This window comes from Arachis ipaensis, chromosome B10 (assembly GCF_059453495.1).
Source record: "Arachis ipaensis isolate K30076 ecotype BB chromosome B10, ASM5945349v1, whole genome shotgun sequence".
NCBI lineage: Eukaryota > Viridiplantae > Streptophyta > Magnoliopsida > Fabales > Fabaceae > Arachis > Arachis ipaensis.
Window position 1 is genome coordinate 74,392,584 of NC_142435.1, and position 72,089 is coordinate 74,464,672.

Here is a 72,089-nt window from a genome sequence, read left to right on the forward strand (position 1 = left end):
CACAGTGCGCGGACGCATGCCTGGTCAAATTGATGACAGGCGCGGATGCGCCAAGTACGCCTGCGCGTCAGTGCGGGCACAGAATAGGCACAATTATGGCACAACTCTCTGGTTTTTGTACCAGGGAGTTCATATTGCACAACAGACGTGCGCACGCACAGTGCGCTTGCGTGTCGATGGCCAAGTTGCAAGGGGCGCGTAGGCGGCATGCACGCTGGCGCGTGGGTGCCTGGCACGAAGTGGGCATAAGGTGGGCATAACTCTCGGGTTTTTAGACCAGGAGTGTGAAATGCACCACCGGCGCGCGTGCGCACAGTGTGCTCGCGTGCGGATGCCCCGTTTTCCTTTTTTTTTTAAACAACATAGAAAGGGCTATTCTAACATATTCTTGGCAGGTGTTTAAGCTAGTAGTCAAGAAAACACTCACAAATTCATTCACTATTCAAAATATAGCATTCTCTCTACTTCAACAATTCATCCATACCAAGATGAGGAAATCTATATAAACATCCTAGTTATCCAACAAGATCAACAAAACTAGCATTCCTATGCAATCAACAACATCAAGAAGTCACAAAATGTACAAAAATATAGAGCTAAAAACAAGAATGTATACACAAGGAAGATCTTACCACGGTGGGGTGCCTCCCACCAAGCACTTTTCTTTAACGTCCTTAAGTTAGACGGCCAGTCGCTCAGGCTTCTCCTCCTCTAGGTGCATCCGTTAGTAGGAACACCTCTAGCTCTTTTTGGAGCTTGTAGTCATGGTACTTCTTCACTCTGTCCATTCACCTTGAAAGTTTCTTCACTTTTAGGATCAAACAATTCCACCACCCCATAGGGCTTTATCTCCTTCACCTTGAAGGGTCCTTCCCATCTAGAACGGAACTTGCCAGGCATGAATCTAAGCCTCGAGTTGTAGAGGAGAACCTCATCACCTTCTTGAAAATCCTTCTTCCGGATGTGATGGTCATGAAATGCTTTAGTCTTTTCCTTGTAGATCCGGGCATTCTCATATGCTTCGTTCCTCAAACACTCGAGCTCCTCTAGCTGTAATTTCCTGGCCACACCTACCTTGGTTAAATCCATGTTGCACTACTTTACTGCCCAATAGGCTTTATGCTCAATCTCCACCGGAAGGTGGCATGCCTTACCATAGATGATCCGGAAGGGACTTATCCCCAACAGAGTCTTGTAGGCCGTCCTATACGCCCATAGTGCATCTCCTAACCGGAGGCTCTAATCCTTCCTTTGTGGATTGACCACTTTCTCCAAGATTCTCTTAATCTCTCGGTTGGGCACTTTCACTTGTTCGTTGGTCTGTGGGTGATAAGCAGTGGCAACCTGATGCAATACCCTATAGCGCTTGAGCAGTGCCTCTACTTTTCTGTTATAAAAGTGGGATCCTTGGTCGATCACGATTGCTCGTGGCGACCCATAACGACATACAAAGTTATTTCTAATAAAAGAAATGATGGTGTTGGCGTCATCAAGGCGGGTAGGTATTGCTTCTACCCACTTTGACACGTAGTCAACCGCTAACAAAATATATAGATACCCACTTGAGTTGGGAAACGGTCCCATAAAGTCAATGCCCCATACATCAAATATCTCACAGAACAACATAGGTTACTGAGGCATCTCATCCCTTTGGGACGTGTTTCCCGACTTCTGACACTGATGGCAAGACACAGAGAACCGGTTAGCATCATTGAATAAGGTTGGCCACCAGAATCCACAATCCAACACCTTTTTAGCCATCCTTTGTGGGCCAAAGTGGCCACCATATTCGGATGAATGGCAAGCTTCGAGAATGGGTTGGATTTTAGATTCCGGGACACATCTTCGAATTACTTTGTCCACTCCCCTTCTCCACAAGTGAGGGTCATCCCAAATGTAGTATTTGGAATCACTCCTCAACTTGTCTCTTTGGTGTTTAGAAAAGTTAGGAGGGAAGATTTTTGCAACCAAGTAGTTCGCCAAACTTGTCTGTTTTATTGAAAAAGTATTTTTCCGGTTTCTCAAAGAGAACAGCGATACAATTTTGAGTTAAAGGCTCATAGCTTATTATTATATATATGGAAGTCGTCGTAATATTCTCGCTAACAAAGTGGCGCAGCCGGAAGCGTGATATTCTGATAATGAGGGTGTTACAAGACTCGTGTCATCAAGTTCCACGAAAGTCTCTTTAATTTTTAAATTTAATTTTCTAATTAAGTAAATATTTTAGGGTTTGATAATTTTAATTTTGAATCAATTAGGATTAGATATAAAAGGAGAAAAGGTTCATCCCTTTGGGTTCTCTTCTCTTCGTTTTTCCTCATTCCACAATTTATACTTTTTAGAACTTAAGGTTTTTTCTGAGCCATGAACAACTAAACCTCCATTGAAGGTTAGGAGCCCTATTTATTTTAATGGATTAACACTATTGTCATTCTACTCTTAGTCAATTCATTGTTTTTAAATTCAAGAATAGATTTCGTTCTTCATCCTTAGAATTATAGTATATTAGAAGATAACTCTTTTTCTATTTGAATTCTTGTTGAATCTTGAAAAAGTTATATCACTATAATTAAAGCTTGAAATCAATTCCTCACAACTCTCTAATTATCTGGATTTAATGAGATACATGATATATAATCTCCTTAATTTTATGTACTTAGGGTTTGTGTGATTCATAAACTAGAATTGGATTTAATCTTCTAATTTGAATTAAGTGACCAAGGAATTAGCGGTTGATTGAGTTAGATGAGATTAAATTACTAAGGAATTAGAGTTTAATCACTTAAGGTTTGCCATGAATTGAATCTTTTCTTGATTAAAGTAGTTGATAAGAATCGTTAATCTAAAAATTTATACATCTCCAAAGCCTTAACTATTTTCTCATACTATTTTCACCAACCATTTACTGTTTGCTTTCTTGCATTCTTTGATTTACTGTTTTATGCTACTTGAACTTGAAACCACTCAATTTAGCTTGTCTAACTAGCCTAATCACTCAACTATTGTTGCTTAGTCCATTAATCCTCGTGGGATTGACACTTACTCACTTCAGTTATTACTTGATACGACTTGGTGCACTGGTCAATTAGTTTCTGGTATTTGAAAATCCGTATCACCAGCCTATTCAGCGGTTCTAAAATAGTTTTATGTCTAGTGGTTTTTCGGGTAGAGTCAAACCGTAAAAAAGGCCAGTTCGCTGTCGGACCGATCCAACTGTCCTGTTCGGTCTGATTTTCAAAATCATGTTTAAAACAATCATTCCAAATATTAAGAAAAAGTTGAGATGGCCGAGTTGGTCTAAGGCACCAGATTAAGGTTCTGGTCCAAAAAGGCGTGGGTTCAAATCCCACTCTCAACATATTTTGATTCAATTCTTGAATCACCAAACCATATGGAATTAGAATATGTTTATTTTGATATGATAATTAGAACTAGAGACCCAAACTTTATGAATTTTCATGAACAATCATGTTCTTTTCATAAAAGAACAAACTAACTACTAATACAATTAACTAGTATAATTTCTCAATAATTATAATATCACCCAGACTAATTTCTATATTAACAAATTGGACCTTAAATAAAATAAAAATTCTAAAATTTTCCCACTTGGTCTAAGATTTGTTACATATAATCTGTAATTACATACTATGCTTAAACAATTAAGACAAATTACACGAATCATAGCGGTAGGTCGTCATTAATTGAGTATTACTTTCCATGTAATTGGATAAATATTTTATGTGGTATTTCTATATGAATAAGCTCAATGCGTATTCTAGATCCTTTACTAATGTTATTTGTCTTTCTCAATCATATATGCACATATATACTAACCAGATGAGAAAAAAATAATGTAACACCCTACCATACAAAGTCTTATGCTATAGTCCTAAATCAAAGGTGGTTAGGCATTACGTAATGCCTAAACGCAAAATACATACATAATAATTGAAAGATAGAAATATAGCTAGGAGCCTGTGAAGAAAGATAACAGAACAGAAATTGTATCGCACTTGAAACATCAAAGGTATACAGAATCGAAAGAAATATATATAAGATTCAAAAGGAGATACATAGCAAGTACTAGTCTCGACCTACGAAGACAAGGCCGGCTAGAAAGTATAATAGATCCCAGAAGTACACAAAATATAGCATGTTTCTCCAAAATCAAATCAACCTCTAAGAAGGATATGCAAAAACATATGCAAAAGTGGAGAATATAGCTACACTAGGTACAAAATACAAATCCAAAATAGAGCCTTCGCTTCCAAGAGAAACGAACACACTCAACGAGGTGCATCACGTCCTGTATCTTAAAAATAGAAAATTCTCAAAACGGCTGAGAACCAAAAGGTTCACAGTAGGGTAATAATTCCGAATAAAGATTATATAAAAAGATATGAATCTGCTAGGTGATCCTAAACTCCCAAATGCACCAGGTTCAAGCCTAAGGCCCTTTCTAAACAAAATAGAGTAAACAGAGCTAAAATCCCAACTATATAGCGATTTTAAGTCTTCAACTATTCTGAATACAGGTCAACACCTTTCTCAATATTGTTTGAGTATGCTCATTGTATTTGGATTGCCTATGTGTTATTTTTGATCAACTACTATTTGCCCTACTTGATATAATTACCTTTGTTTGTGTATGAATCTCTCTACTTGTGTTTGTTAGTACTGCTAAACAATTATTGAACACTGAATTACTGAATTTGAACCATTATGATAATGAGAAAGATGTTGACCTGTATTAAGAATAATTGAATATTTAAAACTACTGTACAGCTGGAATTTAGCTCTGTTGACCCTATTTGGTTTAGAAATGACCCTAGGCTTAAACATAGTGCATTTAATAGTTTAAGATCACCTAGTGGATTCATATCTTTTTACATAATCTTTATTCAGAATCATTACCCTACTGAGAAACTTTTGGTTCCCACCCGTTTTGGAAATTTTCTATTTTTCAGATACAGGACCTGATGCACCTCGTTGAGCGTACTGGTTTCTCTTGGAAGCGAAGACTCTATTTTGGATTTGCATTTTGTATCTAGTGTAGTTATATTCTCCACTTTTGCATATGTCTTTGTATATCCCTCTTAGAGGTTGATTTTGGAGAAACAAGCTATATTTTGTGTACTTTTAGGATGTATTATACTTTTTAGCCGGTTTTGTCTTTGCAGGTCGAGACTATTACTTGCTATGGATCTCCTTTTGAATCTTATATATATTTCTTTCCATTCTCTATACCTTTAATGTTTCGAGTGCGATGTAATATCTGTTCTGTTATCTTTCTTCACATGCTACTAGCTATATTTCTATCTTTCAATTTTATATGTATGTATTTTGCATTTAGGCATCGTAATGCCTCACCACCTTTGATTTACGACTATAGCGTAAGACTTTGTGTGGTAGGGTATTACAAATAATATAAGAATTTCATATCCAAATATGTCATATGATACAACATAAGTCATTTAAGCAATGTTACAGAAACATAAACCCATTCTGGTAACATGATACTTAAACAATCCTGGTGGCATGCCTTTTATAAAATGATCAAGTATCATCTGTTTAGCACTAATATGCTCTATCTACACCTTGTTAGACCTAACTCGACCTTTAATGGCTAAGTAACTAATTGTTCATACCCTGGGTCGAGCCAGGCAATCCGGGTTGCATGAAGACAAAAACGACTAACCTCTTATAAGGTGGGCTCGTCACCAACCTCTTCCTCAAAAAGCTCGGCCAAATCGCTATAAGGGCCTAAGCAGGCCCAAAGCAGAAGATCACCGCCCATCTGAAGGCGGCTGGCCAAAGATAAAGTGGACTCACCCTCAAAGAGATAAGATAAGATAACTAACTTATCTCAGGGGAGGTCACTCCACACTACTATAAATACACTGGAGCACCCAAGTATAACTCACTCTCTGATTCTACACAAAAACCTACCTAAAGCCCGTGCTAACTTAAGCATCGGAGTCTCTTGCAGGTATCCCCATGCTCCGGTGACTAAGGATCAGCAGTATCTCAAGATTCAGCAAGTAAGACCCAACAGCTACGATCACACTCAAAGATTCACTACAACAAATTTGGGCTGAGGCAACCCTTTAAAAACGTTGCCTATAATAAGGAAAAGTGTTACCTTTGATAAAAGGCAACACTTTTCAACAAAAAGCAATGCTTTTTGGGGGGTTGGCTATACGGTCGTTACCTTTGGTCTAAGGCAACGTTTTTGTGTATTAAAGGGAACCCTTTTTACGGCAACCTTCAAAAAACGTTGCCTTTTATGAAAATAAAGTAACTCTGCAAAAAGGTTGCCTTAGAGCACCCAAACACAACGCTTGAGATGAGACGTTATGGCAACACTTTTTACGAGTTGTATTTTCTAATACATAATGCAACACTTGTCCAGAGTTTTTTAAGTTGCCTTTTCATATACCTAAAGCAACACTTGTGCAAGTTTTTTTTTCTAGTTGTTTTTTCATATACCTAAAGCAACCCTTGGCCAGATTTTTTTAAGTTGCCTTTTTCATATACCTAAAACAACACTTGTCTAGGTTTTTTTAAATTGCCTTTTTATAGACCTAATGCAACAGTTATGTAAGTTTATTTGCAGTTGTCTTTTTTTAATACCTAAAAAAAAATACCTTATTGAGTTTCTCTTAGGTTTTCTTTTTTAATATCTAAAATAATATATTTTTTACCTTTAACTTTGTTATATTTATATGACATTTGAAGGATATATAACACCCATATTTGAATAAGCTAATAATATATATTGCATATATATAGAAAGGTTTTCCAAGTGCCAATTAACATACTTGCTAAGTTACCAAGTCAAATAAATAATAAACATAAGTAAGAAAAATACATGTTTCTCTGATGATGAACTTAAACAAAAAAGACTTGGTGATTCACCATTGTGCCAAGAATTGCCTTTATATCTTCAGAAAACTTCATCCAACAATAAGAAAGCTGCAGTCAAATTTAAATGAAAAAAAAATTATAGTCAAAACATTAGCTATACAATAACATGTATACTTAAGTGTTACAACAATTTAGCACACATATATCTAATAATGATTTGGAATATGAGTTGATGGAGGAGAATGTCGAGGAACTAAATTTGGATCTTGTGCACTATTTGCAGATGATTCCTTAGATCGCAAGAGAGAAAGCGCTTCATCAACATTCATACCAGGAGAAGTTTGTTGCAGCATAAGTTTCATAATATCTTCCAATCCTTGCAGTCGTTGCTTATGGTCGTCTAATTCAGTTTTTAAAGCTATTACCTTCTCTTCACTTTGTTTTTTGATTTCATTTATTTCTTTATTTTTCTTAAGAGAAGCTTTTGTAACAGTTCTTCCAAAATATCGAACTCTTCCTAGATTCTCTTTACCAAAACTTTTTGAAATGCATTAGTAGGAGTTTCTCCAGCTTCTTGGAGATCATCAAGTTTATCCTATATGCACAAACATATGATATCTCTATTTTTAGTGATAAAAATTCAATGAATGAATCCAACAACCTATTCATAACTAATAATGGCAGCAATCCATAACAGCCAGAAAACAGCCATAAAATAGCAGTGCATGATAGCCATAAAATAGGCATAAAATAGCCATAGAACAGCAATTAAATCAGTCATAAAGCAGCCATGAAACAGCCATAAAATAGCAACCATAACAGCCATAAAATAGTCATAAAATAGCAGTCAATGATAGCCATAAAATTGGCATAAAATAGCCATAGAACAATAATTAAATCAGTCATAAAGTAGCCATGAAATAGCCATAAAATAGCAACCATGATAGCCATAAAATAGGCATAAAATAGCAGTCCATGATAGCTATAAAACAGGCATAAAATAGCCATAGAATAGCAATTAAATCAGCCATTGTACAACCATAAAATAGCCATAAAACAGCAACCATGACAGCCATAAAATATCCATAAAGTAGATACTAAAACAACAACCATGATATCCATAAAATAGCCATAAAATAGTAATTAAAATAACAATCCATGACAGCCATAAAATAGCCATAAAATAGCTGCCATAAAAGCCATAAAATAGGCATAACATAGCCATAAAACAAAAACTAAATCAGCCACAGAACGGCCATGAAACAGCCATAAAACAGCCACAACGTAGATACTATAACAACAATCACGTTAGCCATAAAACAGCAAAGAAAATAGCATCCATGATAGCCATAAAATAGCATCTAAAACAAGAAAATTATAGAGTAACTTACAATAACAGCCTGTGTTTCTACATCAAGTGTTTTTCCTTTTAGTCCATTCCGAGTTGCAACAAACATTTCAGCTTGATTTGGTTCCTCTTTGTTCTCTTTTTTCTCACGCTACAGACCAAGATAGCAATTACAAAGTTATAACATACTAAAATTAGGGGGAAATAACGAGTATAGAATTTTAACTCAAACTTGACCTTACCAAATCAACACGCACTCTTGCAAAATTGATTGGTCCCATTTTATGCCTCCATTGTTGCTTCTTGCGATTTTCAGAATTTATAGCACACATGGCCTATGTTTAAAATAAACAATGATGAAAAAAATATAAAAAAAATGAAAGAATTATACTTGATCATATCAAATAATAATAATTGAAATCCTCTAGCTCACTTTAACAGTTGGAATACTCCAATATGCAATTAGTTTTCGAAATTGTATTTCTGGAATTTCCAAAGGACGATTCACCAACATATCCTCAATATTTCCAGAATATGGTTCAAAATGCTTCTTCTTGATTCTTGTTTTGTAACGCTTCCATGCTCCTTGAACACCAGTCATCACCCATAGCTTTGAAGATTTTGGAAGAATGAACTTTGACTACAAACATATCAATTTCATCATATCATATGAATAAAAATATTATTAACATATGGCATAAAATAAAGATAAATGGAGCTTACATTAATATACTTCCAAATGCGCTTCTTGATATGCTTAGGCACAATTTTCCAATTACTGTACATCAAGGTTCTGAAAACCAGACCGGACCGGCCGGTTCGACCGGTTTAACCGTGAACTGGCAATACAAGCGGTCCGGTCCTCCTTCAATAACCGCTTGTGAGAGAACCGCTGGGAAACTGGTGAACCGGCCAAAAACTAGCCGGTTGAGCCGGACCGGTGACCGGTCGATTCCTTTAAATGACGCGTTTTTAATTGTTTTAAAGTTTAACAGTGAAACCCGATTACCCAACGTCCCAACCCGACCTAGTCGTGAAACACCCCCCCCTTCTTCCCCCGACCCCATTCATTCATCTTAGTCTCAGTGAACCCTAGCACTCTGAAGTCTGAAGCATTCCCAGCCCAGTAGCCCTCCATCCGTCGTCGCCGCGGTTCTCAGGTCGTCAGCGCCACCACCGTCGCCTGGTCCTCAGCACCAGCAGCCCTCCATCGTCGCCTGGTTCCCAGCCCAGTAACCCTCTATCATCTTTGCTGGCCTCTCGAACCAGGTGAGTGACTCATCGGTCTTCATCGTCCCCGGTAGCTGTCGTCTCCCCAGTAGCCGTCGTCTCCCTAGTCGCCGTCCGTGCTTCCATCGAAGGTTAGTGTCTCTGTCTGTTTTGTTCGTGTCTCTGTCTTCTCTCCCCAGAACCTCTGTTTGTTGATTTTTAATGTGAAATTGTGAAATTGATAATTTTTGCTGATTTTGTGCTGCTGTTCTTTCTTTGATTTTTGAAATTTTGGTTAAAGTTTTCTTGCTGCTGCTAAAAATGAAAATGAAATCATTATTGGAAATTTTGTTTAGGGATTAGGGATTACTTGTTGCTGTTTGTAATGTTTGTTGAAATTTCAGGTTTAGTGTGATTAGAGATTACTTGTTGCTGTTGAAATTTCAGGTTTAGTGTGATTAGGGATTACTTGTTGCTGTTTGGTACTTGCTGCTGCTGTTTTAGTGTTTTTTAACTTTTGAATCACTTGTTTTTGAATTTTTGTTGATAGATTTATCAATTTTAGTATTTAGGGTGATTATTTGTTGCTGTATTTTAATTTTAGTTGCTGATTGTTCTTGATTTCTAGCTCTTTTTAGTATATTGTGCTGATTGTTCTTGATTTCTGGCTGTGTGAATGTTCTGATTTCTGGCTCTCTGAGTGTTGTTTTATTTTTGTTTTAAGGCCCTATTTTGTGCTCAGTTTTCATTTTGTAGGAAATTGTTTGAGGTATTAAGAATTAAGAAGGAAGATTATCCCAACAGCTACTCTATTGATTGATTCTAGTCCCCCACAAGCTTGAAGAGAGGAACCCTTCATCATTGGTTTGTTTATGGCATTGCATAATGCATATTATTGTAGTTTGTTTGTTTATTCATTGAACTTCCACAAAATCAGTTGTTTATGATTCCCTTTTGTCCAGAATAAACAATTCTTGAGTCCTTGCTTAGCTTTATGTCAGGTGGATTATGTGCTGTTAAGTTGTACAAGTATAAGATTTCTCCTTGAATATAGTATATGCAGTCTAATTCTGAATTGGTATGCTATAATTATACCACAAAGCTATACCAAAAGAACTGGATTGATAGGAAGATGTTATCAAAAGCTATAATTATATTTTAGATATATATTTAAAATTTATATATTATTTTATTCTAAAACGGTTTTTCTGGTTAGACCACGGTTGGACCGGTTGAACCAATAAACCAGTAAACTAGTGACTAAAACGGTTCGATGACCGGTATGGTTCTCCAAACCTTGGTGTACATCAAGGTAATAAATATATTGTTACTACTATTTAACCAACTTTATCTCTCGGTAAACTTATCCAATCCTTTTCTAAGTCTTGGGAAAACCCAATTAATAATATATTGTTACTACTATTTAACTAGGCAAGCAAATAATAATGTTCATGCATATTAAGTACATAAATCCATCAAGAAGGCACACAACAATATTATTATTAAAATTAAGAAACAATTATATTGCTTATCTAAAAGTAGACTAAATATCAAAAGACATTCAACATGAAAAAAAAACTGCACAAAGGTCATAACATACATATGACAACCTACAAGTATAAGCAAGATAAAAAACTTATGGAGTCATGGCTCAACAAATTGCAATCTTCAAGTTATAGAATGTCCACCAATGTTCATTAAACTCCTCTGAAGCAATCTTTCTCTATAGCAAAGTAAAGTATCAAATTTACATTATTCTTTATAAACAATTTAACTCAATCAAAGTGGCAAATAGAATAATCGATTGAAAAATAATAATTGATTCTATATGAACTTGTTAACTCAGCAAATTACGAAAATTAATAATTTTTTACTTTACATTAAAAATAAATTAATCACTTTAACTTTAAAAGTTATACACCTGAATTCTAATGCCTTTTAGGTGTGTATATTCTAAAGATATTAAATCTCTAACCATGTTTTTGTGAAGACATAAATTTCTAAGCAAAAGTAAGTACTTACAGGGCTTTGACCACCGAAAAAAGAGTGACATAAGTCGTTTTATTGACTAATAGAAGTACCCATGTGTTTCAACAAAAAAAACCTATGAGTATTTAATTTGTATTTTTTTTTTTTGAAAAACGAGTTTTAAAACCTGATTTTTTAACCAAAAATCCAAATTTAAAACCAGTTTTTGAAAATCCAGTTTTAAAACCAATTTTTCCAACCAAAAATCCAGTTTTAAAACTAGTTTTTAAAAATCCAATTACCAAACCAATTTTTTTAACAAAAAGTCCACTTTTAAAACCACTTTTAATACATGAGACACAGAGAAGTAGAGAAAGTGTTTTAAATCGGACACTATAAATGGTTCTAAAACACACTATAACTACAGTTAATTGCTGCCTCCATTACTTCACATACAAACACAAATACAAATGTGAAATACCAATCCATGTCATGATTAAAACCAAAACAAATGATGAACTGAATACATATGTTTTAGCATTTCTGTAGGGAGCAGTAGCTTAATTAACATGCATCTTAATTGCTTCTAATTAATATAGTCTCTATATAAACATCAAATGAAACAAACCCTGCATAGCTACAAATTAAAGAAGAATATTTTCTAAGAATAATTATCATCAGTAGTCCACAAAAAATCCAAATTTAAAACCAGTTTTCTAAAATCTAGTTTTAAAACCAATTTTCCAACCAAAAATCCAGTTTTAAAACTATGTTTTTAAAAATCCAATTACCAAACCATATTTTTTAACAAAAAATCCACTTTTAAAACCACTTTTAAGACATGAGACACAGAGAAGCAGAGAAAATGTTTCAAATCAAACACTATAAATGGTTCTAAAACACACTATAACTACAGTTAATTGCTGCCTCCATTACTTCACATACAAACACAAATACAAATGTGAAATACCAATCCATGTCATGATTAAAACCAAAACAAATGATAAACTGAATACATATGTTTTAGCATTTCTGCAGGGAGTAGTAGCTTAATTAGCATGCATCTTAATTGCTTCTAATTAATATAGTCTCTATATAAACATCAAAAGAAATAAACCTTGCATAGCTACAAATTAAAGAAGAATATTTTCTAAGAATAATTATAATCAGTAGTCCACAACAAAGAATTAAATTAGAACCCGAATTTCACTTTAATAATTAATAACTGATATTTTTTGTGACATGTAATTAAAAAGAAACAAGAATTAACAACATATAAAGATAGCAAAATCAATTGAATCCATTGGAACCATGCTTCTGCAGTTTTCTATCTATTAATTAAAATAACCATGCTTTTGCATCATATCTTTCATCAAATACAGCTTCTCCTAATTTGTGAGTACAAAGATCTAATCCATATTAGTTTTTTTTCAAATGGACACCACTACAGAGACACTAATTGGAATCGATTGAAAAATTGAATTAAACGCAAGAAAAAATAAAATAGGTAAAATAGAGAGCGCAAGAAGAAAACGAATTACTTGGTGAGCTACGACGGCAGAAGTGTTGATCGGAGAGAGTGATGATGTGAGTTGCCTGCTCTGGTGCCGATGCTAATTACGAAGAGGAGGAGGCAAGACAGGGGAAGAAGAGGAAGAACGAGAGGGGTTTCTCGAAGGTGACCGCGTACGTGGAGCCGAGACAGGAGGAGGAGAAGCCGTGGAGCAGCATCCGTGGAGACGATGACCGCAAAGGAGAGCACCGCGCCGACGACCTTGGAGGAGAGCACCGCAACGCGCCGACGCCTATGAAAGGGAGCACCGCGCCGTCGCCAATAGCACCGCGAATGAGACCGGAATTTGTACGCGAACGGGTCCTCCTGCTGCCGTTTGTGTCACCTTTTGTGTTGATTAGGGAAGTTAGGGCTTATGGTGGGTGCTGGGCATAGTGATGAACTTACTGAACTAAGCAATAGTAGAGAAATGATTTACGGAAAACTAAAGGTATTTATTTTTTTCTAAGTTATTATTTGATTGGAAAGTAATTATTGGGGGGAATGGATCTTTAAAATTTTTAGCTACGAATGATTTTAGGCAAAATTTTATAAAAGTTATTTATTTAATTTTTTTGATAACCTTTACAAAATGTTGTATTTTTATTTAAAAATGTTGTCTTAAATGTTTTATATTGTAATATTTTTTAAGTGTTGCTTTAGATATTAAAGACAACAACTTTTGTGGGTGACCAAAGAATTTGTTATCTTTGCCTTACTCAAAGGCAACTCTTAAAAAATGTTGTATTTTTCTATCTAAGGCAACTTTTATTAAATGTTGCTTCGAATAAGGGTTACCTTAGGCCAAAAATGTTGTAGTGTCATCCGAGATCGACCTTCAGTTTCAGGTAACCCTCAGAACATTGGCGCCATTGCCAAGAAACCTGGAAGTCATCCCACCGTCATGGCAGACAATCCTGACAATGATCATGATTCCGGTTTAGAAGAAAGAACGCCGCATAAGAACACGAATGCTGCATCCAAGGAAATACCTCAATCCAAGGGAGACAAGAAAACCCCAAACACAGAGATCTTAGATGCAATCCATGAACAACAGGATCGCGTTAAACAACTCGAACAGGAAGCTGAACGGCAGCGAGAGGCCAAGAGAGACCTCCAGAAAGAAACAAGATGGCGTCGAGAGCTGGAGGACAAGCTCTTAAATCTTGAAGCTGACCTCAAAACTAAGACCATCCGATCCAGCCGCGAAGATAGCCCCCACAAGGACCAAGACCCATTCACAAAGGAGATCATGAAAGCTAAAGTTCCAAAGGACTTCAAAGCCACCAACATGACCCTGTACGACAGTATGTCTGATCCAAGCCATCATCTCAGCAATTTCAGAAGTCAAATGTATCTTACGGATGCCTCAGATGCAATCCGTTGTAAAGCCTTCCCGACCACTTTAACCAAGACAGTAATAAAGTGGTTCGACAGCTTGCCGCCAAGATTAATAGTGAGCTTCGATGACCTCGCCAAGAAATTCTTAGCTAGATTCTCCATCGAGAAAGACAAAGCCAAGCATGCTTTAAGCCTGCTAGGGATTAAGTAAGGAGATCGGGAAAGCCTCTGCAACTACATGGAAAGATTCAACAAAGTATGTCTGGACATACAAAATCTTCCAACAGAAGCAGCCATCATAGGTCTCATCAATGGCCTACGAGAAGGACCCTTTAGTCACTCCATGTCCAAAAAGCATCCAACATCTCTCAACGAGGTTCAAGAACGGGCAGAAAAATACATTAATATGAAGGAGAACTCCCGACTAGGAGAAATCTCCAAGACTGGATTCTCCTACCTAACTCGGGACAAGGATAAAGAGTCCAGGAAGAAAGAAGACCAACCTACTGAGAAACCCAGGAAGTACCACAACTACACCCCTCTTCGGGTGTCTCTCGTGGACGTTTATTAGGAGATATGCAACACTGAGAAAATCCCACCACCTCGCCCGATTAAACACAAGAGAGAGGAGGAAGTCGGACAGAGTATTGTGAATACCACCGAATATACGGGCATTCTACCAACGAGTGCTACGACCTAAAGAATGTCATGGAAAAATTGGCACGAGAAGGGAGATTAGATCGGTTCTTAGTCAACAGAGCGGATGAACCAAAAAAGAGAAGAAGGGATGAAGAGGTCGGATGAGCTGAACGTCTCCCTCACACCCCTGAGAGACATGTTCACATGATAAATGGTGATTCGCAGGAGGAGGGATCTCTAATTCATCCTACAAAAGACACCCTAAAGAGGTGTGCCATGTCGAAAGAGGGGACAGGTCGGTCGACCTCCCCACTATCACCTTCACTCAAGAAGACGCTGCAGGCATCATCCTGGAGCATGATGACCCCGTGGTAGTTACCATAATACTTGCCAAAGCTAACCTCCACCGAACATTGGTAGACCAAGGAAGCTCTGTAGATATCCTATTCAAATCCGCCTTCGACAAGCTCGGTCTACAGGAAAAGGAACCCAGAGCATACCCTAATAGTCTATTCGGACTTGGGGATACCCCAATTCAACCACTTTGGTACATCTCGCTACACACTACCTTCGGAAAAGGAACACAATCTAGAATGCTAAGTATAGAGTACATTGTAGTCAATGTGAACTCCGCCTATAGTGCTCTCATAGGTCGGACAACGCTAAATCTGCTCGCCGCGGTGGTCTCCACTCCACACCTATGCATGAAGTTCCCAACTCCAGAAGGGATTATCACCATAAAGGGAGACCAAAAGCTCACGCAACACTGCTACAATGAAATTCTGAGCCTTAAAGATGATCCCTGATTCACTCGAAAACTGTCTCTCAACAATTTCCTACCGGCAAGTGCACCGGATTGTCGTCTAGTAAAAACTCACTGTAGAGTGAGGTCGAATCCCACAGGGATTGGTTGGTTGATCAATGTTAATTCGAGAATTACGCTAGTTGAGCGAAATCAAAATTCGATTGAGATTGCAAAATGTAAATTTGGCGGGAAACTTAAATTGTAAGAAATTAAATGACAAAAATTAAAGTGCGAGAAATTAAATGACAGAAGCTTAAATTGCATGAAATTAAATGGAAATGGGAATTAAGCATGAAATTACAGAGCAGAAAGTAAATAGAATGGGTAGATCAGAGATGGGGATTCATTAGGTTACAGGAGATATTGAATTCTCCAGATCAAATCATTTTTATCTCTTCCTCAATCAATGCATTCATTGACATTGCTTGGTAATCTTAGATGATTGGATCCCAATGTCTTGGCTCACCAATCTCTCTAAGCATGAACAATTGCCCAATGTCTTGATTTAATTGCTCATGGGAAGAGTTGAAGTTCGGTCACTGACTATACCACATAAATTCATAGATCAAAGTATTGGAAGGATTAAATGTCACAATATCCATCCAACCCCCATCCAATGTGAGAAAGCAATTCTAGCATGAATTCTTCATCCCGCTCTCAAGGATCCAAAGAATTCCAATTATGGATAGCTTCTCTGTCAAGACAACTATCCAATTGAATTAAGATCGAAAGCTTTCTAACAAAAATCAAGAGAAAAGAAAGAAGAAGAAGATGGAAACTACTATTGATCCATTGAATTACACTAGAGATCCCTAACCCAATAAAAGGGGTTTAGTTGTTCATAGCTCTCAAAATAGAAAATGAAATTGAAAGATACATTGCATAATTCAAAGATTTGCAGAAAAAAATTTGGCAGAATGTCAGTATCTCTCCCAGCTAAAAAGTAAAAAAAGTCTTCCTCTAACTTAAATTCTAAGCTATTTATACACTGTCTTTTCTTGATCTTCAATCTCTGAATTGGGCTTTTAGCCTTGATTGGATTGGGTTGAAGATGCTCCAATTGATTTTCCTTGCTGTTGAGAAGAGATCTGTTTGAATGGAAAATTTCTGCTGCTCACGTTGGAGTCAACGTTTGATGGCCAACGTTGACTCAAATGCGTCTCTGAAAAATTAGTTCTGCTTGCTGTCATTGGCGTTTGAATCAACGTTGGAGTGCCGACGTTCATCTACCCACGCGTACGCATGCTTTGCGCGTTTACTTCCATGGGGTCAAAATGCGCATCCACGCGTGCGTGTACGCTACGCGTGCGCGTGGAATCAAAATCCCAATTTTCAGTTTTTAAAAGCATATAGAAGAATGTTGGCCTCAGCATTGGATTGGCAACGTTCCCTCCAACGTTGACCTATCCACGCGTGCGCGTGATGCAAGCGTGCGCGTGGATTCTCAAAAATTCAACTTGCGGATATGCGCCATAGATGCGTGCGCGTCGTTGTTCGTTTTCAAATCCATCATTTTGAGATCAGAATCGCGCACGTTGGCCACCAACGTTTGAGGTAGCATTTGGGGTCCAACGTTACCCATCCACACGTACGCGTCAGCTACGCGTGTGCGTGGTTTGTCAGAATTTCCAATCCACGCGTGCGCGTACAGCACGCGTTCGCTTCGCTACAGATTTCCAAATTCTCCAGAAAGCTCATTTTATCACAACGTTGGGGGTAATGTTGGCTTGCCAATGTTCCCTCCAACGTGGGCACTAGCAGTTTATGCAGAATCTTGCTCTGCTTTCTTCCCAACGTTTGACGCAACGTTGGTGGTCCAACTTGGCCACCAACGTTGCTTCTTGTGCATCCTTTCCATGCTCCTTCGTCAACTTCCTCCCATGCTTTCCTTCACCTGTCATCCACCAATTCATGCATCAAAGCCTTGCTAAAGTCATGAGAATTCTCATCATTCTTAGCACACAAGTAATTATAGCACAATTCTCATGAAATTGCATCAAATTAACCATGATTGGATGAATTTAGGCATACATGAATTCCTAAACTAATTTCTTACTTATAACTCAAGAAAGTGCATAAAACCTATTAAAAACAAAGAAAAAGGCTAGTGAAACTAGCCTAAGATGCCCTGGCATTACAACACCAAACTTAAATCTTGCTTGTCCCTAAGCAAGTACTGAATTATTGAGAAGAAAGAATGAAACAGAGAGTGATGTTTATATCAGCAAGTCATTATTATTAGTTCATGGGGTTTTATGCAGAAAATATTGTAGCTCACTTCTTATTGATCCTTAGGAATAGAATGTCTCCTTTAAGCATCAACTAACATACTGCTATGACCTCTTATTATTCACTTACCCTTGGTAATTGCTTTTCTTTATTTTCTTCTTCTATGAACTGATTCTTTGATTCTAGCAGCTCAGTGTCATTTGTTATAGCAGCTTCTTAGCTTAGTTGTACTCAACACAGATTCACAATAGACACTTGGCTCACAATTCTTCTTAAGACATTGGTGCCCAGCACCTCTTTGGGTTAGTAAATGCCTTGTAACTAGGTTGCTCTTGATAATGGATTTTCAGTTGATAACCCCTAGTTAGTTAACCCAAGTTACCAAGTGTTAAAGCACTCCATATGTCCTAAGGTCCAAGCTATTGGTGTCTAGCCTTATTCTTTTCTTTCTTCTTATTTTGTTGCCACTTTTGGCTTTTCTTTTTCTTTCTTTTTACTTATTTTTCTTTCATCCAAGGACCTTTATTTTCTAATATTCATAGACAGCATCCTAGTTTACACTAAAAGGGAAACAATCCACCTTTTTATTCATTATTAGTGAGCTATTACACAATCAGACATACATACCACCACTTACTGTTATTTCACTTCTTGCCATAAGGAACTATTCCACTCTTGTTCAAAGTTTTCCTTTATTGAAAAAGAAAACACACAGGGAACAAAACAAGAATTTAATCAAGTGAAAGTGAAAACACACACGCCTAGGCTAGCACACTTATTGCAAAATTAAACACAATGGAATGCAAAATGACTTAACTAAAAGTTAACTATCAACTAAAATAGACATGTTCTTTCTTTATTGAATATGATAAACAAGGAGCAAGTACACCTTTCATTTTTCATCCTATTTGTCTTTCTTCTTCTTCTCTCCTGCTTGCTTACTAGTTTCTCCCTTGCCTTTTCCCTTTAACTTTGTCCAGAATCCAGCTTTCTTCATTGTCTTTTCCATTCTGTCTTCAAGGTGTATTGCTTTGTCTATTTCTATCTCACTTCGTTCCTTAAAGTATTGATCTTAATTTGGAAATGCTAGGTTCAGACCGGGTAGATGTTCTGCCATATAATTGAGCTTGATTTGACCATTCATGTTATAATCAGATTGAACTCCATATCTTGCATCCTGAAGAGTCGTGAATTCCTTGAAAGCTCTCATATCATCAACTTGATGTTGGGCCAACTGGTTGAAAGATTCTTGAAATTGTGAAGCTTGTTCTCTTTGCATAACTAGAGATCTTGACTCAAAATCTCTCTGCTGGCTCATCGTTCTCAACTGAAGCTCCTCTTGTCTCTCTTGAGCTCTCATGTATTGTGAATGGTATTCTTCTTGTTTTTCTTGAACTCTCATGTACTGTTCGGATAGCCTTTCAATTGCTTCTTGCAACCGGCTCATGTCCATGTTGATTTGTGATTGCAATTACTGCTCTTCTTCTTGTGCTTCTTCTCGTTCTTCTTCCTCTCGTGGTTCCTTTCTCCTTTGCCTCCTTTGGGGTCTTCGACTTTGTTGTGCCTCTGTGACATTCATCATCCTTTCGAGGGTCATAGGCATGCCTGGATGCAGCCATATTGGGTTTGCATCCTCCAGTGGCACTCTGGCTTTCATGCATAACCGCATAATGGTGATTGGGTAATGGAAAGCCAAGCTTCAGCAAAATTTTTCTCTGCAATCTTTTGTATATCATTTGCAATGATCTCGTGAACTTTTACCTCTTCTCCCACCATTATACAGTGTAGCATGATAGCCCTTTTCTTGTTAACTTCCGAAGTGTTCACTATGCCCAGAATTGGTCTCTTTATAAGCTCATGCCAACATTTTGCTTTAGGAATGAGATCTCCCCTTTTCAAGTACTTGTGCCCTTCTTGATTGTCCCTTTCCCAGTCAGCATTAAACACACAAATATCACTAGAGATTTTATCATAATTTGGGTTTCCATTCACTCTTTCTTGGTACCTTGGCTCATCAAAATGTGCTGGCCTTAGTCCTAAGACCTTCATAATGGTCTTCGGACTAAAGTGTACTTCCACACCCCGTACAAAACTCTTGTACGTTGGTTCTTTGGTCATATCCAGCCTTGCAGTGTTAGCATAAAACTCCCTTATGATATTTGCATTAATCTTGGTGATTGGTGAGGTGAGCGCTTCCCATTTCCTCTTCCTGATCTTGGCTCTTATTTCTGGGCATCCGTCATTAGGTAGCTAAAAAGGGATCTCTGGATATATTCCTTTTCCTGTCATCCATTCATGTTGCATTTGGTGAAACCATAATTTGAACTTCCATTGATCATAGTCCTTTTTACCTTCCTCAGTAATAGGTTCCTTTCCTCTCCTTCTTTTGAAACTTGAAGAAGATGCCATACTTTCCTTGATGGTTACCTGAGTAGGGATTGAAAGTTTATGAAGAGGGATGGCTAGTGTGATGCACTCTCAGTGGAAAAATGGTTTGAATGCAAGGTAGTATTATGGAAGCAAGTGAACAAAGATTATTTGTTGCACAAAGAACACGGTTGTTAGATCTTTGTTTTAGAAAGTACAAAAGTGAATTTTTAGAGTGCAAGAAGTGTGAAAACTTTAGTTCTGAGGCATGGTCAAGGTGAAGCTATTTATAGCAAACTTTAATGAAGATTGGATGGTCAGGATGTTCCTTGAAAGGTTTAGAATGAATGATTTGCATGTAAAGATGAAGGAGGACAAAATTCACCCCTTCATTAGGCATGTGGGGTCAGTCTTCTAAGGGCTTCTTCCAAGGATGTGCAGATTTTTATCCTTACGAAGCAAACTTCCAAGCCATGTGATATACTTTTGTCTTCATGCTAGCTTTACCATTCATTGTCTTGTCCCTTTCATCAAGCTATTCTTCTGCATACCTATCCATCATGTCAAAACAAAGAAAAGAATTAGAATATGTGGCGGTAAATACATGGCAAGCAATGCTTATGTTTAAAACAAAAAATTTGACTAGTATTCTTCATGAATGTTTAATCAGTCGTGACTTCTTTTGTGCTCTCATACAGACTTGGTGGACACCAAACTTAGTGTTGGCAATATGGCTCAATTCTTTACTTCCACCAAGTAATGTCATTGAGATCCTGACAGCATTCTTGTCACCCTTGGTTAAACCATCATGAGAAACACTTTGTTTTTCTTTTCTTTAACATAACTAAAAATTATAAACATGGTTGCACTTTCATGAAATTCAAGACTCAAAAGAGATTTGATTCTCATGGTCTTGTTCTTACAATATATGGAACACCAAACTTAATGTTTGGCTATATATCCCAAGAGAACACTTAAGCATATGTCAAAATGGCAATATGATCATCATGTTTGAAAAGCATATTAGTGTGCCTATAGGCACACTAAACTTATAATCGGATCATATGCTTCAAGATATCATGGATAATTGTCAAATTTGTCTATGAGAGATTCAATTTATGTTAGAGCAACAGTTATTATTCACACTAAAACATTAAAAATAAGGAAACTAAATCATGGACTTCCTCCCATGGAGCGCTTCTTTAGCGTCATTAGCTTGATGATCAATTTACTGTTAAGGCGAATTGTAATGCCTCAAATCTTCTCCCCTCACTGTGAATCTATCACCAGTTGATTCTTTAAGAATTTCTACATGTTCAAATGAGAGGATCCTATTGATTGTGTAGACTTGAGGTAATTGAGATGGTATCACGGGAAGGTGAGAAGGTATGAGTGAATGGTGGGCTGATATCACCTTGTCACGTAGTGAGAAATCCTTAGTGGGAATTTTCTTATTCTTCCATCTCCTTGGTACTTTCTTCCCCATTTTCCTCTATTCTTAAAGTAGTGCTTCAGAAGTTCTTGTGTTGAAGTGATCTTTATTGATTAATTCCCTTGGTTCCTATTGTTTCAGCTCCTCCTCTAGTATCCTTGGTTGCTTCATCTCTTGAGCTTCTTATTTATCCACCCATGAAAGCTCCAGAGGCTTAGCTAGTGGTTTATTGTTGTTCTTCTTCGAAGAGCTCTCAATGTACTCTTCCTTTAATTTCTTGCTCTCTTGCTCAGACTCATACATGGGCTTGAAGACATGAAAAGTGAGCTGCTCATCATGCACTCTCAGTATCAGCTCTCCTTGTTCTATGTCAATGAGTGCTCTACTAGTAGCTGATGAGCGGATATTTTATACACTTTTTGGGGGTATTTTCATATAGTTTTTAGTAGGATTTAGCTACTTTTTAGTATATTTTTATTAGTTTTTATGAAAAAATCACATTTCTGGACTTTACTATAAGTTTGTGTGTTTTTCTTTGATTTCAGGTATTTTCTAACTGAAATTGAGGGACCTGAGCAAAAATCTGATTCAGAAGCTGAAAAAGGACTGCAAATGCTGTTGGATTCTGACCTCCCTGAACTCGAAATGGATTTTCTGGAGCTACAGAAACCCAATTGGCGCGCTCTCAATTGCGTTGGAAAGTAGACATCTAGTGCTTTCCAGCAATATTTAATAGTCCATACTTTGCCCGAGTTTTGACGACGCAAACTAGCGTTTAAACGCCAACTTCCTGCCCTATTCTGAAGTTAAACGCCAGAAATAGGTTACAAACCAGAGTTAAACGCCACAAATAGGCTGTAACCTGGCATTTAACTCCAAGAGAAGACTCTACACGTGTAAAGCTCAATGCTCAGCCCAAGCACACATCAGGTGGGCCCCGGAAGTGGATTTCTGCACTATCTATCTTAGTTTACTCATTTTCTGTAAACCTAGGTCACTAGCTTAGTATAAAAGCTACTTTTAGAGACTTACTATGGACCTCATGACATTTTACACGTTTCATATTGTATCTTTGATGGCATGAGTCTCTAAACTCCATGGTTGGGGGGGAGGAGCTCTGCTGTGTTTCGATGAATTAACGCAATTACTACTGTTTTTCATTCAATCACGCGTGTTTCTATTCTAAGATATTCATTCGCACTTCAACATGATGAATGTGATGATCCGTGACACTCATCACCATTCTTAACCTATGAACGCGTGCCTGACAACCACCTCCGTTCTATCTGCACTAGCTTGAGTGTGTATCTCTTAGCCTCCTAGTTCATGATCAGAGTCTTCGTGGTATAGGCTAGAATTAGTGGCGGCCATTCCTGAGATCCGGAAAGTCTAAACCTTCTCTGTGGTATTCTGAGTAGGATTTGGGAAGGGATGACTGTGACGAGCTTCAAACTCGCGAGTGTTGGGCGTAGTGACAGACGCAAAAGAATCAATGGATTCTATTCCAACATGAGTGAGAACCGACAGATCATTAGCCATGCGGTGACAGCGCATTTGGACCATTTTCACTAAGAGGATGGATGGTAGCCATTGACAACGGTGATCCACCAACGTACAGCTTGCCATGGAAGGAGACCTGCATGCATGAAGAAGAATACAGTAGGAAAGTAGAGATTTAGAAGACAGAGCATCTCCAAAACCTCAATCTGTTTTCCATTACTGCATAACAAGTATTATTTATTTCATGTAAATTACTTTTCATAAACCTAACAATTTTTATTATTAATTTTCTGACTAAGAATTACAAAATAACCATAGCTTGCTTCAAGCCGACAATCTCCGTGGGATCAACCCTTACTCACGTAAGGTATTACTTGGACGACCCAGTGCACTTGCTGGTTAGTGGTACGAGTTGTGAAAAGTGTAATTTACAATTCGTGCACCAAGTTTTTAGCGCCGTTGCCGGGGATTGTTTGAGTTTGGACAACTGACGGTTTATTTTGTTGCTTAGATTAGGAAATTTTTTTTCTTTTTGGTTTAGAGTCTTCTATTATTATTTTTGGTTAAAATTTTAAAATCCTTATGTTATTTTTCTATGTTATTTTCAAAAGTTTTCAAAAACCAATAACTTCATAATTTAGTTTTCTGTTTGAGTTTAGTTTCATATTCTAAGTTTGGTGTCAATTACACGATTTTATTTTTCTTTCATTTTTTTTCGAATTATCAGTGCTCAAAATATAAAATTTTTTAAGTTTGGTGTCCTTTGTGTTTCTGTTTTCTTAAAAATTTTAAAAAAGAGTTGTTCATAGTGTTCGTTGTGATATTCAAAGCTTTCCTGTTTGTTTTCTTTGTTTTGATCTAAAAATTTAAGTTTGGTGTCATTTTTACTGTTTTTCTCTTTCTTCGTTAAATTCAAAAATATATTTTCTCTTTATTTTAATTAATTTTTGAATTTTCCCTTAAAAATTCAGATTTTTATTTTAAAACTTTTTATTTTATCTTATCTCAGTTTTGAAATTTCAAAATTCAAAATCTTTTTCAAAAATAATATCTAAAGTTTTTCAAATCTTCTTAATTAAGTACTTATTTTAGTTTTCAAATTTATTTTTCTCTTAGTTTTCGAATTTATATTTTAATTTCTAATTATTTTATTTTATCTTATTATTTTTATTTATTGTTAATTGTTTGGTTTGTTTCTACCTAAATAAAATAAAAACAAAAATATATTTTATTTGCAATTCATTTCAATTCTCTTTTCTTCATCATGAATATAAGTGGAAATGAACAGTCCAGAAGGACTCTGGGGGCCTATGCTAACCCCATTACTGCTGCATATGGGAGTAGCAAGTAGTTTTGAGCTAAATCCTCAGCTCATTGTCATGGTGTAGCAAAATTGCCAGTATTCTGGTCTTCCACAGGAAGAACCTACTGAGTTTCTGGCACAATTTTACAAATTGCTGACACAGTACGTGATAAAGAAGTGGATCAGGATGTCTACAGATTATTACTGTTTCCATTTACTGTAAAAGATCAAGCTAAGAGATGGTTAAATAACCAACCTACAGCAAGCATAAGAACATGGAAACAGTTATCAGACAAATTTCTAAATCAATATTTCCCTCCAAAAAGGATGACACAGCTAAGGCTGGACATCAAAGGCTTTAAACAAGAGGATGATGAATCCCTTTATAACGCCTAGGAGAGGTACAGAGGGATGCTAAGAAAATGCCCCTCTGAAATGTTTTCAGAGTGGGTGCAGTTAGACATCTTCTACTACGGGCTTACAGAAAAAGCTCAGATATCTCTAGACCACTCAGCTCGTGGATCTATACACATGAGAAAGATTATTGAAGAGGCTCAAGAGCTTATCGATATAGTTGCTAGAAATCAGCATCTGTACATAAGTAATGAGTCCTCCATGAAAGAAGAAGCTAAGGCAGTATCAACTGACTTTAGTCCTTAGGAATAAATTGCTGAACTCAATCAGCAACTATCTTCTATAACAAGGCAGTTAGCAGAATTTAAGGAGTTACTACAAGAAACCAAAATTGCAAACAATGATATGGAATCACAATTGAATCAGACAAAACAACAGTTATCAAAACAGATAACAGAGGAGTGTCAAGCAGTTCAATTAAGAAGTGGAAAAATATTAAATATCTCAACTCAAAGCAGCAGAAAGCCAAGAAAGGACCAGCTGACAGAGGATGAGTAACCTGCTACCCAAAATCCCTCTGAGGACAGTAAGAGCTCAGAGAGGAATAAGTCTGGTGTTCAAACACCAGAAAAGGGTGAAAAATTGGCGTTAAACGCCCAATCCATGTCCAGTTCTGGCGTTCAAACGCCAGAAAAGGGTAGGAATCTGGCATTAAACGCCTAATCCACGTCCAATCCTGGCGTTCAAATGCCAATGAGGGATCAGACACCTGCAAGTGCTGATAATAACTCCCTCAAGAAGGTTTCTCAACCTGCCTCTGTAGGAAATAAACCTGCAGATGAAGAATATAAAGCCAAAATGCCTTATCCTCAGAAACTCTGCCAAGCAAAACAGGATAAACAATTTGCCCGCTTTGTAGACTATCTCAGGACTCTTGAAATAAAGATTCTATTTGCAGAGGCACTTGAGCAAATACCCTCTTATGCTAAGTTCATGAAAGAGATCTTAAGTCATAAGAAGGATTGGAGAGAAACAGAAAAAGTTTTTTTCACTGAAGAATGTAGTGCAGTCATTCTAGCAAGCTTACCAGAAAAGCTTAAGGATCCCGGAAGCTTTATGATACCATGCACATTAGAGGGTACTTGTACCAAGACAGCCCTATGTGACCTTGGGGCAAGTATCAATCTAATCCATGAATCTACTATCAGAAAGCTTGGCTTGACTAAAGAGCTCAAACCAACCCGGATATGTCTTCAACTTGCTGATGGCTCCATTAAATACCCATCAGGCATAATTGAGGACATGATTGTCAAGGTTGGGCCATTTGCCTTTCCTACTGACTTTGTAGTGCTGGAGATGGAGGAGCACAAGAGTGCAACTCTCATTCTAGGAAGACCCTTCCTAGCAACTGGACAAACCCTCATTGATGTCCAAAAAGGGGAAGTGACCTTGAGAGTCAATGTGGATGAGTTCAGGCTGAATGCTGTTGAGGAAATGAAGAATCCAGACTCATCAAAAGACTGCATGCGTGTTGATATTATTGACTCCCTGGTAGATGAGATCAAGATGGCTGAGAGTCTCGAATCAGAGCTAGAATATATCTTTAAAGATGTTCAGCCTGATCTGGAGGAATCAAAGGAAATAAAAGAGCCTCTGAAAATTCCTCAGGAAGAGGAGAAACCTCCTAAACCCGAGCTCAAACCACTTTCCGGTGATCATAAGCCCTGCTTTAAATCCACAGGAAGAGAAAGCACTACTTCAAGTGCTAAGGACACACAAGGCAGCTCTTGGGTGGTCCATAAGTGATCTTAAGGGCATTAGCCCAGCAAGATGCATGCACAAGATCCTATTGGAGGACGATGCTAAGCCAGTGGTTCAACCACAGAGGCGGCTAAATCCAGCTATGAAGGAGGTGGTGCAGAAAGAGGTCACCAAGTTACTGGAGGCTGGGATTATTTATCCTATTTCTGATAGCCCCTGGTTGAGCCCTGTCCAAGTTGTCCCCAAGAAGGGAGGCATGACAGTGGTTCATAATGAAAAGAATAAACTGGTTCCTACAAGAACAGTTACAGGGTGGCGTATGTGTATTGACTACAGAAGGCTCAATACAGCCACCAAGAAGGATCACTTTCCTTTACCATTCATAGACCAGATGCTAGAGAGACTAGCAGGTCATGAATATTATTGCTTTTTGGATGGCTATTCAGGTTACAACCAAATTGCAGTAGATCCTCAGGACCAAGAGAAAACAGCATTCACAAGTCCTTCTGGAGTGTTTGCCTACAGAAGGATGCCTTTTGGTCTGTGCAATGCACCTGTAACCTTTCAGAGGTGCATGCTCTCTATCTTCTCTGATATGGTAGAAAAATTTCTAGAAGTCTTCATGGATGACTTTTTAGTATTTGGAGACTCATTTAGCTCCTGCCTTGACCATTTAGCACTTGTTCTGAAAAGATGCCAAGAGACCAACCAAGTTTTAAACTGAGAAAAATGTCACTTTATGGTGACTGAAGGAATTGTCCTTGGGCATAACATTTCAAACAAGGGAATAGAGGTAGATCAAGCTAAAGTGGAAGTAATTGAAAAATTACCACCACCTGCCAATGTTAAGGCAATCATAAGCTTTCTAGGGCATGCAGGATTCTAAAAGAGGTTTATAAAGGATTTTTCAAAAATTGCAAAACCTCTGAGTAATCTGCTAGCTGCTGACATGCCATTTGTGTTTGACACAGAGCGTCTGCAGGTGTTTGAAACTCTGAAAGCTAAGCTGGTCACAGCTCCAGTTATTTCTGCACCAGACTGGACATTACCATTCGAACTAATGTGTGATGCCAGTGACCATGCCATTGGTGCAGTATTGGGACAGAGGCATAACAAGCTTCTGCATGCCATTTATTACGCTAGCCGTGTTTTAAATGATGCACAGATAAATTACATAACCACAGAAAAAGAGTTGCTTGCAGTGGTTTATGACATTGACAAGTTTAGATCATACTTAGTAGGATCAAAAGTGACTGTGTATACTGACCATGCTGCTCTTAAATATCTACTTACAAATCAGGATTCAAAACCCAGGCTCATAAGATAGGTGTTGCTTCTGCAAGAGTTTGATATAGAAATAAGAGACAGAAAAGGGACAGAGAACCAAGTGGCTTATCATCTGTCCCGAATAGAACCAGTAGAAGAGGCGTCCTCCCCCTCTATTAAGATCTCTGAAACATTTCCGGATGAGCAATTGTTTGCCATTCAGGAAACACCATGGTTTGCAGATATTGCGAACTATAAAGCTGCAAGATTCGTACCCAAAGAGTACAGCAGGCAGCAGATAAAGAAATTGATTTCTGATGCAAAGTACTACTTATGGGATGAACCATATCTCTTTAAGAGATGTGCAGGGAGAATAATCCATAGATGTGTGCCCAAGGAAGAGGCACAGAAGATCTTATGGCATTGCCATGGATCAAATATATGGAGGCCATTTCGGAGGTGAGCGAACAGCCACCAAGGTTCTCCAATGTGGCTTCTACTGGCCTACTCTCCATAGAGACTCCCGAGAATTCGTACGTAATTATGACAGTTGCCAGAGAGCTGGTAATCTGCCTCATGGTTATGCCATGCCTCAACAAGGGATCCTGGAGATTGAGTTGTTTGATGTATGGGGTATTGACTTCATGGGGCCTTTCCCGCCATCAAACTCAAACACGTATATTCTGGTGGCCATAGACTATGTATCTAAATGGGTAGAGGCGATTGCAACACCCACTAATGATACTAAGACAGTGCTGAAGTTCCTCCAGAAACATATCTTCAGCAGGTTTGGTGTCCGTAAAGTACTAATCAGTGATGGGGGCACTCATTTCTGCAATAAACAGCTTTACTCTGCCATGGTCCGATATGGAATTCGCCACAAAGTAGCAACTCCATATCATCCACAGACAAATGGGTAGGCTGAAGTCTCTAATAGAGAACTAAAGAGAATTCTGGAACGGACTGTAATTGCCCATAGAAGGGATTGGGCAAAAAGCTTGGATAATGCTCTGTGGGTATACAGAACAGCATTCAAGACTCCTATAGGAACCTCTCCATACCATCTTGTGTATGGCAAGGCCTATCATCTGCTCGTGGAACTGGAGCATAAGGCCTACTGGGCAACCAGATTCCTGAACCTAGATGCTAAGTTAGCTGGAGAGAAGAGATTACTCCAGTTAAATGAGCTAGAGGAATTCAGACTCAATGCTTTCGAAAATGCAAAAATTTACAAGGAGAAAGCAAAAAGGTGGCATGATAAGAAACTATCATCCAGAGTCTTTGAACCAGGACAAAAGGTTCTGCTGTTTAACTCTAGGCTCAAATTATTCCCAGGAAACTGAAATCCCGGTGGAGAAGACCATATGTGATTACAAGTGTGTTACCTTATGGCTATGTAGAGCTTCAAGACATTGATTCTAATAAGAAGTTCATTGTTAATGGATAAAGAGTCAAGCATTATCTTGAAGGCAATTTTGAGCAAGAATGCTCAAAGCTGAGACTAGATTAAAAGCTCAGCACGGTCCAGCTAAAGACAATAAAGAAGCGCTTGCTGGGAGGCAACCCAGCCATTAGCAAGGTTTATTTGTTATTCAAATAATAATTATATGAGTTTGATATAAATTATTTTCAAGATTATTTAACAATTGTAGGAGTTAACAGAGTTACAGAAGAATTTAGAGCATAAAGCAGAGAAAAGGAGCTCACTGGCACAAAAACGCCAGTAAGGGGTATTGTGGGCGTTAAACACCCAAAAGAAGTACCAACTCGGCGTTTAACGCCAGTAAAGATACCTTTTTGGGTGGTAAATGCCAGAATGGGTACCATTCTGGGCGTTTAACGCCAGAATTGCAGCATCCTGGGCGTTTAGAAAAATGCCCAGTGACAGGATTTCTGGCGTTTAACGCTAGCCAGAAGCAACAGCTGGGCGTTAAATGCCCAAAACAAGCAATAAATGGGCGTTAAACACCAGAATGAGAGCCATTCTGGGCGTTTAACGCCAGGAATGTGGAGGGGAGGAAGTTTTGTTTCCAACTCAAATTTTTTTCAAATTTTCATGATTCCATCCAAATTTCTTGCATAAACATGTTACAAATTGTCATCTTTCAATTTCAATTTCAAAAAAATCAGACAAATTAAAAATAATTTTTTCTTTAATCCAAAAAAAATCTTTCTCAAATCCTCTTCAAATTCTTTTCAAATTTTTTTCAAAACTAATCTATCTTTTTAAATTTCTTCTCAAATATTTTTTTTCAACTCATATTATCTTTTCAAATTCAATTTTATCATCTTCAAATCTCTCTCATATCTTTTCAATTTTAAAATTGCATCTTTTGAATATCATATTTATCTTTTACAAATCATATCTTCTATCATATCTTTTTCAAAATTTTCGTGCCCACCCACCCCTCCCTTTTAAATTGCCATTCGGCCACCTCCTCTCCTCTACCATTCGAATTTGGCTCTCCTTCTATTCCTCTCCCTTCCTTTCTTTTGCTTGAGGATAAGCAAACCTCTAAGTTTGGTGTGTTTTTCCGTGATCACCAAGCCAAGACTCACTAAGATCATGGCCCCCAAGGGAAAACAAACCACTTCAAGAGGGAAAAAAGAGAATAATCCAAAACCACTTTGGAATCAAGAGAGGTTCTTAACAAAAGAACATGCAGACCATTACTACAAAATAATGGGTCTAAGATCAGTGATCTCGGAAGTTAAATTCGATCTGAAGGAAGACGAATATCCAGAGATCCAAGAGCAAATTCGAAAAAGGGGCTGGGAAATCCTAGCTAATCTTGAGACAAAGGAGGGAAGAAGCATGGTTCAGAAATTCTACTCAAATCTGTGGCAAACAGATAAGCAGAGAAGGACTGGAACCGCCTTCTACACCTTTCGAACCATGGTCAGAGGGAAGGCTATTTACTTCCACCTTGACAAAATAAGAGAGGTCTTCAAGCTGCAACAACTACAAGATAACCCGGACTCCTTTAATAGGAGAATGGTGAGATCAGATAAGCGCTTGGACCAAGTTCTAGAGGACATATGCATCCCTGAAACCAAGTGAACAACCAACACAAAGGGTGTCCCAAATCAACTCAAGAGAGGAGATCTCAAACCAGTCGCTAGGGGCTGGCTGGACTTCATTGGGCGTTCCATACTGCCCACCAGTAACCGCTCTGAGGTCACTCTCAAAAGAGCAATGATGATCCATTGTATTATGTAGGGAAATAAAGTGGAGATTTATCATCTGATTTCTTGTGAGCTCTATACAATTGCAAATAAAAACTCCAAAGAAGCCAAATTGGCTTACCCAAGCTTAATTTCTCTGCTATCTAAAGATGCTGGGGTAAAGATGAGAGTGGATGAGTACATCTCAGTCGAGCACCCAATCACCAAAAAGTCAATGGAAGGACAACAAGTGCAAGATAACTCCATCAAAAGGAGAGCACAGGAGTTTCTCCCAGAAATCCGTCAGATTGACTACTGGACCCGCCTAGAAGCATCTGTCACCAAGCTGCAAGAAGCTATGGACCAAATGAAAATAGCAAGTTCAAAATAGCATGCTCTACAAACTGCTGAAGGAACAAGAGAAGCAGGAGCGTGAGCTACAGGAGCTGAAGCGCCAGAAGCTATCTCTTGAAGGACTAGACACCCCACAGATTGAAGGAGCATCCATCTCCCAAAATAAAGGTTGTTGAGTCCTAATCTTAACTCTGTGATAACTTTTGCTATTAGAAATCTACCTTAGGAGTCACATGAATAATAGAAATTAGTATCTTTATTTTTATTTTTATTATCTCCAAGTAAGCTATAATTTATTTTTCTCATCATCATTAAACATGAATAAAATAGCAGATTTTTAGAATAAGGAGGTAGTTTTATTTTCGAGTTCTTAATAAGAAAAATTCAAATTATTTATATGTGGTGGCAATACTTTTTGTCTTCTGAATGAATGCTTGAACAGTGCATAATTTTTTATAGTGAAGTTTATGAATGTTAAATTTGTTGGCTCTTGAAAGAATAATGAAAAAGGAGAAATGTTATTGATAATCTAAAAAATCATAAAATTGATTCTTGAAGCAAGAAAAAGCAGTGAATACAAAGCTTGTGAAAAAAAATGGCGAAAAATAAAAGAAAAAGAAAGAAAAAGAAAAAGCAAGCAGAAAAAGCCAATAGCCCTTTAAACCAAAAGCCAATGGTAAAAAGGATCCAAGGCTTTGAGCATTAATCGATAGAAGGGCCTAAAGGAATAAAATCCTGGCCTAAGCGGCTAAACCAGGCTGTCCTTACCCATGTGCTTGTGGTGTGAAGGTGTCAAGTGAAAAACTTGAGACTGAGCAGTTAAAGTCGTGGTCCAAAGCAAAAAGAGTGTGCTTAAGAACTCTAGACACCTCTTACTGGGGGCTTTAGCAAAGCTAAGTCACAATCTGAAAATGTTCACCCAGTTATGTGTCTGTGGCATTTATGTATCCGGTGGTAATACTGGAAAACAAAGTGCTTAGGGCCACAGCCAAGACTCATAAAGTAGTTCTGTTCAAGAATCAACATACTAAACTAGGAGAATCAATAACACTATCTGGATTCTGAATTCTTATAGATGCCAATCATTCTAAACTTCAAAGGATAAATTGAGGTGCCAAAACTGTTCAGAAGCAAAATGCTACTAGTCCCACTCATTTAATGAGAATTTGAGCTTCATATAAAAATCTGAGATGTTATTGCCTCTTGATTTTCTTTCTATCCTGTTTTATTTATCTAGTTGCTTGAGGACAAGTAATAGTTTAAGTTTGGTGTTGTGATGAGCGGATATTTTATAAGCTTTTTGGGGGTATTTTCATATAGTTTTTAGTAGGATTTCACTACTTTTTAGTATATTTTTATTAGTTTTTATGCAAAAATCATATTTCTGGACTTTACTATGATTTTGTGTGTTTTTCTGTGATTTCAGGTATTTTTTGACTGAAATTGAGGGACTTGAGCAAAAATTTGATTCAGAAGCTGAAAAAGGACTGCAGATGCTGTTGGATTCTGACCTCCCTGTACTCAAAATGGATTTTCTGGAGCTACAGAAACCCAATTGGGGCGCTCTTAATTGCGTTGGAAAGTAGACATCCAGGGCTTTCTAGCAATATATAATAGTTCATACTTTGCCCAAGTTTTGACGACGCAAACTGGCGTTTAAACGCCAAATTTCTGCCCTATTCTGACATTAAACGCCAGAAACAGGTTACAAACCAGAGTTAAACGCCACAAACAGGCTGCAACCTGGCGTTTAACTCCAAGAGAAGACTCTACATGTGTAAAACTCAATGCTCAGCCCAAGCACACATCAAGTGGGTCCCGGAAGTGGATTTCTGCACTATCTATCTTAGTTTACTCATTTTCTGTAAACCTAGGTCACTAGTTTAGTATAAAAGCTACTTTTAGAGACTTACTATGGACCTCATGACATTTTATAAGTTTCATATTGTATTTTGACGGCATGAGTCTCTAAACTCCATGGTTAGGGATGAGGAGCTCTGCTGTGTTTCGATGAATTAATGCAATTACTACTGTTTTTCATTCAATCACGCGTGTTTCTATTCTAAGATATTCACGCACTTCAACATGATGAATGTGATGATCTGTGACACTCATCACCATTCTTAACCTATGAACCCATGCCTAACAACCACCTTTGTTCTATCTGTACTAGCTTGAGTGTGTATCTCTTAGCCTCCTGGTTCACGATCAGAGTCTTCGTGGTATAGGCTAGAATTAGTGACGGCCATTCCTGAGATCCGAAAAGTCTAAACCTTGTCTGTGGTATTCTGAGTAGGCTCTGGGAAGGGATTACTGTGTCGAGCTTCAAACTCGCGAGTGTTTGGCGTAGTGACAAACGCAAAAGAATCAATGGAATCTATTCCAACATGAGTGAGAACCGATAGATAATTAGCCGTCCGGTGACAGCGCATTTGGACCATTTTCACTGAGAGGATGGATGGTAGCCATTGACAATGGTGATCTACCAACATACAGCTTGCCATGGAAGAAGACCTGCGCGCGTGGAGAAGAAGACAGTAGGAAAGCAGAGATTCAGAAGACAGAGCATCTCCAAAACCTCAATCTATTTTCCATTACTGCATAACAAGTATTATTTATTTCATGTTAATTACTTTTCATAAACCTAACCATTTTTATTATTAATTTCCTGACTAAGAATTACAAAATAACCATAGCTTGCTTCAAGCCGACAATTTCCGTGGGATCGACCCTTACTCACGTAAGGTATTACTTGGACGACCAGTGCACTTGCTGGTTAGTGGTACGAGTTGTGAAAGGTGTGATTTACAATTCGTGCACCAGTAACCAAGAATGGTCTCCCTAAGATGATCGGGTGATGATGGCTCTCTTCCATTTCAAGAACTACAAAATCAGTGGGGAGGAACTAATTTTCCACTTTGACCAGTATATTCTCGACTACTCCTTCAGCTTGCTTCTGAGTCTTGTCAGCCAATTGGATGATTACATCTGTGGACTTAAGCTTGTTGATTTTCAATCTTTTCATGAAAGACAGAGGCATCAAATTTATGCTGGCTCCCAAATCACAGAATCCTCTATCAATCATGATATCTCCTATTGCACAGGGAATGTGAAAGCTTCCCGGATCCCCTTTCTTTATGGGTAATGTCTTCTGAATGAGAGCACTGCAGTCCTTGTTCATCACCACTGTTTGGCCACCTTTCAGGTTGCTCTTCCTAGCTAGTAACTCCTGTATCCACTTGATACAAGTAGGCATCTGTTTGAGGATTTCGAGGAAGGGAATGTTGACATGAAGATTCTTAAATACATCCAAGAATCGGGTGTATGTGCTCCTCTTCTCACTGCCCATGAGTATCTGTGGGAATGGTGCTTGTGGCAAATATGGTTGCAGGGTTTTTTTCTCTTCTGATTCTCTACTTTGGGTAGGATCAGTCCTTTGCTCAATCTCTTCTTTCCTTTCCTCTGAAACTCTTTGATTATGTTCTATAGGATTGCTAATTTCTTCCTTCCAAACCTCCTCAGTGTCACTAGGGAAGCTATCAGTGGATTTGAGAATTTGTTAAGATAGGTATCCCACTTGTGACTCGAGCTACTTGATAATTTTTCCTCGACTTTTCATACTCGTCCTCACTTCCTCCTTGAATGTTTTGTTATCTTCAGACTCCCTGTAGAGGTTTTCAAGCATGGCTTCGATCTTGGAGAATCTATCATCAGATGGTGGGTTGGAAGTGGGGTGTTGAGGCTGGTTGGCTTGGGCTTGGTATGGTGGCTGTGAATAAGTGTTTTGTATGTTCTGATATGGTCTTTGGTTGGAGTGTTGGTGAGTGGAGTTATTATAATGGTTTTGATTGTGAGGTCTGTGGTTTTGGTTTTGGTTTGGTTGGTTTCTCCACCCAAAGTTTGGGTGGTTCTTCCAACCAGGGTTGTAAGTTTTGGAGTAAGGGTCATGCTCTTGTCTTGCAGAATTTCCACTGTAGTTGACTTCTTCTTCCTCTATGTTTGGCTCTTCTGGTGCTAATGGTTGGGTGTGGATTGCTGCTACTTGGCTTGCCTCCATATTCTTTGTGAGATCGCCAACTGCTTGGCAATTATCTTGTTCTGAGCCAAAATTGCATCCATATTGTTCAGCTCCATAACTCCCTTATTGTTGCTTCTCTCAGAGGCATAAAAATACTCATTGTCAGTCACTGTCTCTATAACATCAATGGCTTCTTCAATGGTCTTCTTCTTGTTAAGGGAACCTCCAGATGAATAGTCTACAGCTTTCTTTGATTCACGATTCAGCCCTTCATAAAAGATATGAATCTGCACCCACTCATTAAACATATCAGGGGGACATTTTCTTGTCAAGTCTTTGAATCTCTCCCAGGCTTCATAAATAGCCTCACCATCCTACTGTCTGAATGTTTGAACCTCTGTTCTCAGCCTATTGACTCTTTATGGAGGATAGAACCTTGCCAAGAATTTGTTAACTACATCTTCCAAGTTGTGAGGCTTTCCTTTGGAAATGATTCTAGCCACTTGGATGCTTTATCCCTTAGAGAGAAGGGAATAAAAGCATCTTGTGGGCGTCAGGATGAACTCCATTTGATTTCACTGTGTCACAGATTCTTAGGAATGTAGTGAGATGCTGATTAGGATCTTCTTGGGCGCTTCCTCCAAAAGAACAATTGTTTTGAACTAGTTTCCTGGGTTTGGATTGATGTAGGAGCCTAAAACTCTCCTCTCTTTTCTAGCAGGGTTGGCTGCACCCCTTCTGGCATGATTGTTCACCTCTCCTTCATGATGGTTTTCCATATCATCTTCCATGGTTATATCTAAGTCTTCCTCCTCTTTTTCTGCACCAACAGCCCTTTTTCCTTTAGCTTCCCTCCTTAATCTCAAGAAGGTCCTCTCCGGTTCACTATCAAAAGAGGTTGAGACCTCTCTTCTACCTGTCATACAATGAACAAGTACAAGAAATAGCAAGTGCAGAGTCTACTAAAATAGAGTATAGTTAGCTTGGTTAGAGCAATTTATCAAACAGTTAATGAGTTAGTGGATTAGTTTTGCTGAAAAGTAAAGAAATAAAGAAAAATTAAAGAGAAACAACTAAAAATTGCAGAGAACGAAATTGAACAAATAAAATTAAAATTCAATTAATCAAAAGAAAAGAAAATTTCTCAATTTAGTAATTGTCAATACAAAACCAATCCCTGGTAACGGCGCCATAAACTTGATTCACTCGGAAACTGTCTCTCAACAATTTCCTACCGGCAAGTGCAGCAGATTGTCGTCAAGTAAAAACTCACTGTAGAGTGAGGTCGAATCCCACAGGGATTGGTTGGTTGATCAATGTTAATTAGAGAATTATGCTAGTTGAGCAAAATCAAAATTGGATTGAGATTGCAAAATGTAAATTTGGCGGGAAACTTAAATTGTAAGAAATTAAATGACAAAAATTAAAGTGCGAAAAATTAAATGACAGAAGCTTAAATTGCATGAAATTAAATGGAAATGGGAGTTAAGCATGAAATTAAAGAGCAGAAAGTAAATAGAATGGGTAGATCAGAGATGGGGATTCATTAGGTTACAGGAGATATTGAATTCTCCAGATCAAATCATTTTTATCTCTTCCTCAATCAATGCATTCATTGATATTGCTTGGCAATCTTAGATGATTGGATCCCAATGACTTGGCTCACTAATCTCTCTAAGCATGAACAACTGCCCAATGTCTTGATTTAATTGCTCATGGGAAGAGTTGAAGTTCGGTCCTTAACTATACCACACAAATTCATAGATCAAAGTATTGGTAGGATTAAATGTCACAATATCCATCCAACCCCCAATCTAATCCAATGTGAGAAAGCAATTCTAGCATGAATTCTTCATCCCTCTCTCAAGGATCCGAAGAATTCCAATTATGGATAGCTTCTTTGTCAAGACAACTATCCAATTGAATTAAGATCAAAAGCTTTCTAACAAAAATCAAGAGAAAAGGAAGAAGAAGAAGATGAAAACTACTATTGATCCATTGAATTACAATAGAGCTCCCTAACCCAATGAAAAGGGTTTAGTTTTTCATAGCTCTCAAAATGGAAAATAAAAATGAAAGATACGTCGCAGAATTCAAAGATTTGCAGCAAAGTAAATTTGGCAGAATGTCAGTATCCCTCCCAGCTAAAAATTAAAAAAAGTCTTCCTCTAACTTAAATTCTAAGCTATTTATACACTTTCTTTTCTTTATCTTCAACCTCTGAACTGGGCTTTTAGCCTTGATTGGATTGGGTTGAAGTTGCTCCAATTGATTTCCCTTGCTGTTCAGAAGAGATCTATTTGAATGGCAAATTTCTACTGATTACGTTGGAGTCAACGTTTGATGGCCAATGTTGACTCAAACGCGTTTCTGAAAAATCAGTTCTGCTTGCTGTCATTGGTGTTTGAATCAACGTTGGAGTGCCAACGTTCTTCTACCCACGTGTGTACGTACGCTACGCATGCGCGTGGATGCAAAGTCCCAATTTTCAGTTTTTAAAAGCATATAGAAGAACGTTGGCCTCAGTGTTGGATTGGCAACGTTCCCTCCAACGTTGGCCTATCCACGCATGCGCGTGATGCATGCGTGCGCATGGATTCTCAAAAGTTCAACTTGCGCGTATGCGCCATAGACGCGTGCGCGTCGTTGCTCATTTTCAAATCTATTATTTTGAGATCAGAATCGCGCACGTTGGCCACCAACATTTGAGGTAGCGTTTGAGGTCCAACGTTACCCATCCACGCATACGTGTCAGCTACGCATGCGCGTGGATTGTCAGAATTTCCAATCCACGTGTGCGCGTACAGCACACGTGCACGTTGCTACAAATTTCCAAATTCTCCAGAAAGCTCATTTTATCACAACGTTGAGGGTAACGTTGGCTTGCCAACGTTCCCTCCAACGTGGGCACCAACAGTTTATGCAGAATCTTGCTCTGCTTTCTTCCCAACGTTTGAGGCAATGTTGGTGGTCCAACGTGGCCACCAACGTTGCTTCTTATGCTTCCTTTCCATGCTCCTTCTTCAACTTCCTCCCATGATTTCCTTCTCCTGTCATCCACCAATTCATGCATCAAAGCCTTGCTAAAGTCATGAGAATACTCATCATTCTTAGCACACAAGTAATTATAGCACAATTCTCATGAAATTGCATCAAATTAACCATGGTTGGATGAATCTAGGCATACATAAATTCCTAACCCAGTTGCTTACTTATAACTCAAGAAAGTGGATAAAACCTATTAAAAACATAGAAAAAGGCTAGTGAAACTAGCCTAAGATGCCCTGGCATCAATCCCAAAGGAAAAGAAACTAATACCATAGAACTTGGAGGAATCCGAGCTCGCGAAGAACTCCGCCCTCAGCTGGAAAGTGAGACCAAAGAAGTTCAAATCGGAGACACTCAAGACAAAACAACACACATAGGGGCGAATCTAAATGAAGACCTAAAGAAGCTACTAACAAAGCTCCTAAAAGATGATTCCGACCTCTTTGCATGGAAGGCCGCTGACATGCTCAGTATTGATCACGGACTAATGTGTCATAAATTACCCGTATATCCTTGGTCTCGGCCAGTACAACAGAAGCGTAGGAAGCTTGGACCAGAGAGGTCGCAAGCCATTGAAGAGTAGGTACAGGCCTTGTTGGAGGCAGGGTTCATAAGGGAGGTAAAATACCCATTATGGCTAGCCATGCAGAGGGAAAATTCGATTCCACACAAACTCACCGGCAAGTGTACCGGGTCGCATCAAGTAGTAAAACTCACAAAAAGTGAGGTTGATCCCACAGGGATTGATGGATCAAGCAACTTTAGTGAGTGATCAAACTAGTCAAGCAGACAGTAGTGAATTGGGTGAAATTGAAGCAGCAAAAAGTAAATTGCAGTGAATTTAAAGTGCAGAAGTTAAATAAGCAGAAGCTTAAAGAGCAAGAAAAGTAAATTGCATCAAATGAAAAGGGGAATTGGGTGCAAGGAAACTAAAGGAAGCAGTAGATCAAGAATTTGAAAAGAACTTGAGAACAAGTAACAAGAAATTTAAATTGCAGGAAAATTTAAATCAGACTGAATCATGAACAAAAATGTAAAGTTTGCAGAAAAGGAAATTGTAGCAGAGGATTTGTAGAAATTAAGATTGCATAAACTGAATTTAATATAACTGAAATTGTAGAAAGTGCAGAAAAGAAAAGTGTATCAAAGAGAACCTTCTATTCTACTCTTACTCCTACTCCTACTCCTACTGCTGCCTACCACTAATGCAGCCTACGCCAGTATAATAATACTTAGCAATAACTTCTTATACTGCTCTCTGCACCTTCTAAATTTTAATTCTATGGACCTTTTTTTATTTTTTCTTATGAATGTATCTATAAATATGGAGTACAAAGTATTGAAGAAAATAGTTCTATTGCATGTTGCAATGAAGCTTCTTTCAGATGAGGAAAAATTCATGCAAGTGCTTTGTTGCGGAGGGGAATTTGGAGCTTAAATGAAAATTTTTGTACTGTTTTCTCGTTGGTGCTTGAGGAGAATCATAAATTCCTGGTACAAATTTTAATTACTTAATTACTATACTAATTGTATATTGTAATAATCCAGAAGTTTGTGTTAAGCTGACCAAGTTTATTTTTATTCCTATTAGCATAATGCTGATGAATTTTTATAGTAGAATGTGAACCTAGTTTAATTTGGAATTGTTAATACATGCATAAATTAGATTATTTCTTATAATATTTTTATATATATCATTTTTGTTGGTTCAATTTGTTCTTGATATTTTGCTGCAGGCTAGTATTGGAATGGATAACTTGAACGCTTAATGCACAAAGTGAAGCAGTTTTAGGTTGATTCTGATCTTTTACCAAGTATTTAGATTGATGATCATCTCTATTAGTGTAATTTGATATATTATGAGCAGTTCTAACTTGTATTGTTTCTGTATTTTTCTTCGGTTTTTAGTTTTGGAATTTGAACTCGAGATTTATTTTGTATTTGAGTATTAGTTTTTTAATGTATAAAACAATTATAGTAAATTATATATGTCACTAACTATGGTTTGATTTGTCTTGTAATAAAAATTGCATACTATATTTGTAGGTTTGGTAATAAAAAAGGATTGAAAATTTATAGTGTAGTAATGAAGATCAAGTAAGGAAAAGAAAATTTTTTTTTTTAATTTAACAAGGCTTTTTCCACGCTTTTAAAGCGTGGCTGTATCTCTCTCTATGGCCATGCTTTAAAAGCGTGGCTGTATCTCTCCCTATCGCCACGCTTCAAAAGTGTGGCCGTATCTCCCATATGGCCACGCATTTAAAGCGTGGTCATATCTCTCGCATACGGGCACGCTTTAACGGGTGGCCGGTTGCAAAAAGCGTGGCAAAAGAAAAAGCGTGGCGATAGAGCAACCGCCACCCTTTCATACACCACCTTTTCAAAAGTGTGGCGGTAGCTCAAAAAGCATGGCGAAAAGCTATTGCCACGCTTTTTTCAGCTTTTCGCCACGCTTTAAAAGCATGGCCATAGACGTGTTTTCTTGTAGTGCAATATGAGTAATTGTTGTAGCAGTATGAGTGATCTTGTGGTTTTGGGAGGTGTTTATTCTCTATCATTTCTTTTTGATATTCCCATCCACCATTAGCATAATGACAAGAATCATTTTGTGGTGTTGGGTAATATCTCATGAAATTGTCTTGCTCATCTGTTGGTTCTGAAGCATATCCCCATTGATTGGGTTGCTCAGAATTTGTTAGTTCTTGGTGATATTTCCAACCATCATTAGGATAATGAATTGAATCATATTGTGATGGTAGGAAATATCCCATGAAATTTGTTTGATCAAAAGATGAGTTGGACTCCAGTTGAATTTTGTAAAAGACATCATCAATGAAAATTGAAATTCATGTCACAGATGAAAATTTCTTAGTGAGGTAATAACTCAAACACCTTGGTATCAGCCTAAAATAGAAAACAAAAACAAAAAAAAAAAACTTAATCTAGACTTCTCACCCACTTAATCATTGTCGATCTAAATCAATCCCCGACAACGGCGCAAAAAACTTGATGAGGAAGAATTTGGTTCCACACAAACTCACTGGCAAGTGTACCGTGTAACAACCCTGATTTTTGAGTACATGAGATCTTTTCTGAAAGTACGGATTTCTCCGGAAGATCAGTAAAGGGAACACCTCTGTTATATCATCAAGCATCTCAATCCTCATTATCATTATGTCATCCTTAAGTTAGAACCATTTCCGAGGCAAGCTCGATAACGCGGTCATGAAGAACCTAGTTTTTGAACCGTATCGGTTGGCAGTTTTGATTCTGATTTTTGTAAATAGTCTCTGTTTGACGAACTGAACTCGATTCATGAGAGGAGAGAGATAATAGTATAATATTATCATTATATTATTATTAGAAAATTCTTGAATGATATTATAAGGTTACCTGGTCCGTTTTAGTTAAAAACAGAAAATCGGTTTAACCGGGTTTACGGTTTACTGGTGCAGCTTAGCACCAGCACTCTCTGATGAATTTAGAAATGCTAAGGCCTCATTATACATGTTCTATTCTCATAATAAATATGTTACTAGTGTCATTTATGCTAGTAGCTCAGAAAATAATTTTTAGAGATGTTTTTACGAGTGTTCCGATACACCTAGTTTTAGTAGTTGTACACCTGAGATATTTTAATATTATTTTAACCCACCTCCAAGCCAACCACTCACAACTCACCTTACACCCCCAAGACATTCCAAGGCTGGTCATTTACTCCCTTTGGCCGAAATTGAAAGGAGAGAAAAGAGAGAAAACTTCATAAACACTTAATCTTCAAAGCTTGATTTCTTCTGAACTAAAACTCAAATCAAAACTCCGATTTCACCAAAATGATCCTCTCTTCTTCCTCTACATAACCATGTGACTTATCAAGGCTGGAAATAAGGTGAGATGGCTGTCTCCCTCCCATTTCAATTCGGTTTTCAAGGAAAACCATGCAAAACATGTGTTTTCTTGATGTTCTTCCTTACGAATCATGCTTAACTTGACTCGAGGGCCAAGAAACGTGAATTTCCAGCAAGTCTAAGGTGATATATCTCTTCCTAATATACTGAGTGAGATTTGGTCAGTTGAGAGTTTTTGGATTTAAAGTTGTTCTTGATGTGATTTAGGAGGAAAAAGTGCTTAAGGACCACCTGAAAGTTTAACTGAATTAGGAGCAGTAAAACCAGGTATGATTTGGTAAAATTAATGTTGATTTATTGTGTTTGAATTGTGTGATTATGATATGGTTTGGTTATGCTTGAAATTGATTGTTTATATGAGTGATTCTTGTTGAAATTTTGGTGAAAATTTGATGAAATTTGATGATATTCAACTTTGAATTTGTGTTCTTCATGGCTGCTGGAAAAACGAACCCTAGACCTTAAATTGGGGTTCAATTTGTGTTAAAATCATGTAGAAAAGATGAGGTTTTAGTGGCTGCAAATTTATTATGAATTATGGTAAAAATCGGTTGCTGAAAAGACTGAAAAACGGGTAAAAACAGAGAAAGAATTTGAAGAATATATGAAGAACACGAAGAACACTTTGAGTGTGATGAAGAACAATGAAGAACAGGTTTTAGATCTTTAAAAGGGCAAGGAAGTAAAATTTTTGGTGTTTAAGGGGTTATTTGGTAATTTCTAAAGTTAGGGTGGTAAAAGTAGAAATATTAAAAGTTACGGGTGGTAAAAAGTGAATTTTAAAGGTTAAAGGTAAAGTTAAGATAATTTTCGAAAATATATTAATAAAATAATAAATAATAATAAAAAATTAAATAATAATATTTAATTAAAAATAATATTTTAATAAAAATAATAAAATAATGCGAAAAAGGCTGTTTTCTGTAAAAGCTTTAGAAAGACAACTTTAAGTGCAGAATCTCATAATTACCTTCATAAAACACTTAGGGAGTGGTAATAACATGTTAGTGAGGCAAAGATAAAAGAAAGATAAAAAGTTGAAGAAAAGATAAAAGTCGAAGAAAAAGTCTGTAAAGTTTTAATGACAGAAAAATAGACAGAGACTAGTGAACAAACTAGGGCAACATAGTTAGTCCTTGAGTTGCGACTAGGGTTAGGTATTATATGAAAAGTTAAACTGTTTCAGTATAGACTTAATGAACCTATACTTGGGACAGGCTAACTATTCATACCAAAATTTACATAAGCTTTAAATACATACGTTAAGCAAAGAAATCAGAGCAGAGTAAAGAAAACACAGAGAACAGAGTAACCAGAGAAAAGTAAAGAGATACAGAGAAAAGAGTAATCAAAGCAGAGTAAAAAGACAAAGTGAAAAGAGTAATATGATAAGGAGAAATGGTTTGAGCCAAGATATTGTGAAATTGAAAGATGTAAAGTTTGTATAGTATGATTGAATAGAGAAAGAAAGAAGTACTGCATAAGAATGTGAAAGTGATGATGAATAATGAGAATGATATTGAATGATGATAATGAGAAAAGAGTAATATAACAAAGAGAATAGAGGAGAAGAGTATAAAAATAAAGAGTTAAGCCTTGTGGCATGATATTCTATTATATGTTCATCTGATGCTTTTCTATTGGCCCTAGAGGTCCTGTAGGCCCAAGTTCACCTACAGTAAATTGTTATTCCTGTAGGCCAAAGTTCACCTGCAGTGAATATCAATTGTGTATCTCAGGGTGTTGCTCCTGTAGGCCGAAGTTCACCTACAGAGAGTTGTGATACCTGTAAGTCGAAGTTCACTTACAGGGGCGCTATTTCTGGAAGCCGAAGTTCACTTACAGAGGTGCTATTTCTGTAGGCCGAAGTTCACCTACAGAAAGTTGTTGTGATTAAACCATTTCTGTAAGCCGAAGTTCACTTACAGAGGTGTTATTTCTATAGGCCGAAGTTCACCTACTGAAAGTTGTTGTGTTGTGTTTAGACTATTTCTGTAAGCCGAAGTTCACTTACGGGAGTGCTATTTCTGTAGGCTGAAGTTCACCTACAGAAAATAAGCCATATCTAGGACTAGTTCCTAGGTAATGTCGGGCTGCAGGGTGTAAACCGACACGTGAGCTCATGGCCTGCATAGGACAGACATGCATCATACTTGGTTGCGCATTTCCTCTGTTATGATTGTTGTTTGAATGTATGCTTTCTTTGTTTTCATTCTATTCTCTGTGTCTGTGTTTTGTTTTTTTGTATTCTTTTGTTTGTGTTTTGCTTTCTATTTTCTCTATTTATCTGTTTCTTTCGTCTACTGCTTCTCGGTATTCTGCTATTTATTTGCTAAACAACACGGAATTAATGAACTTAACTAATAACCCCGACCCTACTAAGAACTCCCCAGTTCTTACCCCTTCTCTCTCCCTTCCCCCTTCAGATGGAAGCAAGAGTTCCTTTCCGTAGTTCGCTGACAACCGTTTGCAAAAAGGATTCCGCTCTAGGTAGTCTTCTGAGTCTAGAGTGAACTCTGTTTCTATTTATATGTATATACTGTGAGACCAGCCAACGTCTGCACCCCGTTCATATGCGCATTTTAGCCTAAATCCTGTGTACGAGACTCCTATTGTGTGGCTACTTGATGAGGTACCAAAGAGACGTTATATGGCAATGTCTGACCGTGCAAAGAAGTAGTAGATGATGTTCTACCTTTTGCTAATGTTCCACCTGACTTGATTTTTGAAGACTTAGAACGTACTTTCCCTCGCTTTAGTAGTTTAGAGGGACTAGGTGAGTATAGAGTCTAGGCTAGCCTGGGCGCCAGCTTAGGGACTTCTTGAATAGGTCAGGGCCTAGGATGTTGTATGTATATATATGTATATAGTTATTATTTAGCTATCTCTAGGGGTGTTCTAACTAACAATCTATATTCTAATAAAGGCTGAATCACCGAATGTTGTCAACTACTTGTGACGTATTTATGTGTGGTTGTTTAGAACTGTTTTATCTGTTATTATTTGTGAATTGATTATAAATGATTCTGTCTATTAATCTAAACATTTTCAAAAAAAAATACACCTTGCAAATTAACTACGCTTTTTGCAACGAATCAGGCTCATATGATAAATAATAGATAATAATTAGGAAGACAAATTGGTAGCGCTCAGTTTCCGGTATGATCTAGACATATTGAAAATTGGGTCGTTACATACCGGGTCGCATCAAGTAGTAAAACTCACAAAAAGTGAGGTCGATCCCACAGGGATTGATGGATCAAGCAACTTTAGTGAGTGATCAGTCTATTCAAGCAAACAGTAGTGAATTGGGTGAAATTAAAGCAGCAGAAAGTAAATTGTAGTGAATTTAAAGTGCAGAAGATAAATCAGTAGAAGCTTAAAGAGCAAGAAAAGTAAATTGCATCAAATGAAAAGGGGAATTGGGTGCAGGGAAACTAAAGGAAGCAGTAGATCAAGAATTTGAAAAGAACTTGAGAACAAGAAACAAGAAATTTAAATTGCAGGAAAATTTAAATGAGACTGAATCATGAACAGAAATATAAAGTTTGTAGAAAAGGAAATTGTAGCAGAGGATTTGTAGAAATTGAGATTGCATAAACTGAATTTAATATAACTGAAATTGTAGAAAGTGCAGAAAAGAAAAGTGTATCAAAGAGAACCTTCTATTCTACTCCTACTCCTACTCTTATTGCTGCCTACCACTAATGCAGCCTACTCCAGCGCCCCTACCACAAATGTAGCCTACTCCAGCACCCCCCGATGAAATGCAAGTGATGCCTTTATATAGGTTTAACAAAATGAAAATGAAATTGTAAACAAATTATAAGTAAATGAAATTCCTATTCTAACTATGTCTTGTGCCTTTGAGTGATGTCAATGGGCTCTGCTTGCTTCGGAGCTTCATTGGGCTTTGAATCAGATTAATTGAGCCAAAATTGTTCTTCCAGGAGAGCGTAGTGTTCATTAAGTGAGCGGAATGCTTTTACACCCATGCGTACGTTTCCTCAGCGCGTGCGCGTCCTTTTTGCGTTTTGGGCCTTCCACGCGTACGCGTCCCTTATGCTTACGCGTGTATTGGCAATCTGGCACATCGACGCGTGCGCGTCATCTATGCATGCGCGTCCCTTGCAGCGTTCACCAAACGAGCGTAGCGTTCTTCAATTAAGCGCTCCACCACATGTACGCATCATGTACGCGTACGCGTGGACTACACAATGCCAATTCCACGTTGTTGCTCCGTCCACGCTTGCGCGTGCTTCTTCAGGTAATCTCCATCGACGCGTGCGCGTCGTGTACGCTTGCGCGTCGATTGCAAAAGCTTCAACTCCAGATTTGAATGTGCCCAAAAATGCTCACTTAATGAACGTAGTGTTCTCTTTGAAAACGAGCGCCAATCACTTCCACGTGTACGCGTGGGTCTTCAAAATTTGTTGCCTGACACGTAAGCGTCCTGTACGCGTGTGCGTCATGATGTTTTCGCGCCAAGAGTGCTTTCCTTGTTTAAATTATGGGCCACGCTTTCAAAAGCATGGCCTAAGGCTCCAGGCGTGCTCAAACTTCAAAATGTGTCCAGAATTCTTCTTTTGAGCTTATTTTTATGCTTTTTGCTTCGTTTCCTTTATCTTTTCACCTATCATCAACCAAACAGATACATTAAAGCCTTGGCATAATCATCAAATCTTGCATCATTCATATTATCAACTAAATCTTACAAGAAATCTAATGAAAATGCATAAAGTTATCAATCTTTGATTGAATCAAGACAAGCATAAAATGCTCACTCAAACACTTACTTATTGCCTAAAATTGCAGGAAAACCAAGTAAAAACTAATGAAAAAGGCTTGTGAAACTAGCTTAAGATGACTTGTCATTAGTAGTATTGAAAAAAATGTCAAATGGGAAGTGGCGGATGTGCACCGATTACACCGACCTCAACAAAGCCTACCCAAAAGATCCTTATCCACCACCGAATATAGACACACTAGTCGACGCTTCATCGGGATACAAGTACCTTTCCTTCATAGACGCTTACTCGGGATACAACCAAATTCTGATGTATCAACCCGACCAGGAAAGAACCTCATTCCTAATCCCAAGAGCAAACTATTGCTACATAGTCATGCCCTTTGGCCTCAAGAACGCAGGGGCTACATATCAAAGATTGATGAACAAAGTATTCGCCAATCACATCGAAAAGCTAATGGAGGTTTTTGTAGACGACATGCTGGTAAAGATACAAAGAGAGGAAATGCTGTTATCCGATCTCATTGAAGTGTTCAACACCATAAGAAAGTATGGAATGAGACTTAACCCGACAAAGTGCACCTTCGTAGTAGAAGCCGGCAAATTCCTAGGCTTCATGCTCACTTAAAGAGGGATCGAAGCAAACTCGGATAAATGACAGGCCATACTTAGCATGAAAAGTCCGACCTATGTTAAAGAAGTCCAGCAGCTCAACGGAAGACTAGCGGCTCTGTCCAGATTCCTAGCTGGATCAGCATTAAGATCTCTCCCTTTTTACACAACACTAAGGAAAGGAAAGAGGTTTGAATGGACCCCAAAATGTGAACAAGCCTTCCAAGACGTCAAGACATTCCTGAGGCAACCACCTATCCTAACCCGACCCAGGGAAGGTGAAAAGTTGATCCTATACCTTGCCATAGGAAGTCGGGCAATAGTTTCAGCACTAGTTAGATAAGACGAAAATGAGCAACAGCCCATCTACTTCATCAGTAAGGCTTTACAAGGGGCCGAACTAAATTATCAAAAGATAGAAAAGTTCGCCTATGCCCTTATACTCACTTCTCGATGGCTCCGACCATACTTCCAAGCTCACATCATCAGAGTACGGACCAACCAGCCCATAAAAGGTATCTTACAGAAAACAGACTTAGCTGGAAGAATCCTACAATGGGTGGTCGAGTTATCCGAATTCGACCTCAAATATGAAGTGTGGACAGCTATCAAGTCTCAGTACCTGTCCGACTTCATCGCCGAGTACACTGACACCTCGGGTACCCCAACGAAGTGGAGCCTTTACGTAGATGGCCCCTCGAACAAAACTGGGAGTGGCGCAGGCGTTATTTTAGAAAGTGATCAGGGAACCCAAATCGATCTCTCATTAAAGTTCGAATTCCCCGCCTCAAATAACCAAGCTGAATACGAGGCCCTACTGGCTGTTTTGAAGCTGGCTAGGGAGGTAGAAGCTCAGAAGCTTATCATTTTCAGCAATTCACAGGTAGTCACCTCGCAAATAGAAGGGAGTTACCAAGATAAGGATCCCACCATAAAGAAATACCTAGACAAAACTAGAGAACAACTCAGACAATTTAGGGGATATAAGGTCCGACATATACCTCGGGAACAAAATGCCCGAGCTGATGCCCTTTCAAAACTAGCCAGCACCAAACCAGGGGGCAATAATAGAAGCCTCATCCAGGAAACACTACAAAATCCATCAACCTTGGAAGAAAAGAAGGTCTTAAGCATATCAGACCAGGACCAAGGGTGGATAACTCCCATAGTCAGCTATCTCAAATCTAAAACACTTCCCGCAGATAAAAAGGAGGCAAAAAGACTAGTACGAGAAGCGCAGTACTGCACCATAGTGCACGACGTCTTATATAGGAGAAGAATCTCTACACCCCTCATAAAATGCGTCCCGACCTCCGCTACGAGAGAAGTTCTTGAGGAAGTCCACAGTGGCATGTGCGGCAACCACCTTGGGGCGCGAGCTCTTTCCAAAAAGGTACTCCAAGCTGGTTTTTATTGGCCGACCCTACAAAAGGAAACAACAGAGTTCGTCAAAACATGCCCTCCATGTCAGAAGCATGCCAACTTTCACATCGCACCACCCGAAGAACTCATTTGTATCATTTCACCCTGGCCATTTGCAAAGTGGGGGCTCGACCTCCTCGGATCTTTCCCTCAAGGATCAGGGCAAGTCAAGTTCCTCATTGTAGGAATAGACTATTTCACAAAATGGATTGATACTGAACCTTTAGCCACTGCCACCACCCAAAGAAGTCGGAAGTTCTTGTACAGAAACATTGTCACAAGGTTTGGGGTCTCACACTCTATTACCACTGGCAATGCACTCAATTTGCCGACACGGGCTTCAGAAATCTGGTAGCCGATTTGAAAATCAAGCACCAGTTCAGCTCTGTAGAGCACCCACAAGCCAATGGACAGGCGGAAGCCACCAAGAAAGTCATACTGGCCGGGTTAAAACGGAGGCTACAGGACGCTAAGGGAGCTTGGGCCGAAGAGCTCCCGTAAGTTTTATGGGCATATCGGACAACTCCACACTCAACCACCGAAGAATCACCATTCCAACTTGCTTATGGAATGGAGGCAATGATTCCCGTGGAAGTAGAAGAATGATACCCTAGAGTGATCCTCTATAACGAAGACACCAACTCCCAAGCTCAAAGGGAAGAGCTTGACCTACTTCCAGAAGTCCGAAAAAGAGTTCGGATCAGAAAGGAAGCCTTAAAGCGTCAAATGGCTCTAAGGTATAATCGGAAGGTAATCTAGTGAAGCTTCACCACTAACGATCTCATCTTAATCCAAAATGACATCGTAGCAGGTCGGTTAGGAGAAGGGAAGCTAACAGCTAACTGGAAAGGGCCATACCGAGTTACAGAAGTACTAGCAAAAGGCTACTATAAGGTGTCTTCCACGGTAACCTAAGAAGGTACTATAGCTAGAAAATAGTAAAGATCTTAGGTCAAGGGGCACTCTTTTTCCTAAAATAGGTTTTTTAATGAGGCGCAAGGCCCAGATCTAAAAAAATGCCCGACCTAGAAGGGTAAGCACTCATATGTACACACTTTGATTTATTTTTTCTCAATATTACTTGAATGAAAGTTATCAATTTCCTAAAAAGTTTCCTACCAAGACGCATTAATCTATGCTCATAAAACGCGAAAATTCATCGCCCGATTACAATGAGGTCGGCAAGGTGAAGCGATAGAAGCAAGTTAATGCAAGAAGTTATAAAAAGTAACCCAGAAAAAGTGACCTGACAAGGTCTAACTAAAAATGGGATTACTAAAAATAACTTAATAAGGCCCGAAAGAGAAGTCTGACTAACAAAAGGAATACTAGAAAGGGACAAAAACATCTTGCAAAGGCCAAATAAAGGTTAATAAACCAAGACCCGAAATGCTTAGCTAAAAAGGTACAAGCCCTAAAAAGGATTTACCTAAAGCAAAAGCACGAACTCGAAATGGAGATAAAAAGTCAGCCAAACAAACTATAAAGAAAAGGTTCCCCATCGGGACACTACCTAAAAGGTTGCTGAAATGCAACTAAAAAGCCCGGATAGAAAAAGCATGCAGATCGACACCAAGACAAGGCTAAGAAGGTCATCCAAACAAACTAAGAGGGTTTTTTAAAGAAGCCCAAACGACAAGTTACAAAGACGATATAGCTGACTAAAGAAAGGAGGTAGCCACGCAAGGGAAACTAAGGCAAACCCCACATCAAGAGGTGTCAAACCAAGAAAGCCCAAAGCACCTATATAAAGGTGGAAGAGCAACCTCCTCCAAACAAAGGTTGAAAAACAACCTCCAATTACAAGTATATCAATACAAACAAAATCAAATAGGCTGCCTAAACGGCAGCCCAAGAGTTTAAAGTGTTTGTTTTTGAAATAAAAGTTGCTAAGAAGCAACAAAGTGTCAAAGAGGTCATCCACAGAAATTTACAAAAAAAACAACAAGTTCAACAAGTCCACAGGTCGGACTATACCCAATACATAAGCAAAACAAAGACACAACAAAGGAATCAAAGGGGATCCAAGTTTTCCCTAGTAGCAACATCCTTAAGAGGAGGAGGAGGCATGATTGAGATTGGAGTGGCATTGACAACTCCATCTGACCCGTTCAGAATCTCCAGGTCAGGCTCAGGCTCAGGTGGGACCACCTCACCAGAAGGAGCTACAATGTGGGAGTTGAGGAAGCCTTAGTTGGTGGCAAAGAGGAGGACCCTCATCGTCATCGTTTGGGGCTGGCACGATCTTGCCATCCTCCACCACATTGTCCATACAGAATAAGGAGAGGTTGAGCTCGGGAGCAAGAACCTGGACTTGGTCCTTTAGATTTTCATACATCTCGGTCATACTGCTCACCATATGGCCCTGAAGCCTCTCCTTAGCTTCCAATAGCTCACCATAGGTCTGAGTATAGCTCTCCTTATACTTCTTAGCAGCTTCCTCGGACAGATTAGCAGCTGCCTCCGCCACAGTAGCCCGATCCTTCTCCTTTTCTACATCAAGCTCCATTTTAGCCACCTTGGCATCCAGCTCATCTTTCAAAGTCTTATTCCTATTATATTCAAACTTAGCATCTTCCATAAAAGCTCTGGTAGCATGAACCGAAGACTCTTGGACAACTCGGGATAAGGCCTCACCAATATTAGCCATCCGAATGCTATTGCTCGTTATGAAGTCAAGGTGGTGAAGGATCGAGATATCGTCCAAAGGGACTTTCCCATGGGGAGCAGTCAATTCTATGGCAAAACCCACACTATCAAATTCTTTGTCATTAAGGTTATAAGTCCCAACAGTCTTTTGCTTCTTAGGAGGAGGACCAACAGCAGTAGGAGAGGAGGCAGCACCAGAGGTTGTCTGAGACGGGTCAGACAGAATTGGCCGAACTCTCGGTGTCGGGATAATCTTCCCCGGACCCTGAGACTCAGCTGCCGGCTTCTTCAGAGGCAGCTGTGCCGAAGACCCCTCCCCCGACGTCTTATGTGTCAGATTTTGGGCCGCCATCACTTTCTTGGCCTTCCGAAAGGACTTCATAGAATCCGAAGATTTAACCATCCCTAAAAAGAAGCCAGGAAAATAATTACACAATCGGAAGAAGATAAATTCACAAATAAGAATAGAAAACCAAATGGAAAGAGGTCGGATGCTACCTAGCTCAGCACGAAGAAGGGAAGGATCTCCTAAAAACTTCTTAGTATCCAGGTGAGGAGGTTCCCCCCAATTTTCCTCCAAAACTCTCACAAAAGCTTGTTCTACCTCATCTAAACTCTCTCAAGAGTATTTTAAGGCTACAGGATCTTTTTGCCACCACAAAAGAAAGGTCGGCTCATCATTCTCATCCAAAAAGAAAGGGCGGATGCCCTCAACAGCTCGGACTTTAAAGTAGTAACTTTTAAAGTCGCGAAACAATTCATCAAACATTGAGAACACTTTTTTCCCCTAGGTATCTTGGAAAGAAATCCAAGAAGCTTTCTTCTTAGCCACTCCAGGTTTGGTCAAAACAAACAGGTAAAGGAAAAGAGACTGGGAAGGATGAACACCTAGTTCTCGACACAACAACTGAAAAATCTTTATAAAGGCCCAAGAGTTCGGATGAAGTTGCGAAGGAGCCACATTACAATTCCACAAGTGCTCGGATTCGAAGGCAGTAAAAGGCAGTAAAAAAAGGCGCACAATAAAGAGGGCGCTTAACAAGTGAACTTAACGTTCACTAACTGAATGCTAGTAGGAGACAATTGGCACGTGAGGAAGCATGCAAGCAAAGTGAATGTGCAGTTCACTAAGTAAACTGAGTGCTCCACTGGAGCTTCACAAAATGCATCCTGATCCAATTAAAACAAGCAAATCCGGATCCACTTCTTCAAGTCCAAATCAAAAGCCTATTCCAATGGCTCAATGGCTGAAAATAGAAAGTGTATAAATAGGAGTAATTTTGATTTGAGAAGGACCTTTTTACTTCATTTTTATTTTAGTTTACTTTTGGCTCTCTTTGAATTTTTCTTTTGAATTTGGGAATTGGGATCAGATCTAAGTTTTCTTTGTTCATTTTCTTTTCATCTGCAACTTCTATTTTCTGTTTAAGGTTTTGAATTAAGATTGAAGAACACCACTGAGATTCATCATCTGAGAATCACCTTTTGTTTTTCATTCTTATAGTTCTGAGAATTGAAGAATTAGATTTCAATCTTCTTCTCTGTTTTCATTTTACTTCTTTTGTAATTTCTTCTTTTCTATTCTGGTTAAGTGAGCAATTGAGATTTGAGTTTCTTTCTGTTTTGTTATTTGAAGGCAATTGTTGAATTCTCTTTAAAATTTTAGATCTGATCCATGTTCTCATTCCGTTTTGACTCCTTTGCAAATTTTTCATTTATGTTTTGCTACTGAGATCTAGATCTGAACCTTTTCATCTCATAGTTCTCTGATTTACTTCAATTTACATTTTCCAGCTCAATTTGAATCCCAGTACCCAAATCCATTTATTCTTTATTGCAATTTAACCTTCTTGTCAATTTAGATTCAGCAATTTACATTTCTTGCACTTTAAGTTTATGTTATTTACATTTCTTGCAATTTAAGTTTCATCTCTTTTACTTTCTTGCACTTTAAGTTTCTGCAATTTAATTCTTCAACACTTTAATATTCAGTCAATTTACCCTCTCCCTTTTATTTTCTTGCAATTTTCCTTCTGTTAATCAAGTTCCAATTAAATCAACAAATATTCACTTAACTAAATTCATCACCTAACTAAAATTGCTCAATCCATCAATCCCTGTGGGATCGACCTCACTCTTGTGAGTTATTACTACTTGATGCGACCCGGTACACTTGCCGGTGAGTTTGTCTGAAATTGTTTTTCCCTCATCAAGTTTTTGGCGCCGTTGCCGGGGATTGATTTAGATTGACAATGATTAAGTAGGGTGATAATCTAGATTAAGCATTTTCTTTTTATTTTTACTAAGCACACTAACTGTTTGAGTTTTCTTTAAGCTAACTGTTCATATCCTGGGTCGAAATGTACGACCCAAGATGCTTGAAGACAAAGCGACCGACCTGTTCAGGTCTGGAATTCCCGACCTCTTCTCAAAGAGCTTGGCCAAATTGCTACAGGGAGCTCAAGCAGGCCCAAATAAAGGGACCTAGCCCAATCTAAAGGCAACTAAAGCCTAGAAAGATAAGAGCGATTCCCCTTGAAGATAAGATGACTTCATTCAGAAGATAAGATAAGACAACTAACTTATCTTATCCAGAAGGATCAGCCTACAATACTATAAATACACTGGAGCACCTAGGTATAACTCATACTCTGATTCTACTAAAAAACCTGCTTAAAACCCATGCTAACTTAAGCATCAGAGTCCCTTGCAGGTATCACCCCCCTCCGGTGATCCAGGATCAGCCGCACCACGAAGTACAACAAGTCGGGCACGTCAGCTCCGGCCACCACCGCAAATCTCGTCCGAGATTGACCTACAGTTTCAGGTAACCCTCAGAACATTGGCGCCGTTGCCAGGGAACCTGGAAGTCATCCTATCATCATGGCGGGCAACCTTGACAACGACCACAACTTTGATTTGGAGAACAAAACGTCACATAAGAACACAGAGGTCACACTAGACGATACTTCTCAACCTAATAAAGACAAGAATTCACCAAACACGGGAGCCATAGAGGCACTTCAGGATCACCTAAAACAACTCGAAAAAGAGGTCGAGTATCAACGGGAAGCCGAGAGAGACCTACGAAGGGAAGCTATGCGACACCGTGAATTAGAGGACAAGCTCCTAAAGCTCGAAGCCGATCTCAAAGCCAAAACTACTCGATCCAGCCACGAAGATAGCTCCCGTAAGGACCAAGACCCATTCACCAAAGAGATCATGAAGACCGAAATCCCAAAAGACTTCAAACCTCTCGACATGACTCTGTACGATGGCACATCAGATCCCAGCCATCACCTCAGTAATTTCAGAAGTAGAATGTATGTCACTGATGCCTCAGATACAGTCCCCTACAAAGCGTTCTCGACTACATTGACAAAGACAGCAATTAAACGGTTTGATAATCTGCCCCATAGGTCCATCTCAAGCTTTGACGACTTAGCCACGAAGTTTCTAGCCAGATTCTCCATCCAGAAAGACAAAACTAAGCACGCTCCAAGTCTATTAGGGATCAAGCAAGGAGATTGGGATGGTCTCCGTAGCTACATGGAAAGATTCAACAAAGCATGTCTGGACATACAAAGTCTACCAACAGAAGCAGCCATTATGGGTCTAATCAATGGCTTACGAAAGGGACCTTTTAGTCACTCAATATCGAAAAAACATCCCACATCCCTGAATGAAGTACAAGAACGAGTAGAGAAATACATCAACATGGAGGAAAACTCTCGACTAGGAGAGACCTCAAAGTTCAGATTCTCCTACTCCTCCTGAGATAAGGATAAAGAGTCCAAGAAAAAAGAAGATCATCATGGAGAAAAGATCAAGAAATACCACAATTACACCCCCTCTTCGGGTGTCTCTTGTAGATGTCTACCGAGAAGTATGCCAAACTGAAAGTATATCCCCACCTCGCCCACTCAAAAGCAAGAAAAGGGGAGAAAATCAGACAGAATACTGTGAATACCATCAAATCTATGGACATTCCACCAACGAATGCTTCGACTTGAAGAATGTCATAGAAAAACTGGTGAGAGAGGGAAACTAGATCGGTACTTAGCCAGCAAAGCAGATGAGCCAAGAAAAAGAAGAAGGGACGAAGACGTCAGACGAACTGAACGACCACCTGGTACCCGAGAGAGATATGTCCACATGATACATGGAGGATTTGCTGGAGGAGGAATCTCCAAATCATCTCGCAAAAGACATCTTAAAGAAGTATATCATGTCGAGGGAGGAGAAGAAGCACCCGACATCCCCACTATCACTTTTACTAAAGAGGATGCAGCTGGCATCATCTCGGGACATGACGATCCCATGCTCATCACTATCATATTGGCCAACACTAATCTCCACCGTACACTGGTAGACCAGGGAAGCTCGGCTGACATCTTGTTCAATACCGCCTTCGAGAAACTTGGCCTAGAGGAAAAGGAACTCAGAGCATACCCGAACAGCTTATTCAGGCTATGAGACACTCCAATCCAGCCGCTTGAATACATCTCATTACACACAACCTTTGGAAAAGGAAACCGGTCAAAAACACTCAACATAGACTACATCGTGGTCAATGTGAGTTCAGTCTGCAATGCCCTGATAGGTCAGACAACGTTAAATCAGCTCGGTGCAGTAGTCTCAACTCCACATCTGTACATGAAGTTCCCAACCATACAAGGGATAGCTACGATAAAAGCAGACCAGAAGACGGCATGCCACTGTTACAACGAAAGTCTAAACCTTAGAGGCAGAGGAGAAGAAATCCACACCATCAAACTTGGGGGAGTTCGAGGGCGGGAAGAACTTCGTCCACAACCCGAAGGCGAAATAGAAAAAGTCCAGATCAGAGATATCCCAGATAAAACAACCAATATCGGCACAATCCTAAAAGGATACGTAAAGGAGTCCCTCATACAGTTCTTAAGAGATAATGTCGATCTCTTCGCATGGAAGGCCGCAGACATGCCAGGCATAGACCCCAAGCTAATGTGCCACAAGCTGGCAGTATACCTAGGATCTCAGCCAGTACAACAGAGACATAGAAAGCTCGGGCCAGAACGATCCCAAGCTGTGGAAGAGCAGGTACAAGCTCTAATAGAGGCAGGATTCATAAGGGAAGTCAAGTACTCACTATGGCTAGCTAACGTTGTCTTGGTGAAAAAATCAAGTGGGAAGTGGCGGATGTACACTGATGGTGCACAAAATTGTAAATCACACTTTTCACAATTCATACCACTAACCAGCAAGTGCACTGGGTCGTCCAAGTAATACCTTACGTGAGTAAGGGTCGATCCCACAGATATTGTTGGCTTGAAGCAAGCTATGGTTATCTTGTAACTCTTAGTCAGGATATCAATTATAATTATCAGTTGACTTGCAAATGAACAAGAGAGCATGGATTAAATAATACTTATTATACAGTAATGGAGAATATGTTGGAGTTTTGGAGATGCTTTGCATTTTGAATCTTTGCTTTCCCCCTGTCTTCTTCTTCACGCACGCAAGGTTCCTCCTATGGCAAGCTGTGTGTTGGTGGATCACCGTTGTCAATGGCTACCATCCGTCCTTTCAGTGAAAATGGTCCAGGTGCGCTCTCATCGCACGGCTAATCATCTGTCAGTTCTCACTCATGCTGGAATAGGATCCATTGATCCTTTTGCGTTTGTCACTACGCCCAACCCTTGTGAGTTTGAAGCTCGTCATAGTCATTCAATCCCTGAATCCTACTCGGAATACCACAGACAAGATTTAGACTTTCCGGATTCTCAAGAATGCTGCCAATGGATTCTAGCTTATACCACGAAGATTCTGATTAAGGAATCCAAGAGATACTCATTCAATCGAAGGTTGAATGGAAGTGGGTGCCAGTCACACGTTCATAGGTTGAGAATGGTGATGAATGTCACGGATCATCACATCCATCATATTGAAGTGCGAATGAACATCTTAGATAGAAACAAGCGTGTTTGAATAGAAATTAGAAATAATTGCATTAATTCATCAAGACACAGCATAGCTCCTTACCCCCAACAATGGAGTTTAGAGACTCATGCCGTCAAAGAGTACAAAGTTCAGATCTAAAATATCCTGAGATACAAAATAAATCTCTAAAATTTGTTTAAATACTAAACTAGTAACCTAGGATTACAGAAAATGAGTAAACTATGATAGATAGTGCAGAAAGCCACTTCTGGGGCCCGCTAGGTGTGTGCTGGGGCTGAGACTTGAGCTTTACACGTGCCTAGGCTGTTTCTGGAGTTAAACGCCAGGTTGTAACCTGTTTTGGGCGTTTAACTCCAACTTGTAACCTGTTTCTAGCGTTTAACGCCAGAATAGGGCAGAGAACTGGCGTTGAACTCCCATTTGCATCATCTAAACTCGGGCAAAGTATGAACTATTATATATTGCTGGAAAGCCCTGGATGTCCACTTTCCAATGAAATTAAGAGTGCGCCATTTGGACTTTTATAGCTCCAGAAAATCCATTTCGAGTGCAGGGAGGTCAGAATCCAACAACATCTGCAGTCCTTTTACAGCCTTTGAATCAGATTTTTCTCAGGTCCCTCAATTTCAGCTAGAAAATACCTGAAATCACAAAAAAACGCACAAACTCGTAGTAAAGTCCAGAAATGTGATTTTTATTTAAAAACTAATAAAAATATACTAAAAACTAACTAAATCATATTGAAAACTATGTAAAAATAATGCCAAAAAGCATATAAATGATCCGCTCATCACAACACCAAACTTAAATTGTTGCTTGTCCCCAAGCAATTGAAAATCAAATAGGATAAAAAAGAAGAGAATATACTATGAATTCCAAAATATCAATGAAACTTAGCTCCAATAAGATGAGCGGGACTTGTAGCTTTTTGCCTCTTGAATAGTTTTGGCATCTCACTTTATCCTTTGAAGTTCAGAATGATTGGCATCTATAGGAACTTAGAATTCAGATAGTGTTATTAATTCTCCTAGTTTTGTATGTTGATTCTTGAACACAGCTACTTTATGAGTCTTGGCCGTGGCCCTAAGCACTTTGTTTTCTAGTATTACCACCGGACACATAAATGCCACAGACACATAACTGGGTGAACCTTTTCAGATTGTAACTCAGCTTTGCTAGAGTCCCAAATTAGAGGTGTCCAGGGTTCTTAAGCACACTCTGTTTTCGCTTTGGACCTCGACTTTAACCGCTCAGTCTCAAGTTTTCACTTGACACCTTCACGCCACAAGCACATGGTTATGGACAGCTTGGTTTAGCCGCTTAGGCCAGGATTTTATTCCTTTAGGCCCTCCTATCCACTGATGCTCAAAGCCTTGGATCCTTTTTATTACCCTTGCTTTTTGGTTTTAAGGGGCTATTGGCTTTTTGCTCTTCCCTTTTGGTTTAAAGAGCTTTTGGCTTTTTCTGCTTGCTTTTTCTTTTTCTTTCCTTTTGTTTTTTTTCGCCATTTTTTTCCGCAAGCTTTTGTATTCACTGCTTTTTCTTGTTTCAAGAATCAATTTTATGATTTTTCAGATTATCAATAACATTTCTCCTTTTCATCATTCTTTCAAGAGCCAACATATTTAACATTCATAAACCACAATATCAAAAGACATTTGCATTGTTCAAGCATTCAATCAGAAACAAAAAGTATTGTCACCATATCAAAATAATTAAACTAGTTTCAAGGATGAATTCGAAACCATGTACTTCTTGTTCTTTTGTAATTAAAACAATTTTTTTTAAGAAAGATGATGGATTCATAAGATGTTCATAACTTTAAGGCATAGACTCTAATCTTTATTTATTATTTATTAGAAATAATATAAATTAGGCATAAAAGTAGACACTTAGCAATAAAAGAAAAGAAACTAAAGACATAGAGACAAATGACTCTAATTTTAATACTCATAGACTCTTAAAATAGATAAAAGGTTATCACAGAGTTAGGACTCAACAACCTTTGCCTTGGGAGGTAGATGCCTCTTTAGTCTGTGGAGTGTTTGGCCCTTCAAGAGATAACTTCTGGCGCTTCAGTTCTTTCAGTTCACGCCCTTGCTCTTCTTGTTCCCTAAGCAGCTTGCAAAGCATGCTGTTTTGATTTTGTTGTTCTTCCTTCAGTTAATCCATAGCTTCTTGCAACTTGGTGATAGATGCTTCTAGGCGCCCCCAGTATTCAAATTGAGGAATTTTCGGGAGGAACTCCTGTGCTCTCCTCTTGATGGGATCATCCTGCACTTGTCCTTCTATTAACTTTTTGGTGATTGGTTGCTCAACTGAAATATACTCATCTACTCCCATCTTTACTCCAGCATCTTTACATAACAGGAAGATCAAGCTTGGATAAGCCAATTTGGCATCTTTGGAGTTCTTGTTTGCAATTTTGTAAAGCTCACAAGAAATCAGCTGATGAACTTCCACTTCTTTTTCCAGCATAATGCAATGGATCATCACTGCTCTTTTGATGGTGACTTCAGAGCGGTTGCTAGTGGGCAGTATAGAGCGCCCAATAAAGTCTAGCCAGCCTCTGGCGACTGGTTTGAGATCCCCTCTTTTGAGTTGGTTTGGGACACCCTTTGTGTTGGTTGTCCATTTGGCTCCAGGGTGGCATATGTCCTCTAGGATTTTGTCCAAGCTCTGATTTGGTCTCATCATTCTCCTATTAAAGGAGTCTGGGTCATCTTGCAGTTGAGGCAGCTTGAAGATCTCCCTTATTTTGTCAGGGTGGGTGTGAACAATCTTTCCTCTGACCAGAGTTTGATAGTCATAGAATGCGGTTCCAGCTATTCTCTGCCTGTCTGTTTGCCACAGATTAGAGAAGAATTCCTGAACCATGTTTCTTCCCACCTTTATTTCAGGATTAGCTAGGACTTCCCAGCTCCTGTTTCGAATTTGCACTTGGATCTCCGGATATTCGTCTTCTTTCAGATCGAATTTAACTTCCAGATCATTGACCTTAGACCCATTATTTTGTAGTAATGGTCTGAATGTTCTTTGGTTAAGAACATCCCTTGATTCCAAAGTGGTTTTGGAATATTCTCTTTCTTGCCTCTTGAGTTGGTTTGTTTTCCCTTAGGAGCCATGATCTTGGTGGGTATTGGCTTAGTGATCACGGATAAACACACCAAACTTAGAGGTTTTCTTGTCCTCAAGCAAAAGAAAAGAAAAGAGAGGGATAGTGGGAGAGCCAAGCTCGAATTGTGGAAGAGAGGGGGAGGCCGAACGAGGATTTAAAGGGAAGGGGGGTGGGTTTTCGAAAATCTTTTAAAAAGATATGATAGAAAATGTGATTTGGAAAAGATAAGTAAGATAGGAAAAGATGTAATTTAAAATTGAAAAGATATGAAAGATATTTGAAAAAGATAGATTTGTTCTAAAAATATTGTGAAGTTTTGAAAAAGATATTGATGAGTTTGAAAAAAAAGAATTTTGAAAAAGATAGATTTGTTTTGAAAAAGATTTGAGAAGGGGTTGAAGAAGAATTGAGAAAGATTTAATTTTAGGATTAAGATATTTTTAAAAATTTTTGGAAAAAAAAAGAAAAAAAATTTGAAAAATGAAAGTATGGGAACATGTTTATGCAAGAAAATGGATTGAAATATGAAAATTTTAAAAAAAATCAAGTTGGGAACAAAAACTTCCTCCCCTCCTGATGAGCGGATAATTTATACGCTTTTTGGCATTGTTTTTAGTATGTTTTTAATAGGGTCTAGTTACTTTTAGGGATGTTTTTATTAGTTTTTATATTAAATTCACATTTCTGGACTTTACTATGAGTTTGTGTGTTTTTCTGTGATTTCAGGTATTTTCTGGCTGAAATTGAGGGACTTGAGCAAAAATCAGATTCAGAGGTTGAAGAAGGACTGCTGATGTTGTTGAATTCTGACCTCCCTGCACTCAAAGTGGATTTTCTGGAGCTACAGAACTTCAAATGGCGCGCTCTCAATGGCGTTGGAAAGTAGACATCCAGGGCTTTCCAGCAATGTATAATAGTGCATACTTTGCTCAAATGTAGACGATGCCAAATGGCGTTGAACGCCAGTTCTACGCTGGAGTCTGGAGTTAAACGCCAGAAACACGTCACAAACCAGAGTTGAACGCCAAAAATACGTTACAACTTGGCGTTCAACTCCAAAAGAAGCCTCTGCACGTGTAAACTTCAAGCTCAGCCCAAGCACACACCAAGTGGGCCCCGGAAGTGAATTTCTGCATCAATTACTTACTTCTGTAAACCCTAGTAGCTAGTCTAGTATAAATAGGACTTTTTACTATTGTATTTACATCTTCGGATCATCTTGGGACGTCTAGTTCTTAGATCATGGAGGGCTGGCCACTCGGCCATGCCTGAACCTTTCACTTATGTATTTTTCAACGGTAGAGTTTCTACACACCATAGATTAAAGTGTGGAGCTCTGCTGTTCCTTAAAGATTAATGCAAAGTACTACTATTTTTCTATTCAATTCAACTTATTCCGCTTCTAAGATATCCATTCGCACTTCAACATGAATGTGATGATCGTGACAGTCATCATCATTCCCTATGAACACGTGCCTGACAACCACTTCCGTTCTACCTTAGATTGAATGAGTATCTCTTGGATTCCTTAATCAGAATCTTCGTGGTATAAGTTAGAACCCATGGATGGCCATTCCTGAGATCTAGAAAGTCTAAACCTTGTCTGTGGTATTCCGAGTAGGATCTGGGAAGGGATGGCTGTGACGAGCTTCAAACTCGCGAGTGCTGGGCATAGTGACAGACGCAAAAGGATCAATGGATCCTATTCCAGTATGATCGAGAACCGACAGATGATTAGCCATGCAGTGACAACGCATTGGACCATTTTCACTGAGAGGATAGGATGTAGCCATTGACAACGGTGATGCCTAACATACAGCTTGCCATAGAAAGAAGAAGGACTGATTGGATGAAGACAGCAGGAAAGCAGAGGTTCAGAGAAACGAAAGCATCTCTATACGCTTATCTGAAATTCTCACCGATGATTTACATAAGTAGTTCTATCTTTATTTTCTATTTATTTATTATTATTATTCGAAAACTCCATAACCATTTAATATCCGCCTGACTGAGATTTACAAGATGACCATAGCTTCCTTCATACCAACAATCTCCGTTGGATCGACCCTTACTCACGTAAGGTTTTATTACTTGGACGACCCAGTGCACTTGCTGGTTAGTTGTATCAAAGTTGTGACAAATTATGAATTAAGATTTGAGCACCAAGTTTTTGGAGCCATTATCAGGGATCACAATTTCGTGCACCACCTCCACAATCCTGGTGTTAAACGCCCAACTACTGCATGTTTTGGGTGTTTAACGCCCCTTTGTAGCTTCTTTTGGGCGTTTAACGCCCAGCTGTTGCTTCTGGCTGGCGTTGAACGCCAGAATTCCTTTGTCACTGGGCATTTTTTCTGAACGCCCACGACGCTGCCAGTATGGCGTTAAACGCCCAGAATGATACCCATTCTAGCGTTTAACACCCAGAAAGGTATCATTACTGGCGTTAAACGCCCAGTAGATGCTTCTTTTGGGCGTTTAACGCCGAATCGTGCCTCTTACTGGCGTTTTCTTGCCAGTGAGCTCCTTTTCCCTGTTTTGTGCTCTGAATCCTTCTGTAACCCTGTGAACTTATGCAATTGATTCTTTATCTTGAAGATTATTAATATTGAACTTGTATAATTTAAAAATAAACAAAATGAAGAATAGAATAAAATAAAATAACAGAAAAAGTTTTGCTAATGGCTGGGTTGCCTCCCAGCAAGCGCTTCTTTATTGTCTTTAGTTGGACCTTGCTGAGCTTTTAATCTAGCTTCAGCCTTGAGCATTCTTGTTCAACATTGCCTTCAAGATAATGCTTGATTCGCTGTCCATTAACAATGAACTTTTTATTAGAATCAATGTCTTGAAGTTCTACATAGCCATATGGTGACACACTTGTAATCATATATGATCCCCTCCACCAGGATTTCAGTTTCCTGGGGAATAGCCAGAGCCTAGAGTTAAATAGCAGAACCTTCTGTCCTGGTTCAAAGACTCTAGATGATAGCTTTCTGTCATGCCACCTTTTTGCTTTCTCTTTGTAAAGCTTGGCATTTTCGAAAGCAGTGAGTCTGAATTCCTCTAGTTCATTTAGCTTGAGCAATCTCTTTTCTCCAGCTAATCTGGCATCAAAGTTTAGGAATCTGGTTGCCCAGTAGGCCTTATGTTCCAGTTCCACGGGCAGATGACAGGCCTTACCATACACAAGCTGGTATGGAGAGGTCCCTATAGGAGTCTTGAATATTGTTCTGTAAGCCCACAGAGCATCATCCAAGCTTCTCGCCCAATCCTGTCTACGGGTACTTACAGTCCATTCCAGGATTCTTTTTAGTTCTCTATTAGAGACTTCAGCTTGCCTGTTTGTCTATGGATGATAAGAAGTTGCCACCTTGTGACTAATTCCATACCGGACCATAGCAGAGTAAAGCTGTTTGTTGCAGAAGTGAGTGCCCCCATCACTAATTAGTGCTCTAGGGACACCAAACCTGCTGAAGATATGTTTTTGGAGGAACTTCAGCACTGTCTTAGTATCATTAGTGGGTGTGGCAATGGCCTCTACCCATTTGGATATATAGTCGACTGCAACCAGAATATAAGTGTTTGAGTATGATGGTGGGAAAGGCCCCATGAAGTCAATACCCCATACATCAAACAAATCAATCTCCAAGATTCCTTGTTGAGGCATGGCGTAACCATGAGGCAGATTACCAGCTCTCTGACAGCTGTCACAGTTACGTACAAACTCTCGGGAATCTCTATAGAGGGTAGGCTAGTAGAAGCTACATTGGAGGACCTTGGTGGCTGTTCGCTCACCTCCGAAATGGCCTCCATATTGTGACCCATGGCAATGCCATAAGATCTTCTGTGCTTCTTCTCTAGGCACACACCTTCAGATTATTCTGTCTGCACATCTCTTAAAGAGATAGGGTTCATCCCACAAATAGTACTTTGCATCAGTAATTAATTTTTTCTTTTGTTGCCTGCTGTACTCCTTGGGTATGAACCTTACAGCTTTATAGTTTGCAATGTTTGCAAACCATGGTGTTTCCTAAATGGCGAACAAATGCACATCCGGAAATTTTTCAAAGATCTCAATAGAGGGAAAGGACGCCCCTTCTACTGGTTCTATCCGGGACAGATGATCAGCCACTTGGTTTTCTGTCCCTTTTCTGTCTCTTATTTCTATATCAAACCTTTGCAGAAGCAACACCCATCTTATGAGTCTGGGTTTTGAATCCTGCTTTGTAAGTAGATATTTAAGAGCAGCATGGTCAATGTACACAATCACTTTTGATCCTACTAAGTATGATCTAAACTTGTCAATGGCATAAACCACTGTAAGCAATTCTTTTTCTGTGGTTGTGTAATTTTTTTGTGCATCATTTAAAACACGGCTAGCATAATAAATGACATGCAGAAGCTTGTCATGCCTCTGCCCCAATACTGCACCAATGGCATGGTCACTGGCATCACACATTAGTTCGAATGGCAATGTCCAGTCTGGTGCAAAAATAACTGATGCTGTGATCAGCTTAGCTTTCAGAGTTTCAAACGCCTGCAGACACTATGTGTCAAACACAAATGGCGTGTCAGCAGCTAGCAGATTGCTCAGAGGTTTTGCAATTTTTGAAAAATCCTTTATAAACCTCCTATAGAATCCTGCATGCCCCAGAAAGCTTCTGATTGCCTTAACATTGGCAGGTGGTGGTAATTTTTCAATTACCTCTACCTTAGCTTGATCCACCTCTATTCCCTTGTTCGAAATCTTGTGCCCAAGGACAATCCCTTCAGTCACCAGAAAGTGACATTTTCCCAGTTTAAAACCAAGTTAGTCTCTTGGCATCTTTTCAAAACCAGTGTCAGGTGATTAAGACAGGAGTTGAATGAGTCTCCATATACTGAGAAGTCATCCATGAAGACTTCCAGAAATTTTTCCACCATGTCAGAGAAAATAGAGAGCATGCATCTCTGAAAGGTTGCACGTGCATTACACAGCCCAAATGGCATCCTTCTGTAGACAAATACTCCAGATGGACATGTGAATGCTGTTTTCTCTTGATCTTGGGGATCTACTGCAATTTGGTTGTTGCCTAAATAGCCATCCAAAAAGCAGTAATAATCATGACCTGCTAGTCTTTCTAGCATCTGGTCTATGAATGGTAAAGAAAAATGATCCTTTCTGGTGGCTGTATTGAGCCTTCTGTAGTCAATACACATGTGCCACCCTGTAACTGTTCTTGTAGGAACCAGTTCATTTTTTTCATTATGAACCACTGTCATGCCTCCCTTTTTGGGGACAACTTGGACAGGGCTCACCCAGGGGCTATCAGAAATAGGGTAAATAATCCCAGCCTCCAGTAACTTGGTGACCTCTTTCTGCACCACTTCCTTCATGGCTGGATTTAGCCGCCTCTGTGGTTGAACCACTGGCTTAGCATCGTCCTCCAATAGGATCTTGTGCATGCATCTTGTTGGGCTAATGCCCTTAAGATCACTTACGGACCACCCAAGAGCTGTCTTGTGTGTCCTTAGCACTTGAAGTAGTGCTTCCTCTTCCAGGGGATTTAAAGCAGAGCTTATGATCACCGGAAAAGTGTCACCTTCTCCCAGAAATGCATGTTTCAGGGATGGTGGTAATGGTTTGAGCTCGGGTTTAGGAGGTTTTTCCTCTTCCTGAGGAAGTTTCAGAGGCTCCTTCAATTCCTCTGAATCCTCCAGATCAGGCTGAACATCTTTAAAGATGTCTTCCAGCTCTGATTCGAGACTCTCAGCCATGTTGATCTCCTCTACTAAAGAGTCAATAAGATCAACTTTCATGCAGTCTTTTGGTGTGGCTGGATGCTGCATGGCTTTTACAGCATTTAACTTAAACTCATCCTCATTGACTCTCAGGGTTACCTCCTCCTTTTGGACATCAATGAGAGTTCGTCCAGTTGCTAGGACAGGTCTTCCTAGAATGAGAGTAGCACTCTTGTGCTCCTCCATTTCCAGCACTACAAAGTCAGTGGGAAAGGCGAATGGCCCAACCCTGACAATCATGTCTTCAATAACGCCTGATGGGTATTTAATGGAGCCATCAGCAAGTTGGAGACATATCCGGGTTGGTTTGACTTCTTCAGTTAAACCAAGCTTTCTGATAGTGGATGCAGGTATTAGGTTGATGCTTACCCCAAGATCACATAAAGCTGTCTTGGTGCAATTACCCTCTAATATGCATGGTATCATAAAGCTCCCGGGATCTTTAAGCTTTTTTGGGAAGCTTTCCAGAATGACTGTACTGCATTCTTCAGTGAGGATAACTCTTTCAGTTTCTCTCCAATCCTTCTTATGACTCAAGATCTCTTTCATGAACTTGGCATAAGAGGGTATTTGCTCAAGTGCCTCTGCAAACGGAATCTTTATTTCAAGAGTCCTGAGATAGTCTGCAAAGCGGGCAAATTGCTTATCCTGCTCCTCTTTGCGGAGTTTTTGAGGATAAGGCATCTTAGCTTTGTATTCATCAACCTTAGTTGCTACAGGTTTACTTCCTACAGAGGTGGTTGGAGGAGCCTTTTTAGAGGGGTTGCTATCAGCACTTGTGTGTGTCTGATCCCTCACTAGCGTTTGAATGCCAGGGTTAGAAGCTTTATTGGCGTTGGACGCCAACTTCTTACCTGTTTATGGCATTTGAATGCCAGAACTGAGCTTCCATTGGGCGTTTGACGCCAGCTCCTTGCCTGTTTCTGGCGTTTGAACGCCAGAACTGCGCGTGGGTTGGGCGTTTAATGCTAGCTTTGCATCCTTTTATGGCATTTGAACGCTAGAGTTATTCCTCTCTGGGCTCTTATTGTCCTTAGAGGGATTTTGGATAATATTCTGCTCATCCTCTGTCAGTTGTTCTTTCCTTGGCTTTCTGCTGCTCTGAAGTAAGGTATTTAATGTTTTCCCACTTCTTAATTGAACTGTCTAGCACTCTTCTGTTATCTGCTTTGATAACTGCTGTTTTGTCTGATTCAATTGTGCCTCCATATTTTTATTAGCATTTTTAGTGTCTTGTAGCATCTCCTTGAATTCTGCTAGCTATTTTGTTAGAAGACACAATTGTTGATTGAGTTCAGCAACTTGTTCTGGAGGACCAAGTTCAGTAGACACTACTTTGGCTTCTTCTTTTATGGAGGACCCACTACTTATGTACAGATGCTGATTTTTGGCAACTATATCAATAAGCTCTTGAGCCTCTTTAATAGTTTTTCTCATGTGTATAGATCCACCAGTTGAGTGGTCTAGGGACATCTGAGCTCCTTCTGTAAGCCCATAGTAGAAGATGTCTAACTGCACCCACTTTGAAAACATTTCAGAGGGGTATTTCCTTAGCATCCCTCTGTACCTCTCCCAGGCATTATAAAGGGATTCATCATCCTCTTGTTTAAAGCCTTGGATGTCCAGCCTTAGCTGTGTCATCCTTTTTGGAGGGAAATATTGATTCATGAATTTGTCTGATAACTGTTTCCATGTCCTTATGCTTGCTGTGGGTTGGTTATTTAACCACCTTTTAGCTTGATCTTTTACAGCAAACAGAAACAGTAATAGTCTGTATACATCCTGATCTACCTCCTTGTCACGTACTGTGTCAGCAATTTGCAAGAATTGTGCCAGAAACTCAGTAGGTTCTTCCTGTGGAAGACCGGAATACTGGCAGTTTTGCTGCACCATGACAATGAGCTGAGGATTTAGCTCAAAACTGCCTGCTTTGATGGGAGGTATACAGATACTACTCCCATATGCAGTAGCAGTGGGATTACCATAAGACCACAGAGTCCTTCTAGACTGTTCATTTCCACTTAGATCCATGATGGATAAAATGGAATTGATATGAATTTCAAAGAAAATATATTTTTATTTTTTTATTTTATTTAAGTAGAATAAACCAAATTATTAAGATAATTAAAAATAATAAGATAAAATAAAAATAGAATAATTATAAATTAGAATGTAAATTTCGAAAACTTAGAGAAAAGATAAATTTGAAAGTGAGAATAATTGCTTAATTGAGAAGATTTGAAAAACTTTGGATATGATTTTTGAAAAAGATTTTGAATTTTGAAAAGATTTGATTTTTAAAATAAAAATCTGAATTTTTTAAAAGTAATTTTCGAAACTCAATTTAAAATAAAGAGAAAAGATATTTTTGAATTTAATGAGGAAAGAGAAAAAAATAAAATGACGCAAGACTTAAAATTTTTAGATCTAATGCTCCTTATTTTTCGAAAGTTTTGGAGGGAAAACACCAAGGAACACCAAACTTAAAGATTTTAAGATCGAAACACAAAGAAGCCTCAAGAACACTTTGAAGACTCACAAGAACATAAAAAGAACACCAAACTTAAAACTTTTAGAACACTAAAAATAATTTTTCGAAAATAAAATAAAAAATAACAAGATAACACCAAACTTAAAAGTTTGACATGCGATTTAGTCAAAGAAATATTATTTTTGAAAAAGTTTTAAAAGGAAGATTCCCAATTACCAAGAACATAAGAACACAGCTCTAGCCAATTGAGCTATAAATTGAAAGTGTTTTAATAAAGGTATTTAATGTATAAAATATTTTAAATTTTTTGGATACTAATAATTTGAAAATGCATAAGAAAAACAAGAAAAATCACAAAACAAGGAAAACTAAAGATCAAACGAGGAAAATAAACAAGAACAACTTGAAAATTAAGAAAGAACAATGAACACAAATTCGAAAATTTAAAAAAAAATAAAAACATGCAATTGACACCAAACTTAAAATATGAAACTAAACTCAAACAGAAAAACTCAATTATCAGTTTATAAAATTTTCAAAAAATTTAAAAAGAGAAAATAAGGATTTAAAAAAAGAAATTTCAACCAAAAACAATAATAGAAGACTCTAAACCAAAAAGAAAAATTTTTCCTAATCTAAGCAACAAAATAAACCGTCAGTTGTCCAAACTCGAACAATCCCCGGCAACGGCGCCAAAAACTTGGTACACGAAATTGTAAATCACACTTTTCACAATTCGTACCACTAACCAGCAAGTGCACTGGGTCGTCCAAGTAATACCTTACGTGAGTAAGGGTCGATCCCACAGAGATTGTTGGCTTGAAGCAAGCTATGGTTATCTTGTAACTCTTAGTCAGGATATCAATTATAATTATCAGTTGACCTGCAAATGAACAAGAGAGCATGGATTAAATAATACTTATTATGCAGTAATGGAGAATATGTTAGAGTTTTGGAGATGCTTTGCCTTCTGAATCTCTGCTTTCCCCCTGTCTTCTTCTTCACGCACGCAAGGTTCCTTCTATGGCAAGCTGTGTGTTGGTGGATCACCGTTGTCAATGGCTACCATCCGTCCTTTCAGTGAAAATGGTCCAGGAGCGCTGTCACCGCACGGCTAATCATCTGTCGGTTCTAACTCATGCTGGAATAGGATCCATTGATCTTTTTGCGTCTATTACTACGCCCAACCCTTGTGAGTTTGAAGCTCATAACAGTCATTCAATCCCTGAATCCTACTTAAAATACCACAGACAAGGTTTAGACTTTCCGGATTCTCAAGAATGCTGCCAATGGATTCTAGCTTATTCCACGAAGATTCTGATTAAGGAATCCAAGAGATACTCATTCAATCAAAAGTAGAACGGAGGTCGGTGTCAGTCACGTGTTCATAGGTTGAGAATGGTGATGAATGTCATGGATCATCACATCCATCATATTGAAGTGCGAATGAACATCTTAGATAGAAACAAGCGTGTTTGAATAGAAAACAGAAATAATTGCATTAATTCATCGAGACACAACAGAGCTCCTCACCCCCAACAATGGAGTTTAGAGACTCATGCCATCAAAGAGTACAAAGTTTAGATCTAAAATGTCATGAGATACAAAATAAATCTCTAAAAGTTGTTTAAATACTAAAATAGTAACCTAGGTTTACAGAAAATGAGTAAACTATGATAGATAGTGCAGAAATCCACTTTCAGAGCCCACTTGGTGTGTGCTGGGGCTGAGACTTGAGCTTTACACATGCCTAGGCTGTTTCTGGAGTTAAACGCCAGGTTCTAACCTGTTTTGGGAATTTAACTCCAACTTGTAACCTGTTTTTGGCGTTTAACGCCAGAATAGGGCAGAGAACTGGCGTTCAACGCCAGTTTGAGTCATCTAAACTCGGGCAAAGTATGGACTATTATATATTGCTGGAAAGCCCTGGATGTCTACTTTCCAATTCAATTGAGAGCGCGCCATTTGGACTTCTGTATCTCCAGAAAATCCATTTTGAGTGGAGGGAGGTCAGAATCCAACAGCATCTGCAGTCCTTTTACAGCCTTTGAATCAGATTTTTCTCAGGTCCCTCAATTTCAGCCAGAAAATACCTGAAATCACAGAAAAACACACAAACTCATAGTAAAGTCTAGAAATGTGATTTTTATTTAAAAACTAACAAAAATATACTAAAAACTAACTAAATCATACTAAAAACTATGTAAAAACAATGTCAAAAAGCATATAAATTATCCGCTCATCAACCGACTACACCGATCTCAACAAAGCTTGCCCAAAAGATCCTTATCCACTCCCAAATATCGACGCTCTGGTAGATGCCTCCTCCGGATACAAATACCTCTTGTTTATGGACGCTTATTCGGGATATAATCAAATCCCAATGTACCCACCTAATCAAGAAAAAACCTCATTCTTAACCCCAAAAGCAAACTACTGCTACGTCATCATGCCATTTGGACTCAAAAATGCAGGAGCCACTTATCAAAGATTAATGAATAAAGTCTTCACAGACCACATCGGGAAAGTTATGGAAGTCTACGTGGACGACATGTTAGTAAAAACAAAAAGTGAGGAATCATTACTGTCCGACCTCACCCAAGTATTCGACACTATAAGAAGGCATGGTATGCAACTTAACCCTGCAAAATGCACCTTTGCAGTAGAAGCTGGCAAATTCTTAGGTTTCATGCTCACGCAAAGAGGAATTGAGGCAAATCCGGATAAATGCCGGCCTATACTCGACATGAAGAGTCCGACCTGTGTCAAAGAAGTGCAACAACTCAATGGAAGACTGACAGTCTTGTCCAGATTTCTAGCTGGATCAGCAATAAGATCTCTCCCCTTCTACGCCACTCTAAGAAAGGAAAAGAAGTTTGAATGGAT

The 72,089-nt window shown here is 38.8% G+C and overlaps 2 protein-coding genes and 2 non-coding genes across 4 annotated transcripts; 2 read left to right on the plus strand and 2 right to left on the minus strand.

Annotated features, from left to right (window-relative positions):
• The first annotated feature begins 3,280 nt into the window (after window positions 1–3,280).
• Window positions 3,281–3,361, plus strand: TRNAL-AAG (transfer RNA leucine (anticodon AAG)). Its single transcript has one exon. It is a non-coding gene; the product is annotated as a tRNA-Leu (tRNA).
• Window positions 3,362–4,709: 1,348 nt separating this feature from the next.
• Window positions 4,710–8,735, minus strand: LOC148580441 (uncharacterized). The gene is made up of 6 exons (XM_088492209.1): window positions 8,655–8,735; window positions 8,464–8,556; window positions 8,265–8,372; window positions 7,406–7,468; window positions 6,925–6,981; window positions 4,710–4,751 (listed from the first exon to the last, which is right to left on the minus strand). The coding sequence occupies exons 1-6, from the start codon at window positions 8,733–8,735 to the stop codon at window positions 4,710–4,712; spliced, it is 444 nt and encodes a 147-aa protein (XP_088348335.1).
• Window positions 8,736–34,371: 25,636 nt separating this feature from the next.
• LOC107620745 (uncharacterized) lies at window positions 34,372–34,815 on the minus strand. Its single transcript, XM_016322869.1, has one exon. It carries the CDS (start codon window positions 34,813–34,815, stop codon window positions 34,372–34,374), a length of 444 nt encoding a protein of 147 aa, XP_016178355.1.
• A 971-nt stretch (window positions 34,816–35,786) lies between these two features.
• On the plus strand, window positions 35,787–35,894 carry LOC148580442 (small nucleolar RNA R71). The gene has a single exon (XR_015899730.1). It is a non-coding gene; the product is annotated as a small nucleolar RNA R71 (small nucleolar RNA).
• Window positions 35,895–72,089: the final 36,195 nt, after the last annotated feature.

Excerpts from the sequence above, each read along its gene's own strand:
- LOC148580441 (XM_088492209.1), bottom strand. The coding sequence starts at position 8,735 with ATGTTGGTGAATCGTCCTTTGGAAATTCCAGAAATACAATTTCGAAAA. Across the intron at positions 8,373-8,463 it reads CAAGAGTGCGTGTTGATTTG|CGTGAGAAAAAAGAGAACAA; the intron begins GTAAGGTCAAGT and ends CTTGGTCTGTAG. Across the intron at positions 7,469-8,264 it reads TAGAAACACAGGCTGTTATT|GATAAACTTGATGATCTCCA; the intron begins GTAAGTTACTCT and ends TTGTGCATATAG.
- LOC107620745 (XM_016322869.1), bottom strand. The coding sequence starts at position 34,815 with ATGGGCAGTGAGAAGAGGAGCACATACACCCGATTCTTGGATGTATTT.